The sequence below is a fragment of the Chelonia mydas genome, chromosome 1 (genome assembly GCF_015237465.2).
Source record: "Chelonia mydas isolate rCheMyd1 chromosome 1, rCheMyd1.pri.v2, whole genome shotgun sequence".
NCBI lineage: Eukaryota > Metazoa > Chordata > Testudines > Cheloniidae > Chelonia > Chelonia mydas.
Window position 1 is genome coordinate 291,212,315 of NC_057849.1, and position 60,948 is coordinate 291,273,262.

The window sequence follows — 60,948 nt, forward strand, 5'->3', positions numbered from 1 at the left end:
GTACGACATTCTCAATCTTTACTTTTCTAAAGTTGTGTAAGAAACACTGGTATTTATTCTCATCTCACTTACATAAGTTTTACACTAATGTAATTCCTTGGACCTATGTAACCGAGAGGAGAATCAGGCCCACTGAGCAGTAGGGGCCTGATACAAAGTCCATTAAAGTAAAAAAGAGTCTCTCCATTGTCTTCAATCAGCTTTGGAGCAGGCACTAGGATGTATGAACCTTAGGGAGCCTGAATTGTTGTGGGATTTTTAAACTACTTTGGGGGGTTGCAAAAGGAATCTAAGTCTGCCAGCTCTTCTGCTGTGTAATTTAAACTCATGGTTTGTTTTATTTACTCTAAGGATAATTCAATAAAAAATTTTAAAAGCTTTTTTTTTAACTAAAGACAGTCATGTGTAACGCATTAAGGGTAGAAGAACAGTCCCCATAATCAAGACTTGGCACAATCTCTGTCCCTAAAGATATATACTTTTTAACATTAGGATTTTTTTCTCCCCCCTTTCTCCGCTTCTTTCCCACAGTCTCCCTGTCTTTGTTTTTACTCAGCCTGTTCTCTGTTGCATTTCTGACACTATTTTTCACTGTCTGCTCACTCACTATATTTCTGTCTGCTCCTTGTTTCACAGTCACTCCTAGAATATGCTTCCAATACTGTCTGAGTGTGGATCAAAATTTCTAATCAATGGTATTTCAGCAGGTTTAAAATCTGTCAGAACATTTTAACCCACAGCTAATAAGAACAGGATGTCCATGGATTATTTCCAGCTTTCTATCTCTTGTGATCTTACCCCTCTGACTCAAAAGTGCTGCATGCTGAATAGAACTGGGTCCATTCTCCAAATATAACTTCCATGGATATTCACTCAAATAGAAGTTTCAATTAGCTTTGGTTGTGTTCATAATCCTTTTGTGTTCACTTCCCATGAATATGCTGTGAATGAGGTTACTGACAGCAATGATCATGGAAAACAGCAAATTTTAAATTAATATTAGCACACGTTTGAATTGCTTTGGAATGGTCCACACACCAAGAATCATCATAGAAACTATCCAGCAAATAATTTTGAATAACAAATAAATGTGAGAAAACCATAAGCTGCTAGTGGACAGGTAATTAAGAGAAATAAGAGGCTAAACTGCATAAATTATTCTCAATTAATTATTTCTTCAGTTCAAATATTGAATAAATATTGTTCTTTATCTGAGACTGTTGAAATAGTTTTAATACTTGCTTTCTCAGCTACTCCCTGTAGTAATCCAGTTTCCAATGTGACCATATATCGATACTACATTAAGAGAACCTTTAAGACTGAGCCCAAGTACTGCTATTAAGGCAGGTAATCATGGTGAACTGTCACACAGCTCATCCTATCTCTCTGCCTTCAGACACATTTCTTATTAACATAATCTCTAAGGCCAAGATTTTCTAAATTCCCTAATGATTTTAAGTGCCTCAAATGTGAAATGCCAAACTTCAGATACATTAAAGGAACATGATTTTCACGAAGTGCTGAGCACCCATTCTCTAAAATTTGGCGCTTTTAAGGGATCTGAAGTTAGATACCCAAAAACTGACCCAAAATCCACTAGCCACTTTTGCAAATCCTGCCTTAAAGTGTTTAGTAAAAATGTTAGAGACTTGGATGCTCTCCGTTAATATGAGCTCAGACCCAAAGCTTCTCTTAACATTGTATGAAGGTCAATCCTTTACATTCCACCTCGGAAGCCCAGAACCCAGTTTTTACTTACAACATTATTTTCTAAGGATTCCCATTTGGATATAATAACGTGTTGTCTTTCATAATTGCATTTACCACAGTTTACAGATTCTCAGCTTTGACTCTACATACCTGTGATAGATTCTCCCACTTTCCAGTTCTGCTCTCCAGCATTACAATTATTGATCTAGATCATTTTATTTTACTTTCCAGTGTTTTTGATTATTTTTGATAAAAGATGTATTGCCCTATTCAACAACTATTAAAGTACTAAGACTTTATTTAAAGGGTATCTTCAATGAGTCATGGATAACATGGCCAGAGAGAAAGAGATGTCCCAACAGCCACTGGTATCAGCCCAGATGCCATCCCCAGACCCAGATAGTTTAAAATCCAGGAGCATTATCCAGATAAGCTTTGCTTTATAAGGTAAGTATTGTCCAGGTAAGCTTTGTAAGCCATAACCAACTGAAATGATAAAAAGGAAAATCTAAAGGAAAGTCAAACTGTCCAGTAAAATAGACTCCACCAAGTAGACTCCAAAATAATCTAACCAGCTTTGTTGATTTAGTTTGTATGACCCCATTCCTCTACCAGCCACAACCCAGTTTCACCGCAGGAACAAGCATCCACAAGGGATCTGCATGCTGATTCCAGAAAAAAAAAAAAGTGATCAAAGAGGCCTATGAAGATTAGCAAACAAAACAGCCAGCTGAGAGCTCTGAACAACACTGGAGCCTATCAGAAGCACACATTTTTTAAAAAATAAAGCTTAGATACAAGGTGCATTCTCAGCACCTTCTCCTGAGCCTCTTTTGTGAAGAGGATAATGGTTTATTTGCTCATTTTATTAGTATCATAAAATTGCAGTAGCACATATGATCCAGTGATGCAAAAAATTTTCCACACTGTACAATGCTGCAACTGCTTTACCACAATGCAGACTAAAATCTTGCTTCTCCACCCCAAAGCATATTTTTATGCTTACATAAATAAAAGTGCCAGGCACAAATACACTGGTCCCACTGGTGGTCATTACTGATAGGTTTACATGGCCTGTGAAGAAAAGGAAGTTACAAATAGATTAACTCTGAGTATTTTTATTTCATGGACTTATAAATGTAGCAAAATAGAAATTTTTACATCAACAGAACTACTCATGAAAATGAGCAGCATTTGGATCATAATTTTCCTTTTTGTTCTATTTATAAGACTATGAAATAAAAAGAGCCATAGTTAAGCTATTCCCAACTTCCTGTCTTTTAATGTACAAGGGGAGACTCATTATTATGTCTCATGGTAGCACCTAGGAGCCCTAATGATGCACCAGCTAAGTGCTATACAAATACACTCAGATGAATAGGATGACTATAGATTGTAAATGGGTCCAAACCCAAACCATAAATCCAACAATCCTAAATTTGGAAAACTACGGGACCAGGTCCGAACTTTGTAGCTTGGGTATATCTGTGGTACTTGCTTAGTCTACATTCTGGAGGTTTGAAAAATCTATGATTACTAATTCTTACTCACTTTTAACTTTATCCTATCAGATATAAGACACAAAGCAAATAGAAGCCATGACAAGTTAAAGCATCCTAATATACCACCTAAAGCAGCGGTTCTCAACCAGTGATACGCGTATCCCTGGGGGTACACAGAGGTCTTCCAGAGGATACATCAACTTATCTAGATATTTGCCTTGTTTTACAACAGGCTACATAAAAAGCACTAGTGAAGTCAGTACAAACTAAAATTTCGTACAGACAATGACTTGTTTATACTGCTCTATATACTGTATATACTGTACACTGAAATGTAAGTAAAATATTTATATTCCAATTGATTTATTTTATAATTATATGGTCAAAATGAGAAAGTAAGCAATTTTCCAGTAATAGTGTGCTGTGACACTTTTATATTTTTATGACTGATTTTGTAAGCCAGTAAAAGTGAGGTGAAACTTGGGGGTCCGCAAGACAAATCAGACTGCTGAAAGGGGTACAGCAGTCTGGAAAGGTTGAGAACCACTGACCGAAAGTTGTACTCAAACCCAGAATAAAGACAGAAACTGTAGAAACATATGGAAAGTATACCCTCCTCATACAAATAACTGTTGGCACTGTGGTGTGTTCATGCTAAAAGTCTATGCTTTCCGTCTAGGATAGAGAAGGGGGAACCTTGACTATAAGCAGTTATGATGAAATAGGAACTGTAAATTGAATGAGACATGGAGAATTGGGAGAACAGCATTATGCCATAGTTCAGAGGTGGACAAACTACGGCCTGCGGGACCATCCTGCCTGGCCCTTGAGCCCCCCGCCGGGGAGGCTCTCCCCGGCCCCTCCCCCGCAGTTACGCCACCATGGGGGCAGCGCTCTGGGCGGAGGGGCTGTGCGCTCCACGCGCGGTGGTGTGTCTGGCTCCAGCCGGGCGGCGCGGCGGCCAGACATGCTGCTCTGAGCGGCATGGTAAGGGGGCCGGGGCCAGGGGCAGTCAGGGGACAGGGAGCGGTTGGATAGGTGTGGGAGTCCCAGGAGGCCTGTCAGGGGGCTGGGGTGTGGATAGGGGTCAGGGCAGTCAGGGGACAGGGAGCAGGGGGGGTTGGATAGGGATGGGGGGTCCCGGGAGGGGGCGGTCAGGGGACAAGGAAAGGAGGGTTGGATGGGTCGGAGGTTCTGAGGGGGACAGTCAAGGGGTGGGAACTGGGAGGGGTAGGATAGGGGGCTGTTTTGGGAGGCACAGCCTTCCCTACCTGGCCCTCCATACACTTTTGCAACCCCAATGTGGCCGTCGGGTCAAAAAGTTTATCCACCCCTGGCATAGTTAGACTAGATACTTTAAACAGTTAATTATTTAAGGTAGAATTGATTTCATGGAAGTTAGGAGCCTTAAATAGCAGTTAGGAGCCTAATTCCCTTTGAGCATTCCACCCTTTTGCCCAATTCAGTCTTGGTATAAACATGATGTAATCTCAAGGGATTGTGATTCTTGGGAAGTAAAAGTAGATTATTTTCTATATAGTAATGGTAAAGGCCAACCTGATTCTTCATGATCTTACATGAAGTTCTCATCATCTGTAGAATACCAGTCCACCAAGCAGGCAGAAGCAATCAAGGTTTTAAGTAGTTACCCAGCTTCACCTGTGATCTTTGTGATGTGTGCCTCATAATCTCTCCTTTCAAATCAATGTCCTTCCAATGATAAACAGGCAACATCTTCTGTCCCCCATGACTGAACATGTCCTGGTTTAACAACATTTCTATGTTACAATAAATCTACAGAGTTCTGGATTTCATAAGTATAAAGTATACTACACAATGCTTACATTGTAAGTTCCCCAGTATCCAGTTAAAGGGCCATGCTACAGGTTGCTTCTTTCCTGTAGGAGAACCTACAAGCAAGTGTTCAGAATAAAGCGAAAATGGATATTTCTAAGGACCTGATCCTGCAAATTGCTGAATGCCCTTAACTCCCATTGACTTCTGTATGATTACTCACATGCTTAAAATGCTTTGCTGATTCAGAGCCAGAGAACTCAGCACTTTGCAGGGTTGAGCCCTTTGTGCGTCGTCTTCTCCTTTAAGATTATTAGATTAAGATTGTAATTAAGTTTAGATTAATAATGTAAGATTAAGGCCTTACATTATTTTTCAGCTTTTATAATCAAAGGAGTTACTCTGGATAAAAGAGAGCAAAATTTGACCAATTTTAATAAATTTCTTTCTCACTTAAAGCTATGAAAACTTTTAAGTGAGTGTGAGAAAAATCTACTGAATACCACCAGAAAAAGAAATGTATAGGTACCTTGACATGAAAAGAACACATTGCCATGCTACTTAGATCTCATGATTATTTAAAGATCATGTTTAGTATGATAGGATCTAATGTATGCTTTGTCATTTTAGTCAGAAGGGAAAGCAGATCTTTTGGCTGTGCAAATATAACAGGATTGCTAAATCTCCTTTGATTTCCGTGCTTTATAAAAACTTTTTGTACTGCTGCGTAAATACCGTATTTGTGAATCATTTCCCCAGTGTACATAGCAGCAGCATCATGTTTAGGACACCATGTTCTGCTTCTTGCATCAGAGGTAGGCAATTTCCGTTCTGGCTTAAACCAAACAGATTTAACGTAAATTTACAGCTCTGACAAATATTCATTGCTTCCTGTTGTACAGGCCAATCATTGAGATAAAGATAGTGAACTGACCCCGAAATCTTTTCATTTACTTATCATTATTGTTGGGGATTTTTTTATTATTATTTTCTCTGAAGCCTGGACCTTAACTATACCTTTGACCAAGAAATTTTGACCTTGACAAAAAATTATTGACTACCCCTGCCTTAGACTTTGTGCCACATTCATCCTGCTGAGTACTGTGTCAGTCCCCTATCCCTCTTCAATGCATGTTTATTAAATAATTGCATTGTTGTTTATTAGAACTTGTAATATTTTCTCCAAAGCATTTTTAATGTCTATGGAGTATTTCAGTTTGTTACTAATTAGTAATCTAACTGCAAAAACATTTTACAACAGTTCTTAAGCCCGTTGATCTATATTTATTATTTATAGTACAGTAGCTCATGATTAATTGCAGTTTTAATAGCACTGTTAAACAACAGAATACCAATTGAAATTTATTAAATATTTTGGATGTTTTTTCTACATTTTCATACAGAGAATGTATCCTTTGTTGTAATTGAAATCAAAGCATATTATCTTTATTACAAATATTTGTAGTGTAAAAATGACAAACAAAAGAAATAGTATTTTTCAATTCACCTCATACAAGTACTGTAGTGCAATCTCTGTTGTGAAAGTGCAACTTACAAATACAGCTTTTTTCCATTGCATAACTGCACTCAAAAACAAAACAATGTAAAACTTCAGAGCCTACAAGTCCATTCAGTCCTAATTCTTGTTCAGCCAATCGCTAAGATAAATAAGTTTGTTTACATTTACAGGAGATGATGCTGCCCGCTTCTTACTTACAATATCACCAGAAAGTGAGAATAGGCATTCCCATGGCACTTTTGTAGCAGGCATTGCAAGGTATTTACGTGCCAGACATGCTGAACATTTGTATACTCCTTCATGCTTCAGCCACCATTCGAGAGGACATGCTTCCATGCTGATGACACTCGTTAATTAAATTTGTAATTGAACTCCTTGGGGGGAGAATTTTATGTCCCCTGCTCTGTTTTACCCGCATTCTGCCATATACGTCACGTTATAGTAATCTCGGATGATGACCCAGCACATGTTGTTCATTTTAAGAACACTTTCACTGCAGATTTGACAAAACACAAAGAAGGTACCAATATGAGATTTCTAAAGATAGCTACAGCACTCGACCCAAGGTTTAAGACTTTGAACTGCCTTCCAAAATCTAAGAGGGATGAGGTGTGGAGCATGCTTTCAGAAGTCTTAACAGATCAGCACTCCGATGAGGAAACTACAGAACTCGAACAATGAAGAAAGAAAATGAACCTTCTGCTGGGACATCTGACTCAGATAATGAAAATGAACATGCGTCGGTCTGCACTGCTTTGGATTATTATCAAGCAGAATCTGTCATCAGCATGGACGCATGTTCCTTGGAATGGTGGCTGAAGCATGAAGGGACATATGAATCTTTAACTCATCTGGCATGTAAATATCTTGACACGCTGGCTACAACAGTGCCACGGAACACCTGTTCTCACTTTCAGGTGACACTGTAAACAAGAAGCGGGCAGCATTATCTCCTGCAAATGTAAACAAACTTCTTTGTCTGAGGGATTGACTGAACAAGAAGTAGGACTGAATGGACTTGCAGGCTCTAAAACTTTACATTGTTTTATTTTTAATGCAGTTTTTTTTTACATAATTCTACATTTGTAAGTTCAACTTTCATGACAAAGAGATTGCACTATAGTACTTGTATTAGGTGAATTAAAAATACTATTTCTTTTGTTTTATTAAAGTGCATATACTTGTAATCAAAAATAAATATAAAGGGAGTACTGTACACTTTTTACTCTGTGTTGTAATTGAAATCAATATATTCGTAATTGTAGAAAACATCCAGAAATATTTAAATAAATTGCATTCTATTATTGTTTAACAGTGCGGTTAATTGTGCGGTTAATCACGATTAATTTTTTTAATCATGCAATTAATTGCACTTAATTTTTTTATCGCTTGACAGCCCTAGTTTTAACCTATAAATCATAGATTCATAGATACTAAGGTCAGAAGGGACCATTATGATCATCTAGTCCGACCTCCTACACAACGCAGGCCACAGAATCTCACCCACCCACTCCTGCGAAAAACCTCTCACCTATGTCTGAGCTATTGAAGTCTTCAGATCATGGTTTAAAGATTTCAAGGAGCAGAGAATCCTCCAGCAAGTGACCCGTGCCCCATGCTACAGAGGAAGGCAAAAAACCTCCAGGGCCTCTTCCAATCTGCCCTGGAGGAAAATTCCTTCCTGACCCCAAATATGGTGATCAGCTAAACCCTGAGCATATGGGCAAGATCCACCAGCCAGATACCCAGGAAAGAATTTTCTGTAGTAACTCAGATCCCACCCCATCTAACATCCCATCACAGGCCATTGGGCCTATTTACCATGAATAGTTAAAGATCAATTAATTACCAAAATCATGTTATCCCATCATACCATCTCCTCCATAAACTTATCGAGTTTAATCTTAAAGCCAGATAGGTCTTTTGCCCCCACTGCTTCCCTTGGAAGGCTATTCCAAAACTTCACTCCTCCGCTGGCTAGAAACCTTCATCTAATTTCAAGTCTAAACTTCCCAATGACCAGTTTATATCCATTTGTTCTTGTGTCCACATTGGTACTGAGCTTAAATAATTCCTCTCCCTCTCTGGTATTTATCCCTCTGATATATTTATAGAAAGCAATCATATCTTCCCTCAGCCTTCTTTTAGTTAGGCTAAACAAGCCAAGCTCCTTGAGTCGCCTTTCATAAGACAGGTTTTCCATTCCTCGGATCATCCTAGTAGCCCTTCTCTGTACCTGTTCCAGTTTGAATTCATCCTTCTTAAACATGGGAGACCAGAACTGCACACAGTATTCCAGGTGAGGTCTCACCAGTGCCTTGTATAACGGTACTAAAACCTCCTTATCTCTACTGGAAATACCTCGCCTGATGCATCCCAAGACCACATTAGCTTTTTTCACAGCCATATCACATTGGCGGCTCATAGTCATCCTATGATCAACCAATACTCCAAGGTCCTGATGCATCCCCAGCTTATAACTAAAATTCTTATTACTCCCTAAATGCATAACCTTACACTTCTCTCTATTAAATTTCATCCTATTACTATTACTCCAGTTTACAAGGTCATCCAAATCTTCCTGTATGATTTTCCAGTCCTTCTCTGAATTGGCAATACCTCCCAGCTTTGTATCATCTGCAAACTTTATTAGCACACTCCCACTTTTTGTGCCAAGATCAGTAATAAAAAGATTAAATAAGATTGGTCCCAAAACCGATCCCTGAGGAATTCCACTGGTAACCTCCCTCCAGCCTGACAGTTCACCTTTCAGTAGGACCCGCTGTAGTCTCCCTGTTAACCAATTCCTTATCCACCTTTCAATTTTCATATTGATCCCCATTTTTTCCAATTTAACTAATAATTCCCCATGTGGCACGGTATCAAACGCCTTACTGAAATCTAGGTAAATTACATCCACTGCATATCCTTTGTCTAAAAAATCTGTTACTTTTTCAAAGAAGGAGATCAGTCAAAGAAGGAGATCAGATTAGACACCTTCATCTAATTTCAAGTCTAAACTTCCCAATGTTTATATCCATTTGTTCTTGTGTCCACATTGGTACTGAGCTTAAATAAATGGTTTAAGTGCTGGGTACCTCAGAGACGACCTCTCTCCCCCCGTCATAGATCAGCAAAAGCGCTTAGCTAATAGGTTGTTTTAGTGATGGTTCAGCTCTGAAACTTGTGTCCTCTCTTTGGTCGGCCAGAGCCCAAATTATTTTATCTTCTGGTCACATGGTAAAGCCCATATTTTTTTTACCAGTTATTTTTCTGGGCAAGTGCTCTGAGGAGGTTGTATTGAACAGTTGAGAATCCTAGTTTGGGTGGGAGTGAGAGGGTTTCAGATTTTTGGCACTGGTCCCAGCAATGTGCTGGAAGTTTATAGAGGCTTTCAGGCCCTCTATACCAGAGTGAACTTTCCCCAAAAGATAAATAGAAAAATGTAAACTTACTATGACATAATATTTCAGATCCCCATTGCACATTTTCTTTTGACGCTAGTCAGAGCCATTTTATTGGAAGTGGTATCTGACTTCTATAGGAGTTCCAGCAGTGGAGGGCTTGCAGAATTGGGCCTACTGTGATCATGAAAAAATTGTTTGTTGTACAATAAAGCCTCCTTCAAATCTACTTTAACAGAAGCTTTTTAAAATGTTGATTCCATGAGCAAACAAAACTGCACTATGCACCTTTCATTTTAAAGGAAACCTGCAAAGAATCTTTTTTCTTTAAATTGGCATGTGTTCTTTGGGACTTTAAAAAGGCCTCTGTGGATTTTTTAAATTTTTTCCATCTGCTAATTTTTACCTGAGGGACATCAGGAATGTTAATTCTATTATTCCCTATCTTGGGACAACCATTGGGAGGTGTAAAAGATTGCATTGTGCACTTCTAACATGTTCTAACTAAACCTGACCTAAACTCGATCTTTCTCCTCATGTAGATATGGGGTAATACCATTAGTTTAATTTTAGCTAGTCTTGTTATAATCATGTATTAGCTAAACCCAACCTAAACGCATTACATTTTCCTGATTAAGACAAATCCACCAAGTCTCCTAGCCCAGACAGAAACAGATTTTCAAATGTCAAAAACAAGTCAATTTTTTTAAATAACCTTTCAGATTTTCTTTATGTATCAAATTGTTTCCTTTTTTCCACCTTTTTATAGTGACTTTCTCTAAAATCAAAATGCTAACTTCCAATTATAGCTGTATAATAAGAGTCCTTAGAATAAATTTTACTCAACCATAATAAAAGTTGAGATTTTCTACTGCCATACTACATCTTCTCAAGCTCATTATTCTTACCAAATATATATCAAGAAAACTATTCTAATGTGTAACCTCATTGCCTGAACTATCGATTCCATAAGTATATTTATTTTCTTTTGGCTTTATCCTGTATTTCTTGCACCTAATACAAACCTGAAATTACTTAACAGGAAATGTGCGATGGTCATGCAATGCAAGAAAACCTTTTTTTTCCCTAGAAAACTTATACCTTTTAATCACAATATCAGCTATTCATTCTTCTAACATATGCTAGTTAAATATTTTAGACTTGATTCTCCTTTCACTTACACTGGTGTAAATCAAGAGTGACTCCAGTGATATCAATGGAGTTACACTTGTGTAAGTGAGAAGAGAATCGGGCCTTTTTGATTATTTGTATCATATAGGCAAAGTTACCTGGGAAACACATCATAATTTATATTAATTTATCCATATTCTTCTCAATAAAATGTGTTAAGTTAGATTCTGGGCTCTACTGCGGCACTCAGCTGCTGTGGAAAAGGAGTACTTGTGCACCACGCCCCCCCCAACCTGAAGCAAATACTCACCAGAAACCACACACCACACAACAAAATCACTAACCCAGGAACCTATCCTTGCAACAAAGCCCGTTGCCAACTGTGTCCACGTATCTACTCAGGGGACAACATCATAGGGCCTAATCACATCAGCCACACTATCAGAGGCTCGTTCACCTGCACATCTACCAATGTGATATATGCCATCATGTGCCTGCAATGCCCCTCTGCCATGTACAGTGGCCAAACTGGACAGTCTCTACGTAAAAGAATAAATGGACACAAATCAGACATCAAGAATTATAACATTCAAAAACCAGTCGGAGAACACTTCAATCTCTTTGGTCACTCGATTACAGACCTAAAAGTGGCAATTCTTCAACAAAAAAACTTCAGGAACAGACTCCAACGAGAGACTGCTGAATTGGAATTCATTTGCAAACTGGATACAATTAACTTAGGCTTGAATAAAGACTGGGAGTGGATGTGTCATTACACAAAGTAAAACTATTTCCCCATGTTTATTCCCCCCCCCACTCCCCCGCTGTTCCTCACACGGTCTTGTCAACTGCTGGAAATGGCCCACCTTGATTATCACTACAAAAGGTCTCTCCCCCCCCCCCCCCGCTCTCCTGCTGGTAATAGCTCACCTTACCTGATCACCCTTGTTACAGTGTGTATGGTAACACCCATTGTTTCACGTTCTCTGTGTATATAAATCTCCCCACTGTATTTTCCACTGCATGCATCCAATGAAGTGAGCTGTAGCTCACGAAAGCTTATGCTCAAATAAATTTGTTAGTCTCTAAGGTGCCACAAATACCCCTTTTCTATTTGTGGATATAGACTAACACGGCTGCTACTCTGAAACCTGTCATCAGCTGCTATGGTGGTGGGCAAACGTATCAAAACTCGAATAGTCCTGATGTGTCTTTAGAACAATTCCTTTTTATCTTATTAAAAATCTTGCCTTGTGTTATTTAGTGCATTTAAGAGTCCTGTGTCAGTCTGCATTAGTCTTGCAACCAGTGCATGGTAGACAAGCTTGCCTAGGGAACTCTACTTTTTATAGCTAGGTAATAGAAAATTAGTTTTTGTGTGGAAAAATAGTATTTTTTCTCCTGTAATTTCCTGTGAAATCCTTCATCATCTTATCCTTACTCCTGCTGAAGATATATTAGCAGTTCTCAATATCAGTTATTCTATTGATTTCCATGGCCAATTGCTAGTGAAGTATAGTTTGAGGCACATTGGCCTATATAATACATAAATAAAGGGTTATCTTTTTAAGATCCTACTTATTAAAGACAGTTGAAATGTTTTCCATCTAAGTATTTCTTTCCAATAGAAAATGGCTTTTCAACTTAATGGAAATTTTAATCAAAAACGTTTGATTTTTCATTTAAAAAAACCACACTAAATCTCCCCCCTCCTCCCCTTGAAAACTGAAGATTGGATTTTCATATGTTTGCGCCATGCTAGTGGTGTGTTTTTTGTTTTGTTTTACAAAAATGGGAAAAAATAAACCACACCAATTTTATGGGGGGAAAACAATTTCTCAACCAGATCTATTATTTATTGAATTCAAGTCCACACAAATGTCTAATTCATTGTAAAATGGAAATTAAAAATAGCTTAATCTTTCATGTGACAATTTAAATTATACGAGTACTAAAATCCAACTCTGACCTTGTTTACCTACATCTGCTTAATACACCCACTCACACAACTAGTGAGGACTGCAGCAGGTGGAACTCCTCTGGAAGGAGGGCACTGCTGCCTCCATTATCCCTCGCAGTCTTGGACCTCACGAGTGTGACAGATATGGCAATTTCATGCAATATCTTTGAAAGACCTTATTGTATTAAGTTTATTTATTATTGTGGGCTGGGACTGTATGTAATGTCTCTAGGGTGGACATGTGACCAACATAAAACCTGGGAGTTCAAACGAATGTTTTGAAAATATGCCACATAAGAATGGACTTTGGGGACAATGAGTGTTAAGTGGATTTCCTGGGGAATCCCTGCAGGTAGGTTCATGTACATTACCCAACTCTGGTTATGCAAAAACCCAGCCTTCTGAAGGTAGGCCCTGAGGAGATAGAGGGTCATTGTTTGCTGATAGAAGGCCAAGATCAAAGGCCTGAGCTACATAAAGAAATGTCTAATCTGCCCGGTCTTTGTTCTTTCTGGTTCTGGATCTAAAAAGGATGAACTTGTAACCATGGGAAAACCCAGTTTGGGATTCTGAAGGGCTAAAACCTATCAGAAGCCTAGGCTGGAGCTAGGGGTGAGTTTTGTTAAACTTTTTAGCCTGCGTGTAGGTTCTTTTATTGTTTTAATATGTTTTCTCTGAAATGCTTTTACCTTCAGAATAACTATGCTTACTTAAAAGGGGCTGTATAGTAACTTACAACTGCCGATACACTGGTCGCAGCCCTTGGAGAAAGGAAAGCGCAGGCACTGGCTTTTTAGGCAGTCTGGCTTGCTAGGGATATTTCAGTTTAGATCAGGGAGCTGTGCAGCCTTAAAATCCCCAGTCAAGAAGAAGCAAGACAGATCTCTGCGCAAGAGAGGTGACAGCTGTGAACTGGAAACCTTTACATGGACCTTGAGGGACGAAAGAAGGGGAAATTCAGATGTACTTACTCTGAAACTGTGACAATGATTACTCTCCATTGGTGCTAAATGGGGAAGGAACTCTGCAGGGTTTTGGAGGTTCACTCCACTGGAGGTTTTCTCCATAGTTGTAGCTGAGCAGAGGCACACAGCCAGTGGCAGCATGTCTGCTGCTGGAGGTGAGTCAGTGGAGCTATATAAAGGGAACATCATCCATACAGGACACTTCCAGCCTTTGTGCTTCTAGAGGTTATCTTACCCATAGATCAACTGGATCTGTGGAGTTGGGGGATTTGCCACCTTTCCACTCTTTGACTACTAAACCTTTCCAACTAAATTCAATGATTCCATGCAGATCCTCTCAGGTGAACCTTATGGAGTCCTCAGTCCCCTTTGGACCTGTCCTATAGATTTCTCAGTGAAAGGGGGAGATCTAGACCCAGTATATGAATATTCTGTTTCTGAAGAAGTGAGATAATGTTATATTAATATTTTAACGTTATGATGGACTAAGCCCATCCATTCAGCTAGGAGCCTACTAACACATCCTTGCACAAGAGGGCACTTGGGCTACATCCTCAACGTGACTCCATGAGGGTGAAAGCACACACAAGGAATCTCACCCTCCCATTGGGATCCACTGTGCAGGATATAGACCTTATTCTTTATTTGACCACATCATGACTGACATTTAGAATTACTTTTCACTTTTCAGTAGCTGCACTAGAAGTTTCAAAATCTCCAGTTTAAATGTAAACACTTTGAGTATTATCTAAATTGTCTCAATTTTTCATCCATCCAGATAATGTACCTAACAGTATTGTCCAGGCAAACTATATCCTTCAGACAAAGGATAACCTTCTCCTAATTTTCTTTTGAAGACCGATGAGCTAGTTAATCCTGAATCTGCAACTTGTCTGGGGTGTCACACAGAAGCATAGCATAAGTTTGAAACACAGACAGTATAGAGCCAATATTCATAACTTCAACTACAAAAATGACACACATATACAGATAGCATTATTATAACCAGAAAATCACACAACAACTTTTGTACAATATTTGCTGCAAATATATAAAAGTGGTTGCAACAATGATCTATATGGTTACAGATTCTGTCAATAACATCACATCTTGTTGAGACCAAATTTGAGAATCAAGCCTTATTGTTTGGAAATATTGTAACAAAGCTCTGTCCTTGTCTCCGTGGGTCCCACGTTTCCTGTGACCCTCCACATAACCCTTCTCTCTCTAGAGACAAGGGTCATAGTCTACTGAGCCATTTTCATCATAAGCCAGCAAGGGAGGTGAGGAGAAGCTATCCTCCCTTGCACAGTCTCTGTTGCCTCCCTGTCTCAGTGATTAATCGGGGCAGGGGGCAAATGGGGGAGCCCGGGCCCGCCCTCTACTCCGGGCTCCGCCCAGGGACCCTAATAGTATCAGCTATGGTAGCTTGACCTTTTAGAAACATGACACGTACAATTCCCTGGGCTACTTCCCCACAGCAGCCCCCACTTCCTCAGGCTCCACTTCACCCTTACCTCGCCTGATTTGGTGTGTACTGCTCAGTCTCTCCAACAGCACAACTTCCTCCCACAGCTCCTGACATCCACGCCCACCTGACCAACTGGGAGGCTTTTAAATAGTTTCAGCCAGTTCCTGATTGGCTTCAAGTGTCCCAATCAACCTAGCGTTCTCCCTGCCTTTTGGAAAGTTCTTAATTGGCCCCAGGTGTCTTAATTGACCTGGAGTAGATACCATTTAACTTATCCTGGTACCAGGGATTTGTTTAGCCTGAAGCTAATATATCTATCTCCCACTACTTTTCTATAGCCATCTGGCCTTGCCCTGTCCCAATATAGACATTTATACTGCTCAACACTAAAGGCAGTAAAGTCTCTGAATGCTTCCTCGGGATTTTAAGATTCCTCCTTGTTCATCTTGCCACATTAATCTTTCTCCTAGTGTTTAGAGATCAGTTCAACCTAAACAGATATAGGATGTTTCAGTTTCCTGAATTTCTGCAGTCATAGTGATTGGTTCAACAAATTCAATGAGCCTTTAGGCATCAAAAGCTTCAAGGCCCACTCAAGAGAGCTTTTATGGGACTCCCCTACCAAAATCTGACTGTATTTTGTTTTTTTGTCGTGTGACAGCTAATTTGTAGTTTAATCTTACTATTCTGTCCTCTTAAAGCTTGAGGCAACACCACTGAAGAGAATCTTGGATCTCTCCAGAAACAAAATATACCATAAGGGGAATCTTTCTGTTGCTTTAATGGTATACTAACTACAACACACATTGAAAAATAATCTTGGTGGGAAAAAACCTAATTAAACTAAGACTGCCTCTAACCCTAAAAATAAGTAACACAGAGAAACATTTCTGCAGCAACAGTGATGGAAGTAATTAATCTAGGAAGTATAAAAAATACTGAAAAAAGGTACATAACATAGATAACTGAGAACCAGTGGATGTATCTGTGAATGCTACTGAGAGAAAAGGAAACAAAAGGTTACATTAATCAAGATATTCATGTCCTCGCTAATTCCTAACAGTTTTACATTAAGATCAAAGACTTGTCTATGGGCTTGTCTACATGGGAAATTTGACTGGCACAGCTCCAGTGGAATAACTATTCCTCTATATTATGCCGATATAACTCCCCTATTTGGACACTTTATTCCAGAATAAAAGTGACTTCATTCTAGAATAAAGCACAGTAATTATTCCAGAATCATGTCACTTTTATTCCAAAATACCAGTTACATCAGTATAGCTATAGCAGAACAGTTATTTCATGATAGTTATGCCAGTCAATTTCCCCATTTAGATAAGATCTGAGTTTTGAATTAGACTCTCACCCCTTCACTATGCACCAAATGCTACATAACTCAAGAACACTAAGCATACTTGCTGTTTAAAGAGGGTACAGTATTACCTATGTTAGTAGGAAAAAAGAATTCCTCAGGCCAAGGAATTCTTTGGGCCAAATTCTTGTCTTGAATGGATGGGAGTGTCCATCTGTCATGGCTTTCATTGAAAGCAAAGCATGCGTATCCCAGAGCAGATACTGGCTTTTTGTACTTCTGGCAGAAAAGAATAGATACAACACAAATATTTTGGCCCAAATTTCTTCCTTCACTGAAGTCAAAGAGGTACACCAGCAGAGAATTTGGCTCAGTATGCCACTTTGTCCTGCATAGTTTGTTTCAGACATCATAATTCTGGATTAGCCAATGTTCATGTCTAAAATATATCTTACATATATATAGTGCCTTACATTTAGATTAATTTCAGGGTATTGTAGAAACTTTTAATAACTGAATAAATTATAAATAGCAATCACTTCACCCATCACTCAAGTGCAGCCACCTCTTTAACAGCAAACAGCAGCCCTACAGAACAGTTAGGAACAAAAAGTGAAGCCATATCTAACTCAAACCATTGAAAGAATTAAGGTAAACAGAATGTAATTACCCATGTTGGAATGTAGCCTATATATATATATATATGTCATATAAATTACACCCATGACACATGCAATAATGACAATCACGTGATAAATTGGAAAGCCATATGACAAACTGCATTTGCCCTGCACCGTTGACCATCTCGTTATGCTTATTAATCCATTTCTGCCTGGATGCGTCTGGCATCCAAACCTCCAAGCAGCTTGAAGTTGTAACCATATAAAAAATAAAGTGACAGAAAAATGTTTCCTTCTTTTCTCCTATAATTGGCATGTGCTCCTAGGGTGACCAGACAGCAAGTGTGAAAAATCAGGACAGGTGGTGGGGGGTAATGGGAGCCTATATAAGAAAAAGCCCCAAATATCGGGACTGTCCCTATAAAATCAGGACATCTGATCACCCTCATGCTCCCCACCACTCGGCAGGACCTTCTCATGGCTCATCTGGGGAATTAGCTCGCCACTGTCCACGCCCCATCTGGCAGTCGCTCAGCCTGTTACCATTCACTTTGGCTATCCTGCCTAACTCTCCTACAGCTTCACAACTCATGGTTCATTATTATTTATACAGAGCCTAAACTGTGCTGGGTGCTTTACAGACCAATTAAAAGACATGATCCCTGCCCCAAGGTGCCTATAATATAGGGGTTCAATGCTACAAAATACATACTGATATGAGTAGTCCCACTGGTTTCACCAGGGCCCACTTTTATAAATGCCTCAACGAGTGAGAGCTTATGCCAATAAAAATTTTATACCATATCACTCGATCATCTATTCTCTCTCTCTCTTCCTCTTCCTCCCGCATTTGTTCTCTCTCCATATATATGTATATATACACATACTGTATATGTGTAAATGTATGCATATATGAGTATATACCATGTGTGTAAACAGTTTACATCCATATCTTTCTATCTCTATATATAGTGCATGTGTGTAGATGGATAGATATGGACTTAAACTATTAAGAGTTTACACTGATATTTTAAAAAATATTATTCTGTTAATAAATGAAATTACAAATACCCTTTCTAGTTTGTGCGAAGTTAAATGTATAAAGTTACTGTTATAAATCAGGCATTTACCCAAAATATAGCCCATATTTGCAAAACTACTATGACTAAACCAGCCTTCTATACATTTTTGCAGATTCCCATAAAAAGGCACATAGGAAATGCCTTATAGTGCAGCTGGTTACATAAATTTGTGTGGGCAGATGGTTGGATTTTCTTCAGTCATTTCTTGCTAGTTACAGCTTTTGAAGATAAAGTACTTTTTACAATCAAGCACAGTTCCATGTTCAGAACACACATTCATTGGTCTAAAATTATTTGCCTGAGACCTTTTAACTATGTAGCTGAGAGCCCTTGTGCAATGAATCTAGAGCAAGAAAAGTTTAGACTATATGGACCAAAAGCTTTGCTATCACAACTCAATGGAGTTACTTCTATGGAGTTTTGCCAGCAGAGAATTTAGCACTGTGTTAGCTGAGCAATTGGATAGTGGAATAGACTACTATAGGAAGAGGTCAAGGCCCCATCACTGAAGCTATTAAATAATACGTGAGGTAAGACATTAGCGAAATTGTGTAAGAAGTATTCCGTAAATTTGCACATTGTCAAGCTACCTTGCCCAACTGGTCATATGCTTAATAGCAATGCATAATGTACAGACAATAAAAAAGTGACTGTTAACTGTACAAAAAATAGGCAGGAGGAGGTAAAGTATTTGAACACATTTACTACTATTACTAATATCTGGTAATCTTTCATATAAGATGGCTCTTGCATAAATTGCATAAGTGGTTGAGGGTCTCTTTTTTGCTTGCTTCTCTCTGGACACTCTGTACTCCTGTATTCTTTAGTCAAAACTATTTATTCTGTTGAAAGTACCTCTGAAGGTCCCATGAAAGTAGTATACTTTTCAGTACAATGGAAACCTTCTATACATTATCCATGAAGAAAGTTATAAATATAGGCACCAGTCATGCATGTCTTTAATCACACAGGTCCCAATCCTGACAACAAACGCCCACAAGGAATCCCACTGACTTCAAAGTGATTCCACACAAGCACAGGACTTTGTGCTAACACACCTATTTTGTGGAAAAGGACCACAAGTAGAAAGTGAGATCGATCAGACTACTCAAATGAATAAACCTTTGAAGGATTAAGCCCATGTACTATATGGAAGCATGAAAACAGATCAGTTCATACTGTATGATATTTCATTTTATGGGACTTTGATAAATAGACATGTCTTTCATAGTTCCTTTTAATTTATAGAAACAAGTTTTTTGTTAGTTTGATACATTTTACATCACAGTGTTAAAATTTAGGACCAGATGCTATATAATAAATGTACTGGCATGTTTTACTATCTGTAAACTGCTGTGAAGACTTACTGTTCTATAATATTTTTAGCTTCTGGATTTACACATGGAGGGAAAGAAGATCAGCTATATTTAAAATCTGGAAGGCTGTCACATAAATGTTAGGTTTACATGCTCACTTACAGATTAACTACAATTCTACAGTCAAAACTATATCATAATCTAAAGCCTGGTCTACACTACAAGTTGAATCTCTCTAGTCCGGCACTCTCGGGACCTGACCAGTGCCGAACCAGAGAATTTGCCAAACCAGAGGAGGTCAATGCAGAGTGCCAGCGGGTCTCCATAGGCATGGGAAGTAGGGGTACAAGGAGTGCTGCCATACCCCCAGGCTTTGTACCCAGTGTGGCCCCCTCCCAGGGGGCCCCACTGCCACCCGGGGTCCCAGCTGCTGGCCCCTCACCCAAGATCCTAGCCGCTAGTCCCCTGTTTTCCCGCTCCCTCCCGGAGCTTGAACGCCGCAAATCATTTATTTTTAACCCCAGAGCAGTCCAGCTGGTTGCAGGACAGCATGGTGGCTGAGCATGATGCCAGGAAAGGCACCTCTGGTGAGTATGCAATTCCAATCAAACTTTAGGGCTACATGCTTTTATATTTTATGGTTAATATGCAGAAAAAGTGAGGTTCGGTGGGTATCTGATTCCCAATGGCCGCTCCAGCTATACAGAGGGTACCCCTGTAAAAGACTGTTTATGTGCACAGGGATGGCCTGGGAATCCTCCATGGAGATCTCTAGGAAGCTTTCATAGAGGTATTCTGCAATCCATTGCAGAAGGTTTCTGGGGAGGGCTGCCTTATTTCTTCCACCTTGGTAGGACAATTTCCCATGCCACTCCAGTATTAACTCTACTGGCATCATTGTGGCACACAGCATAGCAGCACAAGGACCAAGTTTGTACCCAGACACTTGCAGCATCTGCTCCCTTGCCATCTCTGTTACCCTCAGGAGACTGATATCACCTAGGAGAGATGGCAGAAGTTTTCATTACAAGTACTCATACCACAAACAATAGAGCATGTGATTCCCCCACCCATGGTGATTTCCAGGTCCCTCAACCATGGTTTCCCTAACATGCCAATGGTTTGGTTGGCTGGGATCAGCATTGAACTCAGAATCTGCGAGCCCAGGGCGACAGCAGCATTAAGGAAAGAGGGTGAGTGGGCTTCCTGCATTCTCTCATGGCTGCAAACCCTTCCCGCTCCCCAAAGCCACTTCGGACAAAGACCATAATTTGGGAGGCTTAACACTGGTTTCTAGTCTCAAAGCACTGTCCATGTTGCTAACGGGAGGGGGCATTGTCCACCTGCTCACATGTACGCCCGACATGAGTTTCCCACAAGTTGCAGCACAAGGCTCATCACCCGTTGCCCATACTCACCATCACTGGAACAGCAAACCAGGTTCATTGAATAGCTAGGGATTCTGATTAAGTTCTGGCTTGCACTTGAGTCTAATAAGAGGAGTGATTCTTAAATAGCAACCTTGTACTAGACCCAGGGTATGCGCTGACAATGACTGCCTTGTGCTTTGCATGCCTTACAGTGGAAAGTTTGGCCTTCAGCACATCCTCTACACCACCGGAGAAGCTTTCACAGATTAAAAGACAGAAAAGGAGAATGCATGATGACATGTTCAAGGAGATAACAAACGCATCTGGGACAGCTAACACGGAGCTCAGAGCCTGGAGGATTTCATTGTCTGAGAAACTGGACACAGACATGGATAGCCGGAGAGCATCCCAGGTGCCTAAGTATACCACACAGGAGGAGATGCTGCGGATTCTGAAAGACCAATCAGACACGTTGAGGCACCTAGTTGAGCTTCAAGAAAAACAACTTGAGGCTAGATTCCCTCTGCAGTCCCTGCAGAATGGCCTGTAAAGATTGCCCTATTCCCAATCCCCCTCCCGCAAACATTCCAGGAGGTTGGGGGAGGGAGGTGCAATATCCCTTCCACTCAACACCAGGGAAGGGTACTAAGAACAAAAGGCGATGATTCGAAGACCTCTGATGTGCAAGACTTTGTGCTTACACAGACAAGCTGACTTGGTTTCTCCCCTCCCAATTTTATCACGCTGTTTGCCCAAGGTTAAATTATTTTCCTGTTCTTTCCGTTTCTTTATGTTTGTGCAACACAAGTAAAGGTTTTGAGAATGAAATACTCTTTATTTATTCCAAACATGTGGGCTTGGTAAGGGGAAGGAGAGGTTCGGGGAAACTGATGCAATCGAGGGGATGGTATGAAAGAAACAATGCAGATAAGTGGCGCACATTACTATGGCTCATTAGTGACATGGGTTTTCAAAGCCTCCCAGAGTGCTCCTCACCGGGCTCTTCTTATTGCCCTGGTATCTGGCTGCTCAAAACTGGCTGCCAGGCTATCCACCACTACGCCCGACCCCTGCAGAAATTTCTCTCCCTTTACCTCACAGATATTATGGAGCGCAGAGCAGGCAGTGATAACAATGGGGATACTGCTTTCACTGAGGTCTATCCTAGTAAGCAAACTGTGCCAGCAACCCTTTAAACAGCCAAAGAAACATTCCACCACCATTCTGCACTTGCTCAGCCCATCGTTGAACCGGTCCTTACTGTTGTGCAGGTGACCAGTGTACAGCATCAAAAGCCACGGGAGCAAAGGGTAGGCTGGGTTTCCCAGGATCACTATTGGCATTTCAACATCATCAGTGGTTATTTTGCAATCTGGAAAGAAAATCCCTGATTGAAGTCTTAATATTCATTCAGCTCCTCTGCAGAGAAGTTTGTGAATAGCACCTGATTCGCATCTGTGGCCAAGCAGCACTCATATACTGTGTAAAACCAATCACCCAACCCTGCTCTTGCTCTGCATCAGGCCAATCTCCCAGTGTCCACTAACAATAACTCTGAAGGATTGTTAAAACAGCCTCGAATCACTGTGCAGTAGAGATGTGCACAAACATAGGGGATTCTTGGGTGGCATAGATCTATGGTGATAGTTGGGAGTAGGGTGTCTTAAAAGTTGCTATGGTGGCTCTGTGGTACACAAGGATGCCTACATGAAGGTGATCCTTCTGTGGCTAGCTAAAATGGCATTAGGGCTACTTTGCATCAGTGGAGTGGTAATAAAGAAGCCTTAATGCAGGAGAGAATCTGACACATTTTAGAGAGAAATGTTTATAGCACTCAGCAATGTGAGCAAATCTCTATACCCTCACTGGAAATTTTGAATGAGGGGATAGTGAACATGATGAAGTGTGGCAAGAAGGTTAGGCCAAAGCATAAATTCTTAACTTACTGTTACAATTCAGTGAATGCAAATGATTAACTGACCTCTGTTGACTCTCTCACCCCACATCCCCTTTTTTATCAGTTTTCTTGTTTCTCTGCCTTCATTCTCTTTTTTAAGTAAGGTTCTAATATTGATGCAGTCCAACATCTGAAACCTGATTGAACACTGCAGAAAAGTATTTATCTTTGTCATTAAGGCTTTATAAAGTGCCAGTCTGGTCTGCGGACTAAGGGTCACTGGCATCAGCCATAAAACAAGGAAGACAATGGGGAGCCAAGCAAAGGTCTGATGGAACAGCAGAGAAGAGCAAAAATTGTCTTATCTCTGAACAGTGTGGAGACTTGAAAGCTATGGTTGGAAGGGTGATATTGTTAGTGTTGTTTTGGTTTTGGTAGTACACCACTTTAAAACTATTGGCATAGTTCATGTTAGTAATAATGATAGTTGTACACTTTAGTCCAAATTAGTAACTATTACGACTGTGTCAATTATCATCCATATCCTCCATGAGATTAAAAAAAATGTAATCCTGGACGTATTCTAAATTCACTCTGAATTTCAATACTAGCTAGAGACTCAACATTTCCTACACATAGTAGGCTACAACCCCAACAGAACTAAAACAAATAAATACCTTAAAAGCAAAGGAAAAAACAGAATGATACACAAATCCTATGCACTCACATTATTTTAAATTATTTTATTTAATTTCCTTTATATTGTAGTATAATTTTCACTTTAATTATTTTACCATTTTTAATTTATCCTATAATAATCTTTGCCATTTCTCCATCTGGGGCTTGTCTTCAGGAGAAAAATAGGTCATATTAGAACTTGACCCTGAGGAGTTCTGAAACTAACAAGGTGTTAAACATAACTTTGCACTCAGAGTAGACAAGGACAAGTTACTTCTATGGTTCCAATTAAACCATGTTTCTGAAGTTAAACATGTTGCCCCTGCGAACACAGACTGCTGAATTGTGTTTAACATTGTGTTAGTTAACACAACTCCTCAAGGTCATGTTAAAACATGACCTAATTTGCTGGTGAAGAAAAACCCATACCTTCCTAATCTGGAGGCCCATCTAATGCACTAGTCTGCAGAAACTTTAGTACTCTCAGAAAGTATGCATGTGAGGAGACCCACTGAAGTTTACAGGACTACTCAGATGTGTAAAGTTAAACATATGAGTAAGTCTTTGTAAGACTGGGAATAAGGTGCTCCCCATGCCCATTTTGCTTCCCATGCTGACTAGGTAAAATGTGTGGGAATCAAAAGCTCTTAGAGCTCATAACATGATTATTATAAATCCAAACAAGGATCTCACAGGAATTGTGTACCAGACAGTCATTAACAACACAAATGGCCCAATCCTGTTCTCACTGAAGTCAATGACAAAACTTCCCACTGACTTCAATGAGAGCAAGATAAATCCCAAATGAAAATATGCTTGTTCATCCTAATGAAGTTAGAGTAAAACCCTTAACAGTTATAAGCTGGATGTGATTCTACTGCATGAAGAAAACAGGCACCTAAACAAAGTGTAACATATTATACTTTTTACGGGTTTACAGTTCCATGATAAAACCTGTTACATTCTGTGAAAAAGACGGCAATGTTCACAGCATCTTGTAGCCTCATAAACTACTAAATATAGATTATAGATTGGTATCATAAACTATAGCTCATATGGATCATATAGACGAGAGGTGGGCAAACTATGGCCCGTGGGCCACATCCAGCCCGCAGGACCGTCCTGCCCAGCCCTTGAGCTCCCGACCGGGGAGGCTAGCCCCCGGCCCCTCCCCCGCTGTTCCCCCCTCACGCAGCCTCAGCTCGCCGTACCACCAGCGTTCTGGCCCGCCGCTCCTGGTGGGCAGTGTGGTGGCATGGCTGGCTCCGGCCAGGCAGCGGGCTGCAAACTCCTGCTGCTCTGAGCGGCATGGTAAGGGGGTGGGGAGCAGGAGGGTTGGATAAGGAGCAGGAAGTCCCGGGGGGCAGTCAGGGACAGGGAGCAGTAGGGGTTGGATATGAGTGGGAGTCCTGGGGGTCCTGTCAGGGGACGGGGGTGTGAATAGGGGATGGGGCAGTCAGGGGACAGGGAGCAGGGGGGGTTTGATAAGGGGTGGGGTCCTGGGGGCGGGGGTCCTGGGAGGGAGTGGTCAGGGGACAAGGAGCTGGGGGGTTGGATGCGTCGGGAGTTCTGAGGGGGGCAGGCAGGAGGCGGGAAGTGGGAGGGGGTGGATAGGGGGCGGGGGCCAGGCTGTTTGGGGAGGCACAGCCTTCCTTACCTGGCCCTCTACACAGTTTCGCAATCCCGATGTGGCCCTCGGGCCAAAAAGTTTGCGCACCCCTGATATAGACTGAGATTTAAGCACTCTACTTGTGTGTGTATGTCCAACTCTGTTTAGAAACCACAGCTAAAGAAGAGTTACATGCAGTCTTCTGGGATCTAATATTCCATATATATTCAGCAAAACTCCCACTGAATAACTCTATGGTTAAACTGCTAATTCAGCACAACAGGAACACGATTATATTATGTTTATTTAAATATTGAACAATTGTTAACGCCAATTAATGTTCTACTGTAGATAGGACTGGGTTACTTTATATGCAAACACAAACACACTTCTGTTCTTCTATGTACATTTTTTCTAAACATATCTCGAACTACTGTGTCATGCATTGGTTGCCTGAATAAGGAGTGCAGATTGCCTTCCTAGTATGGACTAGAGGCAGTCAACCAATTCTGTGTCAGAATGTGGAGTAGCAGTTATGCAACCTATGCATGACACAGCATTTGCAGATAAATTCAGTAAAAGTATGACTCATAAAAAGAGAAGAACAGAACGGGTAGTTCACGTAATCGATCCTTGCTGATCCTAGAGATTCTGCAATATTTAAATAAATAGAACAATATCCTTCCCATTGTGCTGAATCAGTATATAGTCCATAAAAAATAAATTTGCTTCATACTCTTGTCTAATTTAAAACTATTTATTGTATATAGAAGGCAATACGAACTGAAACAGCTAGCCATCCCTAACTTCTGCCAGGAGTTTGTCCACAAGAACTGTTGTAACTCAATGAAAACTGTGTCCATTTTGCTCAGCTGAAGAATATGAAAACTCACTTGGTAGAAGGCATTTCCCACTACATACGAAGTGTTTAAATGCATTTCCACATAATGTTTTAAATGAAAATAAGCATTTTCAAATTTAAATTTTCTAAACTAAAACGAAAATGTATAAGTGTTTTATCTACCAAAGAATTCTTACAATGCCCAGGTTTGGAGTCCACCAGTCCTTGCTCATGCAAAATCCCCAGTGTGTTGCCATAAATATTGCAGGGAAAATGTCTTCACTGAGAGCTAAAGTATGTTCATTTATACATAAGAATTAAGGGAGAAAATAACAAACAAACCAAATAATTAATTAAGGAAGAAAAGGTCTGTCTACTATCATTGTATATAGGACCTTAGTGTCAACCTCTATTCTTAAAAAAAAATAAAAAATAGACCTGATATTAAAATGGATCAACTATTGATGAAAATGAAGTTTTACATTCAGTAGTTGACTGGCTATAATACATATATGACCTGATACTACAAACACTTAGGCATCTCAGTAAGTTTTCATACATAGAACTACTCACATGCATTAAGTTAACCACATGCACAAATATTTGCAGAATTGGAACCTTTTAAAAATATTCATCCATGCCCTTTCTATTGTGACATGTTTTTGCAAAGAATACAAAATTTGGGACTGACTTTGCAACCCTTAACCATATAACTTGAATAGTCCTATTAGTAGTCAAATACGAGTGGCAAAAACAGGCTTTTAAATATCGTCTATATTAAAGGTTTTCCATCATAGTTTTAAAATTAATTATAGAAAATCAATGTTTTAGTTATAGTGGTTTAAACACTTGAAGCGCCAATGTATGGAGAACAGAGGGGAGTTCACAAAGAAATTCTCAAAGAAAAAGTTAAAGTAATTATAGGAAAGAGTAAAATTAAAATTAAAAATCTAAGTAAGCCATCAAAAGCAGGAGAATTCTGGGTAAAAGAGATACTCTGAATGTATTTAGGACCAAACTTTCACCTAACTCAACACTGGTGGTTACAGCCTGCTGAAAATGCATCCTAACTTAATTTCTTATAATTTCTTACAAAGTAAATGTGCTCAAAAAGATGCAGTTGTAAGAACAGAAGATACCTATTTAGCTTTAAGATACATGCCTCTATTTTTTAACAAGTAGCTGGACTGTGAGTTGTGGGTGAGCTAAGGAGGTGAAATTCTCATGCACATAGTCATACACCCTATGACGAGAGCAAGAATGCATTGCAGCCATATAGTCATTTCTCCAGTGTATGTGCTGCCTCTCTGACCCACCTGGAGTATCTCTGTGCTACAGACTTACATTAGTTGAACCTATGTCAATTAATTTATCCTGATGCAAGCTAATAAAAGTGCATCTACGCTTAAAACACACATTAACGTGTAGTGAGGTTGCTGTCCCCCCGCCCCACACACACACACAAATCTACATTGTCACTGCCATCAAGTGTGTTGGACACAGTAACTTCTGGGCATGCATCCCATGGTTCCCAGCACTGCTGCAAACTGCTCATTGCATTGGACATTTTGGAAGAAACTGTCTGCCCCTCTTCCATTAGAAATTATGGAAGTAAAGTTCCAAACCTCAGACTTCCACAATTCACCACCCCCTCCCAACAGTGCTGTGATTTGATGATGATCTGACGCACACCAGCTTCAGACAGAGCTTCAGGAGAGGCCTTTCTATTTTTAGTAGAGCTAGTGGATGCCATCTCTCATGATGGATGAAGAGCACCCTTTCTAGTGGCAGATCTAGACCCAGCCCCTAAAGGCAGAGTGCTATGGAGACATGGGATGGACAGCAATGGACTGAGAACTTCAGGATGAGGAAGGCTACATTTCTGGTACTGTGTGAGGATCTCATCCTAGCTCTGGAATATCATAACATAAGGTTTAGAAAGGCGATACCACTCCAGAAGTATATGCCCATTGTCCTCCGGAAACTGGCCCTACCTGAAAGTTAAAGGTCTGTTGGGAGCCAGATTACAGTTGGCGGGTCCACCATAGGCACTCTAGTAATAGTTGTTTGTAAGCCAATAACTGCTGTGCTGCTTGCATATGTGTTAAAGATGGGTAATAATCCTTGAGATAACTGCAGGTTCTGAACAGCTGAGGTTTCCCAAATTGTGCCAGAGCCATAGATAACTCTTATGTGACCATATCTCCATCCCCACCACTCACCAAGGAGCAAATGCTTGTATCAACAGAAAGAGCTGTTGGCCCAGGTCCTCTAAGGTATTTAGATGTCTAACTCCCACTAATTTCAATGGGAATTAGGTACCTAAATACATCTGAGGATCTGACCCATTGCTCCCTCATGATGCAGACCATGGTAGACCACTGGGAGAAATTCAAAGATACACGTTAGACACACCTGTAAAGTAATTCAGGATTGTTCAAGAGTGTGCAGGCAGGTACATTGTTCCCACCAAGTAATATGAACATGAATGGAGTCTTTGTTTCCACTATGATTCTGGGTAACCCTGTCTACCCTCTACTGACAAAAGTTATGAAGGTTTTGCCTGATGTGCAGTATCCTGGCCAAAGATGCCATGGTGCATTCAGGCCATTGGATTAATGTATATACACATCCCATGGCTCCTCCTCTGTCCCTATCATTGTTCTTCACACTGACCCTTGTGGGACTAGTATGGAGGCATTCGCCAATTGCCACAGTTTCTCTCCCTTGTGAATATAACACCATTGTGTGGCCTAGTATTGGCCCTCTGAGCCACTCTTCCATTTATGCTATTTTTGTGGGGCCCACAAAAATGTAAGTGACCTTTTCCAGATCTGAAGTGGACTGAGGGCTTTGTTGACATCATAAATTATGTTTATACACAAACAATGACGTAACTGTGTGACAAACATCTTTGAGATTCTAAATATCTATTTTAAAATTGATTTTCCATCACCAGCAAAATTTACAAGAACAAAAATTATAGTTCCGATCCCTGAAGGAGCTAGACAATAAAAATCAGTGGGGAGGGAAGGGGGAGAGGATTGCGACAGTGGAGGGAGCTTGAGCTAACAAATACTATTCCCCAAATTGTACTACATTATCACAGAGCAAAAAGATAAACAAAAAACTGATGTTAATTTCATACAACACAGGGGAAAAATCAATATTTGCTGAGTGGAAAAGGTCAAGATTAATGGAGAGAAATACTATTTTTAAACCTCTTAAGAGAATGTTATAGAGTGAAACACATAAAGTGAAAATCTTTTTCATGGTATTTGGCAGTGCCCTTTTAAGGCTGACTCATTTTTGTGGGTGGGTATTGTATATATTAAATGCAGAACCCACTGTTCCGAGTGAACTCAAATACAATGGCACAACTGTATGGCTTAAAAAGCAAAGGTCAGGATTCCTACCTCCTTTTGGTATAAGTCTAAATTTTAATATATTTAAAATTTTAATTTAATTTTGTTTTAAAAGTTGTTGTTTTTTAACATAATGATTTTGTGGTGATAATACTGGAAAGCTAAAACTAGGGTAGGATAAACCCAGGAATATATATTTGAGAATTAAACAAGATTTTGAATGATACTTTTAATATGTGCACTACAATTCCTGTTGGTTTCAGTGGAGTTTTACCTGAGAAAGGAGTACAGGATAAGATCCCATAATAGCCTGCCACAGTCTGTCTGTGTGAGGTAAGAATAATGCATGAAACTCCAGCAAAGAAAGTATGGAAACCTCAGCCCTACATACATCTTTGTGGACTAGTGGGTTTAAATAGTTTTCAGACCCATAAACCCAGATGCTTTGTTCACCCACACACACCTCATCCTTCTTTTGTGATACCATGGACTGGAGCCTGGACAACTATGTAGCTTGGCTCCATTAGATGCAAGACATTACAGAGTTTTCCGGCATGACTTCTTTGCCTCCCAGCCCACTGCTGTTACTCTGCATAGGCTGGAACTCTCAAGGTCCTTTCAGGGCTGACATTTCTATGATTCTATTCTATAGCCTTCCACAGCCCCTCAGCAGCATGTAGGATTTCACCTGATCTGCATTATGTGTTTAAAGGATTTTCATATTACTCTTATGCACTGATACAGTTAATATATGGAGCTGCTTATACAGACTGCTTGGACACAATATATTTCATTTATAGGCCCTTTGGGAAATGTATGAAGTTACATTTTAAAACCAAGTGGATAGAGGTAACTTTTACAATGTTACTATGCATATAACTTACAATGTTTAGTTACAAAGCTATAAAATAAGTCACTGTGCTGAATATGTGCAATAGACAATTGTATTAAAAATGTTTTGTTTTGTTTTTTAAATATATCAAGAAGAATCAGTATAAATCAAGACCCTTCTAAATCATATATATTTTTAAAACAAGGGTTTTTTTCTAGTACATTACAGGAAGGGCTCTGCACTTGCCAAATTCTTCAGGTGGTTGCTGATTTTGCAAAGTAGTTTTTATGATGTTGTGACATTGCACCCCATAATGCTTTATGGAAATATGCTTATGGAAGTAAATATGACATAACTGGAATATGTTTTATGCTAGATAGGCCATGTAACATATCTCTGCAAAAGTTATGATCTACTGAATATATTCATCCTATTTGTATGCATGTATAATTTTTGTACTCAAAGTTATGAATATTAGCTGTGTACTTGTTTGAGTTTAAGTAGCCTTAGTAAGGCATTTGGTCAGCTTCTTTAAAAAGGAATTTGCAAGTTAAGTGCCCAATCAAGAAACACTTAACAGACAACAGATCTTGGAAAACTCCAATCCACATAAGAAGTCTACCTGAGGACGTTCAAAGTAGCATGTGAGCAATGGCTGCTACCTGTAAGTTCTGAGTCATGCATGGACATGTGACTTACCCATATGGCTCCAAAATTCCATTTTGTAGCTGGATTCTACACAGGGGGAGGGAGGGGTGTCCACCCACAAGAGACAGTCTATTTAAACCCCTGGAAGACCCCTCCATTTTGCCTTCAGCTGGCTCAAGAGATAGCTTCTCCAGCCCCAAAGGATACCTGAAAGAAACTGGAACAAAGGACAGTAACCACAGAGGTGTGAGTGATTGCTGGACCCAGACTAGAAGGAGCCTAGTCTATAAAAGAAGCTTACTAGAACATCTCTGAGGGTGAGATTTCATCTGTAATCACTTTCTTACTGTATTAGGTTTAGACTTGCATGTTTTATTTTATTTTGTTTGGTAATTTACTTTGTTCTGTCCGTTATTAATTGGAACCACTTAAATCCTACTTTTTGTATTTAATAAAATCATTTTTTACTTATTAATTAACCCAGAGTATGTATTAATGCTTGGGGGTGAGGTGCGGGGAAGGGGGGGCAAACAGCTGTGCATATCTATCAGTGTTATAGAGGGCGAACAATTTATGAGTTTACCCTGTATAAGCTTTAATACAGGGTAAAAAGGATTTGGGGTTTGAACCCCATTGGGAGCTGGGCATCTGAGTGTTAGAGACAGGAACACTTCTTAAGCTGTTTTCAGTTAAGCCTGCAGCTGTTGAGGGACGTGGTTCAGACCTGGGTCCGTGTTTGTTATAGGCTAGCATATCTGACTCAAACTGGCAAGGTTCTGGAGTCCCAAGCTGGCAGGGAAAACGGGTTAGAAGTAGTCTCAGCACAACAGTTGGCAGTTCCCCTAGTCACAGATATATTTATTTATCAGGATTTATACAAGCATTAAGGCTGCTTACTCACATGCTACAAGCACCCTTCACATAACTATAAAATACATCAAATCACAGGTTTTATTTTACATTGAATACCTAAAGAACAAATCCCACTTTCGGATGCAGACAGGTAACCCATGTGAACACCTGTGGGTACGCAGGTCATTCAGCTGGACAGTGCTGTTTTTCTACGGTTTGCCCTCTGTCCAGTACAGAGACAAAATGGGACATGGTTTTGACTGGTATCATGCACAGCAGACAGCATTTTGAAGAGCACATCACTCCACCCCTCACCAGCATGACTTCCCATGTGCCATCATGCTGGCAGAGGCAGGGGTCCCACCAGCAGGGGTCAGATCATGTCAGCAGTGGCACAGTTACATCACGCGTGGCAGAGTCATGCTGCAGGGAAAAGTCACAGGCGCAAGGACACACTGGCAGGGTCAGGGTCAGATAGTTCCTGGAAGTCCTGGAATGTCCAGGTCCTGTATTCCGGGGATGTGTTAGTGGCCACCCTGCCTGTGGCACAATTGCCTTGATCAGCCCTTTGCTGGGCACTGAGCATCTCTTTCCAAGGCGCCAAACTTCCCAGCCTCATTTGCCTGAGGGCCACATTTGACAACCAAACTCACATGTGGTTTTAAAGGGCTGTGGTGGCCGAGCTGGGCCAGTGCCCATAGCTAGCACCAAACCTTGTAAGAAGAGTGTCAGCAGATCGCTCCCTGGCCTCCCCCCAGCCACCATTTGGTGCCTTCCTTCCGTTCCTTGCCAACATGCAAACAGGCCAGCTCCGTGAGGCTGCTGGCAAACCTGCTGCGCACCCCTGGCCCCAGCACTGGGTCACCAGGCTATCCCCCAGCCAGCGGCACCGTGCGCGGGTCTGTACCCGCAGCCCGTGCACCCCTTGCCCTGGTTCAGACCCGAACAGACGGAAGGGACAAGGGAGCACGGGCGGGGGGGCGGCCCTGGCAGCGCGGGCACGTGAACAGCGCGTGAGGGGCCGCCGGGGACGGCTGCTAGCGCAGGCTCCTGCCTGCCAGGCCCGGGCGCTGATTGGCGGCTCCCCCCGTAGCGGGGGAAAGGGGAACTGACTAACGCGCGTCACACAGCCGGGGAGGCGGAGCCAGCGAACGTCTCTTATCTCAGTTACTGCAGTAATGGAAAATTTTGAGAATCTTTGCCCCGCGCTCTGACAGAAAGGCTCCGCCCTCTTGCTCCTCTTCAACCCCCGCCCCTGCCTGCTCTAGAACTTTCGGCGCCTCTACGCGGGCAGGTTGGAACCGAGCGGTCGGCTCGCGCCGCCGGGCTGAGGCCCCGAGCCTGGCGCCGGGTCTCGAGGCGCCGTCCTGCCGGGGAGAGCCCCTCAACCACGGTGGGGCGCGGGCGGCCACGGAAGAGCAGCGCCCCTGAATTTAGCGGTTGCCCCTTTTAAATCCGTGCGCCCCGTGCCCTTGGGGGCAGAGATCGGGCCCCCCTCCCTCAGTTCCGGCCCGCGTGGGGCCAGGTGTGCGCTGAGTTCCGGGCTGCTGGGCGTGGCGCCCCCCGGGGGAAGTCCCCATTGCAGCCGTGACAAGGGGAGCGGGGGGGCCAACACAGCCCGGGCAGTGGCCGCACAGATCGGAGGCACGCAGCGTTCCCAGCCAGCACATTACACACACACACACACACACACACACACACCCGGCTCTCCACCCCATAGACCCTCCGCACACGCACCTGCGCCCCTCCCCAGAGAGCCCACAGCAGGGGGCGCCGTCAGGCTGCACACGGACACGGCACCGTACAGGGCCACCCGCTCCGCAACATGCGCGCGCCCATCCCCCTCCAGCTCCGGCCTTCGCGCACGGCCGGCGGCAGGAAGCAATTGAACGGCTCCAGGGCGGGCAGCGGGCTCTGCTGGGGCAGTGCGAGGGAGGGACCCCTCCCGGGAGAAGCGCACGTTTCACTAACAGCAGAATGCACCCCCCTTTCCAAAGGTACCAACCCCGCAACTCACGGGGACGGGGGGGGACCCCCGCAAATCTCCCGCCCCCTCGGTAAAGGCGGGGAGCGTGTGAAATACCGTGGAACATTTGCCTACATCCCTGCATGGGGGAAAGGTAGCGAAATCCCCCCCCCAGCAACTTCCCAGAGGGGGGAGACGAGCCATAGAATAAAATCCATGCCCCCCAGCCCTCCCTGGAGAGGCGGTAATGCTTAGTACTGAATCGTAAACCCTTCTAAATCGTAGAGAGAGCAAAATCCTCCAACTATCACTGAGGGGAAATAGTAGGACATTGGCTGAGGATAAGGGAGTTGTGTCCCCCTTCCTGCCCTCACCCTTTAAAAAGTGTGAGACTCCAGGCGAAGGGCTGAGAAAATACTCCATTGACGCAGGCCTAAGGGTGCCTTTTCCACTCGCTCTACCATCTGGACTTATATGTGCGATTGTGCGTGCACCACTTCATACATTACAAATAATAAATGACAGCAGTAGGTCCGTGGGGCTGATCAGCTTTCAACTCCGTAACCTTTGCATCATTGTAACATGATATAAACACTAAAGAAGGGATGACTGGAAACAGTGAGAGTCTGGGGATCTCTCACAATGATGGACAGGGGAGCCTCAGCTACACCCATTTACATGGTACTGAAATCAAATATTCGGTAAACTGCAATTGGCAAGTGAGAATTTCTTTACACCAAGGAGTTCTTGACAAACAGCCTCACCCCATCCCTGTGAAGTAGGATTTTGAAGATGGGGAAGTTGAAGCCGCAGACGCTTTAGTAATGAATGAAAGTTTCTGATGTCCTTGAAACAACTGTGGTTATTGCATGCATTCATTGAACTTCTCTGTACCTCGGTCTCCTTCTCGCTAAAAGGGGACGTACCTCACTCCAGTTTTGTGAGGTTTCATAAACTGATGTCAGGCCCTTTGGGATCCTCTGAAATAGGTGAACACACAGTAGTGGTTATTATCTCGTTTGGTGATGGGGGGGGCTTAGTTAAGTACAGTATTGTCTCCAGTGTTACATCAGTGCTAAATAATGTTCTCGTGGTATTTCCCGTCGATGCAGGAGGGAGCTTAGTGAAGTAACAGCGTCTGAGTGGCATCCTAAACAGAGCTGAAAAAGGCGAGAGAGGAAACGAGCCGGGGCGTGGCTAGGCCGCGCAGGGAGCCGGGGCTGGTGTTGGTATACAAAGGAGAGGCGGCACATTGCTGTGTATGTAGGTGCCTCGCCCTTTCCTCCTCCCTCCCCGCCGCATTCCACTCTCAAAAGCAGGGGCAGCAGAGGCAGCTTTCAGACCTACAGCAACGCCGTGAGGGAGCAATATCCGCCTGCCCGGCCGCGATCGCAGCGCTGCCCGCCACAGCCACATGCTTCCCCTGACTCCCATTGAAGTAGAAGGGGAGCCTTAATTTTTTTCCTCGTGTACCGGTGGCTTTTAAACGACATTTTGGTACTTTTATTTATATTTTTTCTACTTTAAGGATTGTGTTTTTTCCTTTCAAGAACATTTTAAAACTCTCAGTTTAGAAAACGATCTCGTCGGTATTCTGAAGATATCAGAGGGAAAATCCCCGGTTTTCAGCTTCGCCGAGGTAACGTACTGGGCTTATTGCTCCTATGGTTGTGCGGGCGAGGGGGCTGGGCTCTAAAAACGCCGAGTGGATTATTAGTGCCTTTAGTTAAGGTCAATATTTTGTTTCTGAAACGATATTAAAACCCCCTACGCGGGCTTTTCTGTGTGGGTCAGACTCACGTAAAATCCCGCCACAGATGCTGCTTCCTTCCAAGGTAAAACAAAAAAAACCAACCCACGCTGCTGGTGCAGTCTTGTGACTGATTTGCATTTTTCCCCCATTTAAACTGCAGGGATCCCATGTCCCTGGAAGGGGGGTGGGAGTAGAGAGCAGGGAGCGGTATGGTAATGTTTGAGAGGAAGGTTAATCACAAGTGAATGGGACAATCGCACATGGATGTTGCATCAGATTTCTTTTCTGGCATAGGAGGGGTGGACTGGAGGTATTTCTCTTTCAGACATGTAGTACACGTGTGTGATCAAATATATTTATATGTGGGGATATTTTATGGTTACTGTAACAAATATTTTTTCATTATAGTATACTATGTGGGTACTTCTCTGTTATAAATCTTAATGTGAATATTATAGTTTTTACATTGCAGTATGATTGGTCTCCATGTAAGTTATGTAAATTGGGTGGATTTGCTCTTCAGATATAAATGTCTTCTTAGCAGCTGGAGAGTGTGATTTTGATTTCATTCTTTTGCTTTTGTGTGTGCATGAAAGACCATGTCTCAGAAAGTCCAACGTACATACACGCTGGCAGACCCTTTCCTATGCAGATCACATCTCCAGGCGTGTGCTTGGGTGTTGTAGTTGAAGATTTATCTTTGTTCTCCGTTGTAGTCAGTATCTTGTACTTTTCCTCTCCGCCCCTCCTTGGCTGGTACTTTTCCACTCGCCTGGCTGACGATGAATCAGCCCTAGAGCAGCAGCAAGCAGCAGCTCTTCACGTGACCCGCTAGATAGACCACTGCAGTATTGACGTTTCCTTTTTACCTTCACAGGCAAGGCAAGTCCAGCATCCAAGGACAAAAGAGCGAGCTCGGTGAAGACTGCCACCGAGGGGCAGTCATCAGGCCAAATATTCCGTACTTCATCTAATACTGGGAAAAGCTAATTGAATTCCCATCATGAGCAGAGCAGAAGTGAGCAAGTTTAACATCTCTCCAGATGAAGACAGCAGTAGCTATAGTTCCAACAGCAATGACTTCAATTATCCATATCCAACCAAAGCACCTGCGAGGTCAGAGGGATATTTGCATTGCTCTTAGTTTTGTTTCCATTTGCTAATATTTGTACAGTATTTTATTACACATAATGTACTTCACACCTTTAAAGTACTCATTTAAAATGCCTTGCTAGATCTTAATGTTTTAATCTATTACAAATAAAGGAAGTTGAATATCCAAAATTTTATATTTATTTTGCTTATGACAGAATGTGTAGTACGTTTTTGTTGGATGATTTGCCGGTTTTCTGATCCCCTTTGAAGCAGAATAAAAAGCAGGAACAACTGACCTCCTAAAGGCCATTAATGTAAAACCTTGTTCATTATAACAATTAAATATGGATTATTATTTTTTTCTTTCTTACAGATCTTGTGTAGACAGGGATCCAGAAAATCAAAATTTCCTGCTTGAATCCAATCTTGGAAAGAAGAAATATGACATTGAATATGTAAGTATGCACTAATGATGTTTTAAAATTAGCACACTAAACAATTGCTTTACTTTCAAATATTTAACCTTGAGAAGTGGAAAATGTTCATTTAAATTCAAATCTAAAACATGAATTAATGACTGGTTCTCTATTAATTATTAGCTTTTCCTTCCCTTACACAGCATCCAGGTACTACTTCCTTTGGAATGTCAGCGTTTAATCTGAGCAATGTTATTATGGGTAGTGGCATCCTTGGACTTTCTTATGCCATGGCAAACACTGGAATTATTCTTTTTGTGTAAGTATGTTCTGGTTAATTTAAAAAAAGGCTCTTCTGCCATGTATCTGTTAATAGACAATATTAGAGGTATCCAGTGTAGTTGTAACTGTGTTGGTCCCAGGATATTGGAGAGACAAGGTAGGTGAGGTAATATCTTTTATTGGACCACCTTTCCATTGGTGAGAGAGACAAGCTTTTGAGCCACACAGACTCTTCTTGAGATCTTTCTTTGAAACAGTTACAAGCCTTGTGGATAGGCAAAAATTAAAGTTGAGCTACGTCACATTTATTACTAGGCTTTCATATGATCTCACATGACCTTCTCAGGTGCAAACTAGAGAATTATAGCCTAGGGGGCATGGAATGTATGGTGGGGGTAGGGAGAAGCTTTAGAAGAGTGGCAGCTGCTGGCTGGGTGTGCCTTACCTTACTGACGGCTGCGCTGCCTTCAGAGCTGGGCGCCCAGCCAGCAGCCACCACTCCCCACTCTGCCTTCCAAGCTGGGCAGCTAGAGAGCGGTGGCTACTGGCCAAGCGCCCAGCTCTCAAAGCAGTGCCACTGCCAGCATACCACTGTCATACCATGCCACTCTAACTTTTGCATTGCTGCTGGCGGCAGCATTGCCTTCAGAGCTGGGTGCTTGGCCAGCAGCTGCCTGCCGCTTTCCACTCTGCTTTCAGAACTGAGTGGCGGTATATGTACTTGTGGGTGTGCAAATGACTACAGACACAAGCAGGGGTGGGGGAGGAATCAAATAAGTTTGAGAACCACTGGGCTAGAGGAACCTATTGCAAGGTGGGTGCACAACTGGTTTAAAAATGTTATTCAGGGAGTTATCAGTGGTTCACAGTCAGGCTGGAAGGGCATATAGAGTGGAGTCCCACATGGATCTGTCCTGAGTCCAGTTCTATTCAATATCTTCATGAATAATTTGGATAAATGAAATGGAGAGTACACTTATAAATTCTGTGGACGATACCAAGCTGGAAGGGTTTACAAGTGCTTTGGAGGATAGGCTTAGAAGTCAAAATGATCTTGACAAACTAGAGAAATGATCTGAAATAGGGTGAAATTCAGCAAGGACAAATTGTTCCTTCCTAAGTGGAATACTTTCAATCAGTTGCACACATACAAAATGGGAAATGACTGCCTAGGAAGGGGTAATGAAGAAAGGGATTTGGGGGTCATAGTGGATTACAAGCTAAACATGAGTGAATAGTATAACACAGTTCCAAAAAAAGCAAACATCATTCTGGAATGTATTAGCAGAAGTGTTGTAACAAGACATGAGAAGTAATTCTTCTGCACTACTCCACACTGATTAGGCCTCAACTGAAGTATTGTGTCCGGTTCTGAGCATCACATTTCAGGAAAGATGTGGACAAATTGGAGAAAGTCCAGAGAAGAGCAACACAAATGATTAAAGGTCTAGAAAACATGACCTGCAAGGGAAAGACTGAAAAAATTGTGTTTTGTTTAGTCTGGAGAAGAGAAGGCTGAGGGGGAACATAACAGTTTTTCCAAGTACGTAGGAGATTGATAAATTGTTCTCCTTATCCACTGAGGACAGGATGAGAAGTAATGGGCTTAAATTGCAACAAGGGAGATTTAGGTTAGACATTAGGAAAAGCTTCCTAATTGTCAGGTAGTTAAGTAGTGGAACAAATTACCCACGGAGGTTTAGTGCCTTGCATGATTTATTCATTTTATTTTTTTTTAATTTTTTGGCTAAGAACTTTTATAATTTATATACCCTTTTATTTATACATACTATTAATATTTTTTAAATTAACAAAGCAGTGCCATACAGTAAAAAATAGTAAAGAGGCATTTATATGCCCGTTTTGTATGCTAATTCCATGCTCTAAAGAGATTCTGTAGTGGTTATGATGTCACCAGTATAACACATGGTAGGCTATCTCTTAGGAGTTAGTGTAGACAAAAATTTAAAATAGGTGGGAGGAAGCAAGTTTAAAGTCAGTTATTTGAATAATTCAGCACATTATGCTATAATCAGTTCATTTTTTAAAACACTTGTAGCTAGCAATTTAGCAATCATAGGTGCCACAATGGTTTAATTCATTAATTTTTTTCATCTCTAGATTTCTGTATTCAAATGTATTGCTACTGAAATAAGGCTACACTAGTTCACATAACATCACAAAATTAAGTATGATTAGTAGTCTAGATGCAAGAGAGCCCAGGTTGCAGTTGCTAAGATGTTACTAAGAGTGCATGGCTCACAGGATTAATAACAGTATAAAAAGCTTTTAATGTCTAACTGATTGGTTCACATCTGGCCCAGGCTGGTAGTGACTTGACATTTTTAACATGATAATTATTAGGTGGTTTATATGAACTGAGCTGGTGTTGTCAGTTCAGTTCCTACTGGACAAGTGTTCTCATAGTGTGTGCTTGGTGGTTTCAGCATAGAAGCCAGGAAGTAAATGAGCACACAGACTAAACCAGGGGTTCTTACAATAATTTTTTTTTGGTGTCCTCAGATTGCGGCCACCAACTGTTGCTGGTGGCCTCTCTGAAATTTTTTTCTTAAATTACTTGAAAAACAAATAAATATGCACATATACATGTCCAAATCATAGTAATTTCTTTATATAGGGTTGTGGGGAGGGGGTTGTTTGTTCCTTTAGCAGACTCAATAATAAATGTGCATTTTGTCTCTCCTTTACTGGACCTAAACAGAATAGAAACACAAGTAAGATGCTTTGATGATGATTGTTCGTTTTGCCTTTTGGTTGCTTTTGTTTGTTTTTGTTTTGACTTGCTAGCTAGAAAGTCAGCTTCAGTGAGAAGTGATATTAGTTAATATTCCTTTTCACAGCAGTACACTTTCTAGCTAGCTGGGAAAAAGTGAAAAGTGACATAAATAAACAAACATACAAATACCACTTTTCACAGCAGACTTACTGGCAAGCTGGGGGACAAATTAAGCCCTGGATGGGGAGGTGGTAGGGAAAATTGGTGGAGGAGGCGGGGGGGGCCAAAACCCTGCAGCTGGGGATCAGAGCTGGAGGACACAGTGCGGGCCAGGAGCAATGGAGGGGTGGTTAGCCCAGGGCCAGAGCCCAAAGCCCTGCTGCAGATGGGGGACAGAGCCCGACGTCACGCAGCTGGAGCCTGCAGTTCGCCACCCAGAGCTGAAGCTGGAAGCCCAAGTCCCACCACCCCTGAGAAGGTGGGGAACTTACCCAGCTGCCTGCTCCTCTGGCATTTGCAGCTCCGGAGGGGGGGGGCAGGGCCAAACCCCTGCTGGTGGTACCAGGGGAGGGGATGCTGATTTGTTGCCTCGCCCCTCCGAGCCCCACCCCTCAATCACCACCCAGGAGGCTGTGGCTTCAAGAAAATCTCCTGGTGACTGCATTTGAGACTGGACTAATCTACCTTGTCACTCTGATAAAGTGGCCATTCTAAGTTAAATCTGAGGTAGTATAGATAATAGATATCTATTTCAACATTTTCTGTAGTACCAAACACTATAATCTGTAAGCTCTTTCCAGTACTGTTTCTAGCTGGTGAACAAATTAGAGAAGTCCAGTTACAAGTGCACCACTTAATCATTACCTTTCACAATCATGAAAACGTATTTGTATATGATTTGCGGTGTATTCTGCAAATATATTTTGATGGAGCTGTGTGGAGATTCTTGTATTACTTGTCAACAATATGCCTGATTGAAGCTCGTGTCCCTACATCTTTTACTTTGACAAGCACTAAAACCCATACAGAAAATGAAAAGAACAACCTTGGAATGAGGAGTCATTAAACTGAGCTTCACATTTTTGAGCAGCTATAGTCTCTGGGGACTGTTCTTCTAAAGCAGAATGCTTGTATTGGTGTAGGAAGGGACAGGTTTTTTTTTATTTACTACAGCTTTGTGACACTGGTGTTCAACTGCAAAGAACAGTGCAGCTGCTGAAGGGTGTATTTGTTGTGATTCATTGAGAATTTTTAGCGGTTACAAAGAAGCATTTCAATAAAGGACAGGTAGTTTTAATAGAAGCTATAAGAAAATAAGACAACTTCTGGGAGCCATTAACAGTCTGTTTAATCACAGGTGAAACCACAGTAAATGTTGAGCAAAGGAAACTGACCTGCATTTAGATCATTTCAGTGTATATGAATTTTAAAACAAACCGTACTGAGTCACAAGCTCTTAACATTTTCTAGTTGTCAGTCCATATTTTACCAGTCAATTAACTGTCTTTGTATCTTGCTTTACACAAAAACATCACATACAGCTGAAAGGTGACTTGTTTCAGACTTTAGCAGATTTTCTCACCTAGTAACAAATTACATCAGTCACAAGTCTAATGTTTCAGAGATGAACTAGTTATGATGTAATTACCTAAGAATGTGAAGAAAAAGTAAAAATAAAAAAAACAGCTGTTATAGTGATAAAATAATGTTCTTTGATACTTTTGTTAAAATAATGTGTTTATTGGGTCAATCAGAAATATAATGGGTCTGATTCTCATTTATACTTACACCTCTCTACACCACTCTAATAGTGTAAAGGGGCCTTACGTCAACTTTAAGTATTATTTAATCCCATTTCAGCAGTATCTAGTATAAATGAGAATTGGGTCTGTTGACAAAATAATAATGTAAATAGGTAGCTGTACCTTCCAATGTGGATTTAAGTATGGTGTCCTTTCATAAACAAGCACTGATTGATTCAGACTTTCTCAGCTAGCATTGGAATTTACACTTATTTTTCTTAATTCTTTCATTTCACTGTTTTGATATTGGTTTTTATGTTCTATCTTAAATCCTTACTGTTCAAATAGTACACTTAATATGGCTAAACTAAATAAATTAAGGCTGTCTAAAAGTTTTTTGCTTTTTTTTTCCCTCCCCTCCTAGGATTCTCTTGGTGGTTGTGACAATATTCTCTTTATATTCAGTTCATCTTCTCCTAAAGACTGCCAATGAAGGAGGTATGGTAAATTCTTCTTCTTGTACAAATAGTTATTACTAACTTTGTATTATCTTTCATTTGTAAAATACACATTTTCAATTGATTTATTTTGTATGTTTGTAGGGTCTCTATTATATGAACAGCTAGGAATGAAGGCATTTGGTTTGGCTGGAAAAATTGCAGCTTCCGGATCAATTACAATGCAGAACATTGGAGGTGAGGATTTTGAAAAATATGTACTGTAGATTGTAATGTCAAATAGTAAATACTCCCTCTCCATTCTCAGACTTTTTCACATATGTTTTTATTAATTGTGTCAAGTAAAGTTACGAAATAAGTTTTGTGACTCTTATGTCATTTTCCATCGTCTATATTTGTAATGATTTATAATGTCGTTCATCTACAGCTATGTCAAGCTACCTCTACATAGTGAAATATGAGTTGCCATTGGTCATCAAGTCATTTATGAACATTGAAGAGAACACAGGGTAGGTGATAGAACTCCTCCTCATCAGAGAAACTAGTAGTAGAAACAAAAATGGGCAACATATATATTTTATATGAAGACTTCCTTTGGTACATCTTAGTGTAGCTTCTTAATCAGAGATAAGGTGGTGGTAAGATCCAGTAAGCTTTTTTTTCTACCCCTTGGGTGGTCCATTTGACATGGATCTAGCCTCTACTGGTAAAGATGTTAGCAAAATAACTGTTTTCTATAATACGATGGAATACATATATGTAAATAATCTCCAATAAGTGCTAATGGATGTGCTGGTCAACATATTGCTCAATAATGAAATTAAGTTAAATAGGGTCATAGTTGTTACCTGTAATGTATTTCAGGAAGCTTAGACTGATAAGATGGTTTTCAAACTTTAACATTGTGGGAAGTATTCTTACTCTAAGAGTAAGCTGCATTTCTACAGTGATTCTAGTTAATACTTGCTTAAGGACAAATATTCAGTAAGTCTGTGGCAATATTAAAAACACCAACTCATTGATTACAGTGCATGTAGTGATTTAAGATATACAGCAAACATCCAAACTGTGTATCCACATTATCCATTAATCCACACAGAAATTCCATAACTTCTTGACTTTGAGACTCATGATTTCCTTCACATGGGCTATCACCAGCAATAATATGCATCCTGATGCAAAGTGCTGAACACCTTTGATATCTGACTCTTTTTTTTTTTAAACTCAACAAAACATTTTCTTGTTAAAAGACAAGTTGCAGTACATTAACTTTATCTTACAGATGTCTAAATCACACTAATTTGAGAATTTAGAGTGTATTTTTTAAAAGTTTCAAACAAAGTAACTGAAGAAATGTGTCCAAATTCTTTTCTCATTTGCATTGGTATGAATCCAGAGTGAATCTTCCCTGTGTCCCAGGTGATAGGCAGAAGGCCAGGGCCAGTCATGCAGAGGCCTTGTGGTTCTGCTGCAGCTCTGGCGCTCTCCCTGGCTATCCCCCAGCTCCCTGGCAGCATACAGTAGAGCCACATTACCAGAGATTTCCCCTAACCCTTCAAAGCCTCTCTTAAAGGGTGATCCCCATCCCAAATGGGGCATGGTGAGAAAGATAATACAGCCTCAGGGTTGGGGCCTGGGGAGCAACAAAGAGACAAAGGCCCAGATTCACAAAGATACTTAGGCAGCTACCTCTCATTAGGATTCAGGGACATAAGTACCTTTGTGAATTTGAGCAATATGCATTTTTATTTCCACCAGCCTCTTTATTCACCTGACCAACACGTTGTCTGTCTCTTTCCCTTCCTCCCCTCAATGGCCAAGTATATGCCTATCCTAGCAGAAGACGCTGAGGGAAAGAGATATTGCAGATGGGGAGATGATGGGAATATCCCCTTAATATAGATCTAGGAGGCATGGTCGTTCTTCTCTTCCCTCCCCCTGCCCACTTGTGGTGTGATGATCCTTTGTGACTTAGATATTATCCTTAAGAGTGCAGTTCAAATAGTACATCTGAATGCTAGAATTTTCAGCATGTAAACCTATTTCTCCCATTTATCAGGTTAAAAAATATATTTGAAATACATCTTGAAATGGCAGTATCTTTTAATAGCCCCTTTATTACATTGTTTTGTGAAATTTAGCATAAAATAGTTTTATTCTTGGTATTGTTATAGGATATTTTATCTCTTACTTACAAACAATAGCAGGTTATAGAAACAAATATATGTAAGGACTAACCTCTAGGCACCATTGTTGTAAAATGCTTTGATTACTTATATAAATTTAACTTTTTTTCTTACAGAGAATGGTATCTTAATGGTGACTATTTGGTTGTGCTGGTGTCTATAGTGTTCATTCTTCCTTTATCACTGCTGAAAAATTTAGGTAAGCAACTATTCATTTAAAGTAAATGTGGAAACAGAGTGTTGATTTGGCTGTTAACAAGTGGAAGGCCCAAATATGGGAGCTACCTCCACATTACTGATCTCTTGCCAGGTGGATGCTGTGCAAATGATCTCAGTCCCTGAGGAGAAGAACAGCATATCTCTTTTTTTTAAGAAATAAATGAGGGCTACAGAGTGTTTGTAGAGTGTAAGAGGAAAAGAAAGTGGGTGAGGACAGGATGGGAAGTCTGCAGTTCCACTGCCTTTGACTGTGATCTTGTCAGATCTCTGTTTATACAGGATTTGGCCTGGTCAATGTACGTGTTCGGCACGTTTGAGGAAAGCACATGATGCTCATGATTCAGTTGGTGGAATACTTTCTCTGAATCAATATGGAGTGAATACCCCACATGGTGGTTGACTCGATAACCCACCCTGTGTTGTGGAGGACTGTGGAACTGAAAGTGGCATTTTTCAGATAAAATACAGGACCAATTTCTGCCCCCACTGAAGACTGTATCAAAATTCCCATTGACTTCATTGGAATCAGGATTAGATCTATTAACTGAAGCTCCTGACCACTTGTGGTCATCAGTTACCACATGGCACTCTTCCAAGAGTGGGGATGTTATCCCTTGTGTCCTGGCCAAATTTCATTTTGGGTAACTAAATTTTCCCTGCAGTTTAAATTGGAAATAATGGATTTTGTTGTTCTTTGTTTTTGGTTTGTTTGTTTGGGATCCTAAACTGTTGTGTTGTATGGCTGCCTAGGTCCTTAGCAGAAGCGGCTGTACTTCAGTGATCCATATAGGCTTTTTTTAAAGAAAATGGAAGATGATGGGTTGTTTTGAGTGAATAAACCTATAGGAGATCCTCAAGGCTTATTTTCACAGTGGGCTAATGTGCTTTATAGGATTTGATCTCTAATGAGTACTAATGTGCTCTGTATTCATTAGGCCATGTGCATACTTCTGGTGCACACCGGCAGGGTGCACACAGACCAATTTAATGCACAGCACATTAATGTACTTCAGAAATCATACCCCCCTAGAGCTCTAATGACTGAGGGCTTGTCTTCACTGCACCAGTTAGCATACTTGAATTGCTCCACTTACTTGAGTAAGGCCTGGTCTAAATGTAAAAATTAGATTGACCCAGCCATGTTGCTCAGGTTTTGCACCGTGAGCACCATAGTTAAGTCAACTTAACCCCGCAATGTAGATGCAGCTAGGTTGACAGAAGAATTCTTCCATTGACCTAGTTACCACCTCCTGGAGAGATGGATTAATTACATCACTGGACAAATCCCTACGATTAATGTAAGAAGTGTCTACACCAGGGGTTCTCAAACTGAGGTCCTGACCCCTAAGGAGGTCGCAAGGTTATTACATGGGGGTTGTGAGCTTTTAGCCTCCACGCCAAACCTTGCTTTGCCTCTAGCATTTATAATGGTGCTAAATATATTTAAAAATGTTTTTAATTCATAAGGGGGGGGCCACACTCAGAGGCTTACTGTGTGAAAGGGGTCACTAGCACAAAAGTTTGCAAACCACTGATCTACACTACAGCACTATAGCGGAACAGCTGCAGCACTGTGACTGCATAGCCTAAGAGTGACCACATTGTGAAACAGCATGGTTTTGATTAGCAGCACAGAGTCACTGGATTAGCAGTTGCTGAGTTGTTGCTGATGAACTGCTGCATCCCCCAACTGCATTAACTCCAGTGACAGCTGCTCCCTCTTAATAGGCCAGCTAGCTCAAGTTTAAAGCACCATGTAATTTGAGCTAGAAATTTTTGGGTGTAGAAGGAGGGGCAAAACTTGAGTTTATAGCTTGAGCTAACACTGCAGTGAAAACAAGCGATGAGACACTTGTAAATTACTAAATTTTGTGAATAACAAATAAGTGAAAAAAATAAAAAAGCAAGGCTGTAATTAAAATGTTGTTTCTCTTTCTTGATTACAGGATATTTAGGGTATACAAGTGGCCTTTCCTTACTGTGTATGGTCTTCTTCCTTATTGTTGTAAGTATAATTTCTCTGTAGATTTACATGCTTATAATAGTGCATTTCAAGTGAGACTTCATATGATTTCGAAGCGCTTTATCATATTGTATCAGTTAAAAATAACAATGTGGTATTTTTAGGTAATTTGCAAGAAGTCCCAAATCCTTTGTCCTTTGGTATTGGAGTATGACATGATGAACTCAACTCTGAATGGCACATTGGCACACCTGGCAACTGCTGCACGTTTGCATGGAACAGCACAAAACATGACTAGTGATGAAATGTGCAGGCCAAAATATTTTGTCTTCAACTCACAGGTAAGGTACCATATGTAAAGGGCATTCTCACTATTAAAAATAAAGAGGGAGAACAAATATTACATAGAAATATGGCCATTTTTGCTTACATAATTGCCAAAACTAATATTTTGGGGGCCATTAATTATGTCCCAATCCTGAAAGGCCCTGTGCACCTCCTGCAAAATGGGGCTTCCTTAACTTTTATTGAGTTCAAGAGGAGATGAGGGTTTCCAGCCTCTCCTGGGAGGCAGTCAGTACTTCTCATGGTAAGGCAAAGTACTTAAGCACATGTTTAACTTTAAACATGTGAGTAATCCCATCTGTATTCAGAAAAACAAATAATTTACCAGATTTAGTTGCACTGGTGCAAACCTCACCAGGAAATAGGTTTTGCACTTGTGTAACTACAATGGTTGAAAAGTCTCCGTTGACTTCAGTGGGCTTTGGGTCAGCCCCTAAAGGCCCAATCCTGCAAACCTTTACTCATACAAATACCCTAGTGATGGAAAATCTCATGGAAAAAGAAATACTCATGTGAGTAAAGATTTTCAAGATCAGGCCATAAAGATTCAATCCAGCAAGGTAGAATGCATTCAACTACCATGGGCTTAAGTGGGGCTTGAGGATTCCCAATATTGGGCCCTTAAGAACAAAAAAGAGAGAGAGAAAGTTTTAATAACCTTCCAGAATAGTTGACTTTTATAACAGAAAATTGAGACAAATTAGACTTCCAATGGAAAGTAAAAATATAAAGTAGAAACCTACTGATGAACTCTGTGCAACAAAGATAAATTTGCTACATCTATCAAGAAATTTATAAAGCATGTTTTATGTTTTTCAGACTGTCTATGCCGTACCAATCCTAACATTCTCTTTTGTCTGCCATCCTGCTATTCTTCCTATTTATGAAGAACTAAAAGGGTAAATGTATAGATTGTATATAACTTTACTATTCAAAAAGAAACCAGCAATATATTGTCACTGTTAACACTTATTTCTGTTTGTTTCTTTAATAGCCGAAGCCGTAGAAGAATGATGAATGTGTCCAATGTTTCATTTTTTGCCATGTTTTTAATGTACCTATTGGCTGCTCTCTTTGGATACCTGACATTTTATGGTAGTTATTGCCTCTTCTATTTTCTTTTAAAAGAAGCATGTCTCCGGAAATTCAAAATAAATCTTGTTACTTATAAAATGTAAAGCAAATTAGCATTTACTAATTAATTATTTTTATACATTCACACACAAAGGGGACCAGTGGTCTTATGGCTAAAGTTCAGGACTGGAAGCCAGACTGTTTTGGTGCTGTTTGACACAGACTTTGTATTATCCTTGACTTGTCTGTGCCTAAGTTTATCCCTCAGTAAAATGGAGATACTACTTGTAAATCTTATAAAATTTATTTATATTTGTAAAGTACTTTAAGTCCAACATTGAAGTTGCTATGTAAGGACAACTATAGAAATGGAAAGGAGTACTTGTGGCACCTTAGAAACTAACAAATTTGTTTGAGCATCAGCTTTCGTGAGCTATAGCTCACTTCATTCTGAGCCTTAGTATGCTTAAGAAGGGAAATGAGTTTGTTTTTTCTCACTAGTCCCTGTAATATTCTTCACAAACCTCTCATAACTGCACATTATTGTATTTTTCCTTTTTCTATTACTGTCCCTGTATTGGTTTTCATCTATAAAATCAAAGGACTATGTTCTACTCTGTAGCTTCATTGCCTTTAAGGAGTCTACAGTTGTACAACTGAGAACAGAATTTGGCTCTAAGAATATGCTATGATGTTGCCATAGTCTAATAATCAGAAGGTGAAAACCTATTTGCCTTTCTCATGCAAAGTCTGTGAGTAGCAGAGAGCAGAATTTGGCCAAGCTGAAGTGCATGTGCCAGTAAAATGAGTGGGGCTATGCCCTGGATCTCTTTCTCTTCCACAAACTCACAGAACAATATGCTCAAGACCAGCTGAGTTTTTAATTCACTGTAAATTTGTGGAGGAACTGGACTATTCTGTTTTATTTCTTAAGAAGTACACAGGGATATCACCATTCTGTTATGTCTTGCTGCAGTATTGTGAAGAGTGTGTTATTAGAGTTCAATTAAAATGCCATTTTCTTTATAGGAAATGTTGAAGCAGAATTGCTTCACACTTACTCTGCAGTCCTGGGTGCTGATGTTATTATTCTTATTGTACGTCTGGCTGTACTTATGGCTGTAACCCTTACTGTACCTGTAGTTATCTTCCCAGTAAGTAATTTTTATTTTTATTTTTTTATTATTCCGTGTATCCATCTTAACCAGTAATTGGCTACCTTTCCTTCCTCTCCTGCTGTGGACTAGTAGTAATATTAAATTAATTAGGCAAATACAGTTTGCTAATTTCTAGTAATTTTTTTAACTTTAAAAAAATATTCTTTATAACAGGTCTGCATGTATGCTTTTTACTCATTTAACTGAATCAGAATAATTGAAATAGATAAGTATCAATTTAGAAAGTAAAATATTTTTACATTGAGGGGTCAAAACCTTTAATCTTTTTTTTAATATATATTTTACTCTGTCGCTTTTCTGTATTCTAGTCATTTTTAAAAAAATGAGATAAAAGTAGTGTTGTGTACTACACCTGTTCCTTAGTCCCCTTATCAATTTGTTTGTTTTCAATGGTTTTTAGTTAGTTAGGTTTTTTTTTTCTCTCTCCCCTGTTGTGGTGTTTTAAACACCTAAATAAAGAACTGGAAAACCTCTTTTCATAAAGAACTGTCAAATGCATAAAGTCAAGTGCAAAACAGAGAATCTTTTTTTCTCTCTAATGTCTTACTGTTACAGTAATCCCAGTTGTTTTTGCATTAAGTCAACAGTGTCTCTTTAAGGACTTTTGTGATTAATACTAATGTCTTCATTATTTTTTGCAGATTCGTACTTCAATTACACAGCTGTTTTGTGCAGAGAAGGAGTTCAGTTGGTTACGTCACAGTTTAATTACAGTTTTTGTTTTGGCATTTACCAATATTCTCGTAATCTTTGTCCCTTCCATTCGAGATATATTTGGATTCATTGGTAAGTTTTTGTATGTTAGTTCAGGGTTTTGTTTGTTTGTTTTTTTGTTTTTCAAAATCAGAACAGTATTTTCAAAAGTCTAATGAAACACTGTACTTATTTCAGAAAACTTTTATTTATTTATTTTAAATATAGGCGCCTCTGCTGCTGCCATGCTGATCTTTATACTTCCTTCTGCTTTCTATATCAAACTAGTGAAGAAAGAACCTCTGAAATCCATGCAGAAGATTGGGGTATGTATAGAAGAGTATTTTCATTAACATGCTTTCATCACTGGCTCAGAGCAAGGGTTTTAGTTTATTTCTTTATAATCTAAGGATTTCAGAATTTCTGTGATCTTCATTGATGAACTAGCAGTAATTAGTAGCTTCTATTACTCTTAACAAGCAGTAGTTTCACAGGCAGTTGTAACTGGAGAGAGAGCCACTAGGAAGTTATTTCTGCATACTTCCCCACGAGACCTCTCCAGTTGTTGTCCCCGCCAACTCCAGAGGTGACAACAACCAGGATTTCATCCTGAAACAGCAAATTGTTAGAGGAAATTTAAATAGTGGTGGAAATAAAATAATTGTAATTACATACAGCTATTGCACCATTACTGACATTAAAGTAGTGTGAATAGAAATGGGGCACATTTTGTCTATTTCATAACAAATAATATATAGGAAAAGTGCCTGATAAATGTTTAGTGGAGTGTATTCAACAAAATACCTATTCAGTACTGAAACTGCTGTATAATATTATGCAGCCTCACTGGCCTCTCTCAAATATTTCTTCAAAACCTACTTCTCTCGGTTACTCTTTCAGAGCTGACCTCCCCCGATCACTTGGGCCCTTTTGCTTGATGTTGCTGCTTCTGATCTTAGACATTCAGATTCCCAGCTTGTGAAGCCGGGCATAGCTCCATTGAAATCGATAGAGCTATGCCAGTTTACACCAGCTGAGGACGTAGCCTGCTATATTAAAAATAAATTTATTAATCCATTTTAAAAAGGAACCAGAGCATGTGAAAATCAAAGGTTATCTCATTGTCTCTTACTGTAACCTTTGTTCTTTTTTATTAGTCATTCCTTAGTGTTCTTTGACTAATTTAAATCTTAAATAACTCAGGACAGGCACTTACCTGTTTATGCCAGGTAAACATTTTTAGCTGAAGAAGAAAATAAAATATCTGAAGTAAATTTTATATTTTCTCTTTCCAGGCTATACTCTTCCTAGTGAGTGGCATGTTTGTGATGATTGGAAGTATGACCTTGATTATTCTAGATTGGATCCATAATTATGCATCTGGCGGACATTAACTGGCATGATTTAATCTCAAATACTCCAGTGTTCACTGAAATATCTACTGAGAGAGAAAATTACCTAGGTTTGCAATTTTGCTTCCTTTAAAATGCAGATTCTTTGATGCTGGTTCTTCTGACTGTAGAATAAGTGAACTCTTGAAAAGAAACTATTCTGCATGATGGAAGTGGATTAACATCAAACCACCTGAGTCTCTGGCTGAGGGAAGTGACAATTTTATTCCATTCCAGAGAATGGACACAACTCTCTGTAGAATTTTATCAAGCCATGTTTGGCTTTTGTCGTTGTTACTTGGGTATTTTATTATTTTACTTGAATGTGCCTAATGGAACCATTTGATGTGAAAAATAACTCTTAATTTACAGCAAAGTGTTGATCTATCCAATGAGAGAGAGAGAGGGAAAAAACACTATTATTTTATGTACCAAAAATTCTTATGGACCTCAAAAGCATGATTTTGACTTTAAGAAAACAATTTTTTAAATACAAAAATGTATCCCAGTGACATAGAACCTGTACAAACATTTAATCTGTGTTCTAAATGTAATACAATTTGCCCTTCTATGGAGGCATAATTAGAAGGGGGAGCATTTGTTTGTTCGCCCATCAGAAATATTTTTTTAAACAAATTATACTGACTTTCAGTCAATTTGAGTAGGTCAAAACTCCGTAACTGAATAGAAACAGTTTTTTCAGTGACACTCAGATACTCCAAAATTTAATCAAAGAAGTCATTATTGATATCCCAAGTCATTGTACCTAATCAACTAGAAATACCATAGTTTAAAAAATGGCAATCTGACTCAAGTTTTAATGCTTTGAAGAGTTTCAGGTCATCAGAATGGGTGATGTTTAAAATAAACTTTTATACAGTGAAGAGCTCATAAAGATCTTGGGATTTCTCCTCTTGAGGTTCTCAATAGTGCAATTGGGAAAAACAGGGTGGTTGGTTGTTTGTTTATTCAGATTGAGTTGCAGCTATCTACCAAATCACACTGGGTCGTGTCATATGCCATTGATATACAAAACTCTCTTTTGAGATTAATGGGGGGTTCTGCTTAATGATAGCGTCTGGCCCATTGTCAATTATGTTTGGGTTTTTTGGCCAGTCTTTCTTGAACTTGCTGCACCATAAAAAAAGAGGTCCTGCTGTAGTTTATGAATTGTACAGTTTTCACAAACTGTTCAGTATTTGTCAATTTCTCATCCACTGTTGGATTTTGAATTACTTGATTATTTTTTGTTCCTATTTTGTCTATGCTAAAAGCGTAATACACAAACTGCCCCAGTATTTGGTGCTCGATACAAGTTCTCTTTATATACCCTGGTCTGCACTGGCAGGGGGATCGATCCAAGTTACACAACTTCAGCTGTGTGAATAACGTAGCTGAAGTCGACGTACTTAGATCGACTTACCTTGGTGTCTTCACCGCAGTGAGTCAACTGCTGCTGCTCCCCCGTCGACTCTGCCTGCGCCTCTCGGGGCGCTGGAGTACAGGCGTTGACGGGAGAGCGCTTGGGGATCGATTTATTGTGTCTAGCCTAGACAATAAATCGATCTCCGCTGGATCAATTGCTGCCTGCCAATCTGGCGGGTAGTGAAGACATACCCATAGGCAACTGGGATTCCTCATGCAGTTGATACTTTATAGTAGTTTAAACAAAACAAAAACCCTCATGGACTGAACAGTCATCTTATACTTGTTTGCTTCAGAAATAGATACATTTTGTTTGAGTCCTAACTAGCAAGCTACCAAAACAAGTGCTGTATGGTTGTGATTAGCTGTTTTGTTTCTACTGCACGTTTACTGTTTATTCCTATCCCAGGTTGAAGAGAAACGGTAACTGCATAAGAGCACATTTGACTTATCAAAGATATCACTATGGGTGGGTGCAGTATAAGAACCTGGATAAAGATAATAAAAGAAAGAGTCACGGTACTATGTTCAACTATATTTGTCTTGCATGATGTTTTAAAAATCTGATTTACGAAATTCAGTTCAGTAGTTGGGTCAGGGAACAAATAATGGCATGTAATCAGTTGATTAAACAGCACTGAAGATTTTGTCTCAAAAGCCAGAATCAGTTCTAGGTACAATCACTATTTGGCAGATAGAAAAGGAGTACTTGTGGCACCTTAGAGACTAACAAATTTATTGGAGCATAAGCTTTCATGAGCTACAGCTCACTTCATCGGATACATTCAGATGATGCCTGTCTTTCTCCACATTTTTTAAAATCTATGAAAAATCACAGATATTTTGATTCATACTTCTGACTACAACTACCAATCACTACATCTGTAGCAAACATAATGAAAAGTGAGAGTTCTCTCATCTTGCTTGTTCGATTAGTCCAGTGGTACTCAACTTTCAATTAGCACTTTGAACTGAGCAGTGCTTCTTTTACTGGGACTCAGAAAGAGGAAGTGGAGTTCAGATCAAAGGCTCATTTATTCCTGATCTATGGAGAGGAGTACTGAACAAATGTTTCAGTGATATGGCAACTCTTCTTCCTCCTCCCCACACACACAGAAATCTGGAGGAGAATTTAAAATGTCCTCTCCCTCCAAGAGTTTGTAGTGTGTAGAGGATGAAGAGATCCCCTTTCCAGAATCAAAGGGAGCAAAAATGAACCTCTTCCCTCTCTGCAACCGGAAGAGAGGGGGAGATCCTTCAGTCACTGTCAGGGGGAGATAAAAGATGAAGATGTTACATGTTAGCACCTCATTACGTTGTATCAATACATATTATTGAGTCGTGCAAATTTATGCATCAATGTCTGGACATTACATTGTGAGTCAGTTGTTCTCTGAAGCTCCATTTGATGACTAAGTAGCTCTTCAGCTGTTAAACTTGAGTACCACTTTGCTAAGTAGTTTTCTAATATATGAATCTGTTGCAAACCTGTCAGTTTAGAGGTCCTTCAACAAACCAATGGAAAAGAGCAGCTTCAGTATTAAACCACTGTATTGTCACCTTGTTTTTACGTTGCTGTCTTCCATGATACTTCAGTCATAACTGTAATGTTATTTATAGAACATTAATCCATTAAAACTAAAACCTATTTTTTAATATTTATGATAGTCTGTGTACATAATTGTATGTGTATATAATGTAAATATATTGTATATAATATAGGTTTGGGACTTCTGGGTATATGTATATATTCCTCTGTCATTAATGGTTATTGCATCATTTCAACGAGTTGTTCACGTTGTACATCTGTGTAACAACAGTCAAAGGAAGTTTCTTTACAGAAAAATGTTATGCTTACACAAATTGAAATAGTATGTTACCACTCGAGATGTAAGACCACACGAACATGAAAGGTTTTATTTATTACAAATGTATATGTTGCAATAAAGAAGAGTCTTTGGGGTCCATAAAGAAGTATAGATCAGGTACAGATTTTTTCATACAGTTTAAGACGGATGTTATAATTTCCCAAATGCAGTGACTGACAAGTTATTTTACTGTCTAATCTGTCTGTTACAGGTGTTCTACAGTACATCTTTGTATATATTTTGTATATACCCACTGTATTGTTAGAGGTCAACAATTCAGCTGTAATTGTTGGCAAAGAGTGTTATGCAGTTTCAATGAAACATTGTATGTTTTTTGTTTTAACTGAATTAAAAATAAATAAATAGATAATCCTTAGCAATTGTGTTTTTTCTTTGGGGATGAAGAGGTGAAGGAATTGCTTTTGAGTTAATAGCAATGTACAGCATATAGGGAATTTAATTCCTTAGCTATTTGACGTATTTTTTTGCAGAAGTGTTCACAATAATCTAATAGAATTATGCAGCATTTGACTTACGAACAGGCTCTCAGACACCACTATGATTGGGCATGATATAAGAACCTAGGCAGAGATTATCAAAAGATACTCATGGTATTCAACTATATTCATCAGATATAATGTTTTAAATATCTGATTTACAAAATTTCATTTAGTAGTTGGGTTGGAGGGAACAAGTTGGAGATTTTCAGAAGCAGTGCCCATTCAGCCTATACGTATGCTCCAGATATTCTTGTGCCCTGTACCAAAGATAGATAAATCTGCCCTGCCAAGCCACCCTCGGTTCCTTCTCAACAACCCCACAGCTTGAGCCAGAACATCTAGCATGCCCGCTTTCAGCCTAGCTCTAGCTTAGCTTCGTATTTCAGTCTTAGTATAGTTTAGCTTTCTAATTAGTCAGTTGTTTATTTTACTAGTTCAATGCCCCTTTTTTTATTTGGTGGTTTGTCTGTTGACTACCCCATCTTTTCTCCCCACACCGTTTCTCCGTTGAGGGGCTTTTCCGTGAAGGTAGTTGTCACTGGTTATGCTGGGATCCCCAAGCTTTAAGAGCTGCTTTTCCAGCTGGGAGTCTAGCCCTGTTAGCAACAGGCATTCCACTGGTTGGGAGACACCCACACACCAACCAAGATCAGCACTTCTTTCAAGAGCTGGTCTAGAAAAAATAGATAACATTCAGGCTTCTTATGATGGAGCAAGCACAAAGACCAGTTTCAGAGCCGGGATCAGCAGACACCCCTGTACACCAGCCTTCAAGTGCACTTAGTGCCCCATTGATCTCTGTATCCTGCTTACTGGGATCTTCACGGGATGAAGGTACTGACAGGGCTCCAAGGAAATGGAGTTCTGCATCTCCCACCGGAGAACACCTCGTTGAATAGATCCCAGTCACCTTAGAGAACAACTGTGTTGGCGACCTCAGGTTCCAAAGAGAGTCACTTTGAGGCACCAGGATGTTCTAGTACCGGGAGCTCATCAAAGAACTCATGCTCTTCTAAGAGCCATGGTACCAAGCAGGGGCAGAATCCAATTTTCTGGGGCACCATTCAACTGCATTAGCCAACAGCCTTAGTCAAGACAAACCACAGAATGCCTCCAAAATCATTCCTAGATCTTTTAGAAAAACATCCAATCTTGATTTAAAAATTGTCAGTGATGGAGGATCTACTGGAAAATGGTTCCAATGGTTAATTACTCTATCACACCATTAAAAAATTAAGCCTTATTTCCAGTCTAGCAATTGGATCATGTTATACCTTTCTCTGCTAGATTGAAGCGCTCATTTATTAAATATTTGTTCTTCACATAGATACTTATAATTGTAATCAAGTCACCCCTTAGCCTTCCCTTTTGTTAAGCTAAATAGATTGAGCTCTTTGAGTCTGTCACTATAAGACGTTTTCTAATTCTTTAATCATTCCTGTGGCTCTTTGAAATCTCTCCAATTTATCAACAACCTCCTTCAATTGTGAGCACCAGAACTGGACACAGTATTCCAGTAACATCCTCAATCTTCCTCCTCTTGCACCTACTTGCTTCCAGTCCCCTGAGCTCCAAGTCCTTGTCTCCTTACCCAACCAGTCCCAGTCTCCCACTTCATCCCAACTCTTAGTCCATTTCCATCTCCCCCAGTCCCCTGCCAGCCTCCAGTCCCAGTTTTCCCCCAACCTCCTTGTCCCAAGGTACTCTCCCCATCTCTCCGCATTTGAATCCGGCAGCTTCATCCTCCACGTTGCCTGGGCTCATCGGGGATGACAATGAGAACACAGAAGAGCAAGCACTTTGAACAGGGCAATCCGCCAGGGTGACATACTGAAGGGGATGTGTTTGCTACCTCCCATGTGACCTGACCTGCTGACTGAGAGCCAGCTGGGCTTATGGAGGCAGCCAGCCAGCCAGGGAGAGAGACATGCATCGCTGGAGAGAGCAGCCCCACGCTGCAACTTGACTAGACACTCTGTTGGGTAACTCATCCAGTGGGAGCAGCAGGAGTGGGTGCTCTGGGCTCCCCACTCTCCCAGAACAGAGGGCTTCCTGCGTAGGAAGCCATGGGGAGTGGGGCTGGGCTGGAAGAGGCTCCCAATCTGATCTCTGGGATGGGTGGCTGAGGTTGAGGGGAGGGGGAGGAGGTGGGATGTGTGTGTCAGCAGCTTGCCTCTGTGTCCCAGCTGGGGAACTGGAGCAGCCTCCCTGCTACCTAGGTTGTGATGGGGGTGGGCCTGCTGCGCTAACCTCCCTTAAGGGCCCCACTTGTCCAGGAAAGGGCTTGCTCTGTCTGCCAGCACGAGCGCACACTTAGCTCTGCACAGGTGAGCACCATGCTAACCAGGGGTGCTGCAGCCTGCTCCCATCCATCCCATCCCTTCCCTGCAGAGAGATGACACATGGGGGGGGGGGGGCATGCACGGTCACATACCCTCCTCCCCACAAGTTTTCTGCCAGGATTTACCTGCCAAGCCCTCCCTCCCTCCCCTGCGGAGAGGCAAACAAACAGCAGATGCACCAAATAGCTGGGAGCTGAGAGTAAGGGGGAGGCTATCTGAGGAGGGAGGGCATGACTCCACCTGTTGGGGGGAACCTTTAAATTGTGGCCCCTATCCCCATCACAGGTAAGGGTCCTCCCTGCTCCTCTGGTCAGAAGCTTCACTCGCTTGGTCCCGGGGCTGCCTCCCCAAAGTCAGGCAGTAGGGTGCACAGGAGATAAATGGGTGTGAGATCAGCTCCCCCATGTGCCTCCCCCACCATGTCAACAGGAGTGGCAATGTGGGCCACAGTGGGTAGGGGAGTTGCATGCAGACTCACTGCACTCTTCCCCGTCCCAGGGATGTTCCCAACACAGTGGTTTTGTAGTTTTAATGGCAGATTAATCATTAAGTTCACACTGTGTTGTAATTGAAATAAATATATTTGAAAAAAGTGTTCTTAAAATGAAAAACGTGCTGGATCATCATCCGAGATTGCTATACCATGAAGTATATGGCAGAAGGCAGGTAAAACAGAGCAGGAGACATACAATTCTCCCCCAAGGAGTTCAGTCACAAATATAATTAACACATTTTTTTAACGAGTGTCATCAGCATGGAAGCATGTCCTCTGGAATGGTGGCCGAAGCATAAAGGGGCATACGAATGTTTAGCATAGCTGGCACGTAAATACCTTGCAATGCTGGCTACAAAAGTGCCATGGGAATGCCTGTTCTCACTCAGCTGACATTGTAAATAAGAAGCAGGCAGCATATCTCCCGTAAATGTAAACAAACTTGTTTTTCTTAGCGATAGGCTGAACAAGAAGTAGGACTGAGTGGACTTGTCAGCTCTAACATTTTACATTGTTTTGTTTTTGAGTGCAGTTATGTAACCAAAAAGCTCTACATTTGTAAGTTGCACTATCATGATAAAGAGATTGCACTACAGTACTTGTATGAGGTGAATTGAAAAATATTATTTCTTTCGTTTATCATTTTTACAGTGCAAATATTTGTAATAAAAATAATAATATAAAGTGAGCACTGTAAACTTTGTATTCTGTGTGGTAACCGAAATCAATATATTTGAAAATGTAGAAAACATCCAAAAATATTTTATAAATTTCAATTGGCATTCTATTGTTTAACAGCGCAATTAAAACTGCAATTAATTGTGATTAATTTTTTTAATTGTGACTTATGTTTTTTAGTTAATTGCGTGAGTAAACTGCACTTAATCGACAGCCCTAAAATTAAACACTGGGGGAGACAGTGGAGCCCAGAAGTGAGGGAGTGGGAGGAGCCTGTAGAGGCCAAGGGTTATGGGGGGAGCACCAAAATACAAGTTCACCTAGGGTGCCATTTTCCCTAAGGCCCTGTTGTAAGTTCACATGCCTGGATCCAGACGTGGCATGGCCCAAAACAGCCCAGAGATGCCACTGCTGAGAAATCCCACGCTGTCCTGGGCTGGAGTATGCTTAATGTGGATGGACTCTTCAGGGAATTTCACTAGTAAAATCTAAGAAGTCTCTACTTAGCATGTGCGAACTGTGTTTTTTCAGTGGTTTGTGAATTGACCAAATCTGGGTGGATTTTCACAAGGATGGCAAACAGCACATCTCTGACACAAAAGTCTCCCCCAGCCAAATTTCAAGTGCTTGCTCCAAAGTATGGGGTGCTATAACTTTTCAAAGAAAAAGTTGCCAAAAGTTTTTAAGATAGGCATCGCATCATATTTTCCCTTAGCCTCATTCTTGGAAATGGTGAAACCATTTTTGGTGAAATTAAAAAAAAATCAACCTGAGGCAGATATCCAGCATGGACAATTTCAGCCCAAATGGTTACTTTGGCAATATTACAAGCAACTGAAAACAGGTTATTACAACAGGAAATGTTGTGCAACCTCATAATAGGTGATGCTATTAATCTGACTATAATATCTATAAAATAACTCTGATTGTTATTTTTGAAAAAGAGCCACAGGTAAGCAGTGGATTATCAGAAAGGCTCCTTGCTAACACTTATTAGTAAGGCTAAGATTTAGTCACTGGTATTTTTGGTAAAAGTCATGGACAGGTCACGGGCAATAAATAAAAATTCATGGCCCGTGACCTGTCCATGACTTTTACCCAAAATACCTGTGACTAAATATCTACTTCTGGGGCCTCGCTGCTCTGGGGGCCCCTGCTGGGGGTGGGTGGGGAGGAGGGCTGCTCCAGTGCTGGGGGTTGACTGCCTCCCAGCCACTGCTCCCAGGAACCGCTCTCAGGACAGCCTCCAGGCACCCCTGGGGCCACTGTGCCAGCTGCCCTGGGACCGCTGCTTCTTGGGTGGTCCCCAGGGCACCCCCAGGACCACTGCTCAGATGCTCCCTGGGGCCACTCCCAGGACCACTGCTCAGGCAGTCCGCAGGATCAGGCACACCAGCCGCTGCTTGGGCTGTCCCCAGAGCCAGCTGCCCAGGGCCTCCTGAGCAGCAGCTGGTGCGGCAGGCCCCAGGTACCATCAAAACAGCTGGCCCTGGGTCACTCCAGCAGTGGCTGGTGCTGCTGGCCATGGGGCGCCCGAGCAGCTGGCCCTGAAGTCAGCCACACCAGCTGCTGCGGAAGTCACGGAGGTCGCGGAAAGTCATGGAATCTGTGACATCCATGACCTCTGTGAAACAATCACAGCCTTACTTATTAGACAGAATAAGGGTTTTCCCAGGTTACAAAACATAAAATGGCTAGATAATACTTGCCACGAGTGGCTAGTAAAAATAATTTATGAATCTAGGCTTTAGAAAGGAAGTTTTAAGTTTGATTTTAAATGTTGCATGTAGAGTGGTTGCTGAATGTAAGGTCTAGACATCTAATTTGTTAGTAAACTGGTAAAAAAAAAAGATAAAACTAAGCTGAGAAAGATCAGTTGTTATGTGCTTGTCTGGATGTCCAGATGGGGGGTAATACGGTTAACTATGATTTTACTTTTGTAACACGAATAAATGTCCTTTCTCAAACACACAGGATAGATTTGCTTTCCTAGCTAGTAGAATAGTTTGATGTGTTGGTAGGGCAAGTTCCAAGGTTAGGGCCAAATTCAGACTTTAAAGAAAAATCACCCCCACAAGACAATTTTTCAAGACTTATGTAAAACTTGATCCTGCAAGGTCTGCCACTAACTTCAAGAGGAGCTGAGAGCACATGGCACCTTGTAGTAATGAGCCCATATTGCAGATGCTGGCTTGATATTTTTTCCCCTTACCTTCAATGTAGTTCACGTTCATGAAATTTGCCAGGCTGGCAATCCTGCAGA

The 60,948-nt window shown here is 40.8% G+C and overlaps 1 protein-coding gene across 1 annotated transcript; it reads left to right on the forward strand.

The window, feature by feature from the left end:
* The first annotated feature begins 34,868 nt into the window (after window positions 1-34,868).
* On the forward strand, window positions 34,869-55,048 carry SLC38A2 (solute carrier family 38 member 2). Its single transcript, XM_007063988.4, has 16 exons — window positions 34,869-35,486; window positions 36,478-36,716; window positions 37,069-37,150; window positions 37,315-37,430; window positions 42,297-42,370; window positions 42,475-42,567; window positions 42,758-42,839; window positions 44,633-44,715; window positions 46,682-46,740; window positions 46,863-47,039; window positions 47,863-47,942; window positions 48,038-48,138; window positions 49,147-49,271; window positions 49,937-50,081; window positions 50,217-50,314; window positions 51,284-55,048. Exons 2-16 carry the CDS (start codon window positions 36,604-36,606, stop codon window positions 51,380-51,382), a joined length of 1,527 nt encoding a protein of 508 aa, XP_007064050.2. The 5' UTR covers window positions 34,869-35,486; window positions 36,478-36,603; the 3' UTR covers window positions 51,383-55,048.
* The last annotated feature ends 5,900 nt before the right edge of the window (window positions 55,049-60,948 follow it).

Coding starts and splice junctions, on each gene's coding strand:
- SLC38A2 (XM_007063988.4), top strand. CDS start 36,604: ATGAGCAGAGCAGAAGTGAGCAAGTTTAACATCTCTCCAGATGAAGAC. Junction 44,716..46,681: donor ATCACTGCTGAAAAATTTAG/GTAAGCAACTAT, acceptor TCTTGATTACAG/GATATTTAGGGTATACAAGT. Junction 47,040..47,862: donor ATTTTGTCTTCAACTCACAG/GTAAGGTACCAT, acceptor TATGTTTTTCAG/ACTGTCTATGCCGTACCAAT.